The sequence below is a fragment of the Juglans microcarpa x Juglans regia genome, chromosome 7S (assembly GCF_004785595.1).
Source record: "Juglans microcarpa x Juglans regia isolate MS1-56 chromosome 7S, Jm3101_v1.0, whole genome shotgun sequence".
In the NCBI taxonomy this organism is placed as follows: Eukaryota; Viridiplantae; Streptophyta; class Magnoliopsida; order Fagales; family Juglandaceae; genus Juglans; species Juglans microcarpa x Juglans regia.
In genome coordinates this window covers 16,164,956-16,237,044 of record NC_054607.1, presented here as the reverse complement: position 1 = coordinate 16,237,044, position 72,089 = coordinate 16,164,956, and the positions used below count along the sequence as shown (strand labels likewise).

The 72,089-nt window shown below is 35.0% G+C and overlaps 2 protein-coding genes across 3 annotated transcripts in view; one reads left to right on the top strand and one right to left on the bottom strand.

Moving 5' to 3' along the window:
• LOC121241049 (OVARIAN TUMOR DOMAIN-containing deubiquitinating enzyme 6) overlaps positions 1-6,090 on the top strand; it is a 6,319-nt gene extending 229 nt beyond the window's left edge. Inside the window, exons 2-10 of one of the 2 annotated variants that reach the window (XM_041138648.1) lie at positions 364-401; positions 480-1,345; positions 1,879-2,040; positions 3,742-3,819; positions 4,323-4,401; positions 4,505-4,650; positions 5,023-5,088; positions 5,185-5,359; positions 5,577-6,090. In XM_041138648.1, coding sequence (XP_040994582.1) covers positions 659-1,345; positions 1,879-2,040; positions 3,742-3,819; positions 4,323-4,401; positions 4,505-4,650; positions 5,023-5,088; positions 5,185-5,359; positions 5,577-5,797 — 1,614 coding nt within the window. In that variant the 5' untranslated portion in view covers positions 364-401; positions 480-658 and the 3' untranslated portion in view covers positions 5,798-6,090. Of the gene's footprint in view, positions 1-363; positions 402-469; positions 1,346-1,878; positions 2,041-3,741; positions 3,820-4,322; positions 4,402-4,504; positions 4,651-5,022; positions 5,089-5,184; positions 5,360-5,576 lie in introns of both variants that reach the window. The other variant, XM_041138649.1, reaches the window with a different exon arrangement.
• Positions 6,091-21,174: 15,084 nt separating this feature from the next.
• On the bottom strand, positions 21,175-49,952 carry LOC121241177 (nicalin-1). Its single transcript, XM_041138833.1, is given in 16 exon segments — positions 21,175-21,480; positions 21,519-21,601; positions 21,753-21,842; positions 22,249-22,350; positions 23,545-23,712; positions 24,815-24,875; positions 24,962-25,074; positions 25,661-25,738; positions 25,826-25,966; positions 26,096-26,260; positions 26,345-26,437; positions 29,413-29,479; positions 40,861-40,964; positions 45,690-45,835; positions 45,838-45,858; positions 49,493-49,952. Coding segments are annotated over 15 exon segments (1,692 nt in total). The 5' UTR covers positions 49,773-49,952; the 3' UTR covers positions 21,175-21,480; positions 21,519-21,538.
• Between the last annotated feature and the right edge of the window lie 22,137 nt (positions 49,953-72,089).

The following is a 72,089-nucleotide window of genomic DNA, read 5'->3' as shown; positions in this document are numbered from 1 at the left end:
AGTCAACCCTAGGTTTTCGGCGATCGTGTTCACATTTTGTTCGACTTTCGGTGCCTTTCTTTGGTTTATTTTTATCTTTGATCATCTTCTTTGTTTGATGGTTACGGTAGCTTTTGGAATTTGATTTGCCTTAGTTGTGCTGTGATTGCCTTAGATGCTGATGTTTGAGTTTTGTGTCTCTGTTGTTTATTTTTGTAATATAATCGAAAACTCACCTTACGAAAGTCTTGTAGTGGAATTAGGTACACTAGTTTGCTAGTCTAATCTACTGAATCGTTTTTAATTGAAACGTAGGGATTTGATTGGTAAAAGTTCCTTAATTTAGTACTTGATTTTCTTGGGAATGTATCGGGTTGATTGCAGCTTCAGCTTTGCGAAGGTTGGCTTTTCGGATTTTCCGGGTAAACTCGACTACTTAGAGGGTTTTGTTGTTTAAAGTTCGAGGTCTGGGTCTCATGAGAATTGTCAGGGGAATGCAGAGATCGTTTCGCGAGGAGCACAAGGCACTGGGCTGGAAGAAAGCATTCAGCCAGGGAATTGGCGTGACTGTACCCAAGGCAAGGACGCGTGACAAACCGATTAATATGGTTTTGGGTCTCTAAGTTCGGGGCTTGGAAGGGAGACTGGGGCTAGGTTTTGAGTTCAGGAAGATATAAAAATGACTCGAATTTTGGTTCAGCGAGGATCTGCAGGTGGTTCTTCTTCCAACCCAAGCCGTAATTCTTCCTTGCCTGGGTCTTCTTCGGCTCGGGTGGAGCCGCAAGTTACTACTCCTCAGGTTCTTTCAGCTTTGAGAGATGAGGAACTTGAGGAGGTGCAGGAACAAGTGGTTGTGGATGAGCTTTTGGAGTTGTGTGGGAGTAGCGACAGCAAGGCAGCAAAAGGTGATGATCTTTTGATGGAAAGCTTTCATGACGTGAAGAATGAGAGTTCGAGTGATGAAATTAAGGATGGTGAGAAAGTTGGTAATGATGAAATTGTGGATCAGGGAGAGTTGTTGAAAGGAATGGCTGGGTTGAGAATTTCTGAGAGGCTCACGGTTGATACTGAGGGTTCAAGTGTGAATTCTGCAGGGGCAGGTAGTGGGAGTTCGCAGCCTCCTCCTCCCCCTGTCCCACCTCCAAAACTTTCAGCTGGAAACTCAAATTCTAGAAGATGTGTCTCAGGAAATCCAAGTTCTGTCCGGATTGGATCATCCAGAAGAGCAGTTGCCTGGCCTGTTGTTTCAACAAGGACTTCACCGACTGGTTCACGGCCTTCTTCGCCCAGGTCTCATGGTGAAAGCGAGGGATATAATAGCGCTGATGAACAAAACCCTTGCTTTGTTTCATCCTATGATGACCTAGTAAGTTGCTGGTTTTGTTAGTCCTACAAAATCACCAAGTGTTGTATGTCTTTCTCTTGTTTTCCTTAATCGTTGTTTTCCTCAGTCGAATTGAATCTACAGAGGATTCTTTTGTTGGTCCTACTATTCATGGTCATTATAAACTATGTAACTTAGTTTTTCTTTTCCTTGTGTGTGTGTGTGTATAGGCCATGAATGCAGAAATTTTTTTCTGCACTTTTGTGGTTCAGTCAACATCAGTTTGATGGTCAGGATGTGTTACTATTTATCATTAAAAAATCTGAATTGTGCGAATATTTTGTACTAATGAACTTTTAGGTGTCTTGAGAATAGCGTTTTATTTTAAATTTTAGGTGTTTGGGTTCCTGAATTTTCTTAAACCAAGACTTCTTGTGTGTTTCATTTTATCAATTGGTATCAATCTATTTTGCTTAGAGACCTTTCTAGTGTCCCCCCTCCAAGTTTTAGATTTGAAGCTCAGCAGGGTTCAGCATCAGATTCAGATTTTGAATTGCCATTTGCATCTGTGTCAGGAAAGAGAACGTCAGTTTGAAATTGACATTAGAAGGGCAAAAGGCTTTGAAGTCAAAAGAATGCTGGAGGATGGGAATTGTCTGTTTCGTGCTGTAGCAGATCAAGTTTATGGGGACTCCGAAACATATGATTTGACCAGACAAATGTGCATAGATTATATGGTAAGATGATGCAAACTCTTATGGGGATGCTTATCTTGTTTATATGTTGTTATTGCTGATCTGTATGCACCACTGAAGATCTAATATTACTCGCTAGTTGCATAAAAGCTACGTAGTCATTATATGAGATACCAATCTGAGTCTCATCGCTAGTTATTTAGTATCACCATACAAATAGTGAAAGAATTTTGGAATATGTTGGAAGAATAAGGAAAGAAAGCAATATGATTTGTATCTATCTGGGAGAATACTGAATACTGGATCATAGCCTTTGTAAGACAACATTAAATAGAGTTGTATTGCTCCTTTTGTTGGCCATGCATCATTAAGTTAGAGCTACATATTTTTTGGGTGTTACATATGTAGTCCTTGAAGTTGTCCAATAGGTGATGGACCTTTTATTGTGCTGGAAAGGCTGGTTTGACAATCAACACTGTGAAGCACTATGAAGAATGATCCTGATCTATCTTTTATTGTGAATATGGAGAGAGAGGAATGATTAAAGTTTCTAGGATTGTGAGAAGGCTGCAGAGGAGCTAAAAAGTTTCCTGTTTAGAACCCTTTTTCTTTGAATGTTAACAGATATGTACCCCCAACTTTAGCTTTCAGGACTTTGCTTTTTGCTTTTTCTAACTAGGTCTTTTTATCATATACGTTCTTGTTTACTCAGGTTGTTCCTTTTTGGTCATTAATCTAATGATCTTCTTATTAAAATAGAATTAAAAAGATTACAGAGTTAAAGAGAACTAAAGAGAATTGAGAAAGAGACGGATAAACTATGCTTGGTGCACAAAAAATAAAAAATAAAAATAAAGATGTCAGGTCAGATAAAATACTACAAACTGTGGCATTAGTGTTATCATACCATAATTTAACATATAATGTTCCGAAGGATGTAAATATTAAATTTCATGGGAAATCAGAAAAGAAAAAGGCGTGACTATATGAGGAGCTCATGGTGACATGTATTACATGAACTGCACGTTACTCTTCTTCTTTAGTAAGGATGCTACAGAGCTGCCATTTTAAATGATGGACATTGGCCCCCATTGGACTAGTTGGGGACCTGTTCGCTTTTGGAAATAAAGGAGCCAAGGTGCTTTTATTTTTCATGCGAGTAAATGGAGGGAGAGTAAGGACAAAGCAGTTCTCTTTGCTGCGGTACATCTACTGAGGAACATTACTGTCAAAATTCCGTCATCTATAACTCAAATTTCGGCTTCTCAGGAAGAAATGGACGATTCATAGGTCGGTTAAAATAAATATGCACTATATACCTATTTCAGGAGCTTCCATTTATGCTTTTTTTTTTTTTTTTGTGGGGTTGGGGGGAGAGGGATTGGGGATTCGGGCTATTGGTAATTGTAGGTGCAATATAAACATTTTTTCTGTGCACATTTGCAAAATAGGTAGTTTACTACATGTAACACGTTTTCTCTTTCTAATTTAGTTGTTTTTCATATTGTACTGGGATTGGTAATCTTTGGTTTAAAAATTACATGTCTTTCTACTATTAATTATATATATAAAGCTTTTCTCCTTTTATTTCTGTATTTCTATGCATGCTTGCCAAAATTTTGTAATTTTACTTTCAGCTTGTGGTACTTTTAGGTTTATACTTGTGGATTTGGAGTTTGTGGGTTATCAGAGAGATTGAATCTGAAGCATATATGATAAACTACCTGATTTTACTTGATTCAGGAGCGGGAAAGAGATCATTTCTCTCAGTTTATAACAGAAGGCTTTACATCTTATTGTAAGAGGAAGAGAAGAGATAAGGTATCTAATCTTTCTATTTAAGTTACTGTTTACTCTTCCAATCTGTATGTATAAACCAAAAAATTCATTATCTTTTGGAAAGGACTTCTTGCTACCTTTTTTTGTGTTCTCTTGTGCACCTTAAATCAGAACGATTTCTTTCTTTCATTTTTTTTTTTTTTTTGGTTTGCGGTAGTAATATTCAATTTCCCAGTTTTTTTCACAGCAGAATAAAGCTTTCAATTTAAATGTTGGCTCATTCTGTTCCGGAGAGTAATACATATATATTGTTTTTATGAGCAATTAATATAAGTGCATAGTTGCATTGGGATGGGATGACTGGAATATTTACTGAATGATTCACAGTATGGTGACTGGAATATCCCATGTCAATTGCTCTTTCTTAACACAGCTACATCATAATCTAAGTTTGACTTGGACATTCATGACTTCCACATTATGGGTCCTCTTTTCTTTTCCATTGTGAATATGACAATTTATACTCTTTTTATCCTGAGTGGCAGGTCTACGGAAACAATGCAGAGATTCAAGCCTTATCAGAAATGTATAATCGGCCCATCCATATCTATTCCTACAGCACAGGTGTTGCTTTGCTCAGTGTGAATAATGATATTGACATTCTTTCGGTAGACTTCCACCGTTTGCATTGGTCTATCTGTATGCTAAGTTAAATTTACCTATGCAGAGCCTATAAACATATTTCATGGAAGCTACGACACTGACACACCACCCATTCGACTGAGTTATCATCATGGGAATCATTACAACTCACTTGTTGACCCTCGCCGTTTGACCATTGGCGCAGGACTTGGATTCAGCTGTCTTCATGGGGTGTGTAAAGCAGTATTTGTCTTAAGTGAATTCAAAGTTTCTTTTCCTATTGTATGTTGAAGACACGCAAGATTTTATGTGCTAACCTGGAACTAAGAAGGAAGTGCACCACACGTTCACAAACCAGATTAAATACATGTTTTGTTCAAATTAAATGTGTTCATGAGTTTTCTGGAAGGGGCTAGATATGTTTGCATATAACCTTGTTCTTTCGTCACGTAATTTCAACATGTAGGTTACTTTCCTTTTTTTTTTTTTGTGTATTTGGGCTTTCTTGGTGGGGATGAGAGGTTGGAACAGCAGGTACTGTGCAGCTTCATTGAATGTGTAGTTGGCTTACAAATAGCAATATGTTTGTGGTTTTCTCTGCAGAGAAATGTTGACAAGGATCAAGTCAAGGCTGCCATCAGAGCTCAGCAAGATCAACAGATTGATAATGTTAGTACCTTGATTGTTATGCGGTGTGATCTACAGGAATGTTTGATAATATGCTAACGACAAAATTTAATTGCTTCCCAACTTCTCTGCTGACAGGCACTTCTAGCCGAGGGTCGATTTTACTCTGATCTTGAGCTCACTGAGAAAGAAATTGAGCGCATGGTGATGGAAGCTTCTCGAGCTGAGTATCTTGCAGATGATTCATACAAACAGCAACTTAGCCGAAGAGAATCATCTACTTCTAGTGCTGAACCATCATCTTCTGGAGCTAGTAAGTCCATCAGTCACTCTTTAAGAAGAAAAAAGTTCTGACACATTAGTTTGGCATTGTTACTGAAAATTTGTAGTTGCAAATAATCACTTTTGCTGCCTTTTTTATGGATCACAATTTGCCTGCTAAACTAATAACTTGGAGTAGATTACATATTAAAAAAAAAAAAAAAAGCTGGAGTACATTGTGTTGCTAACTGTAGTGTCAATGTAAATAGCTGGTTCATCAGGCAGTGAGACCAAGGGAGGTGGAAGAGAGCGTGGTTTGCAGGATTCTGTGCTTAGCAGCAGCAGCATGCAGATGGTTCTGTCAATGGGGTTTAGCTATTTGCAGGTGATTGAAGCCTATAGCATATTTGGGGATGATGTTGATTCTATGGTCTGTTACATGTTGGAAACCAGCAGCAGCAGCAGACGCAAGGGCAAAGCAACAGAATGAGTTTCAAACCAAAAAGACACACTAGCTCCTGCATTTGTAGTTGCATCCTCCCTTTGCTGAGGTTTTGGCTCTAGTTTAAGAAAGGAACCATTTCTATAAGCAGTGGCCTATGAGCCTTATTTATAACAGTATATAATATATATGATGCTTTGACAATAAAAAAGTATCTACTAGTTTACTTTATCAAGTAGTATAAAACTCAAATGTGAAAAAATAACTTCTGGGTTAATTCGGTCCTCTAAATTTATTAGGTGCGGTATAAACTGCCTTAGTATAATCTGTGCGACGAAGAATATTCTCTTATATAGTTTTATGTAATTAGCATTTCACGAGGTCTTCTACAAATAGAACAATTAAAAGGGTAGCATTTTGATTTTAAAAAATTATGGTTGAGTCATTCACTTCCCATGAGTCGGTGACTAGGGCCAGGGGTGCACAAATAAGCCGTTCACCCGACCTGACCGACTTACGCACCCGAACCGACCTGACCGACTTACACACCCGAACCATTTTAGTATACTTTAGAAACGGAAATGACCGTACCCGTCTTCTCCTTTAATCGGAATTACCCGATACCTGAATTTTGACAAAAAAATGCCATAGTTTCACCCACGTATATATTGACAGACTAAAGGGGATTGTCTCCTTTCAATCTTTCTAGAAGTCAGAACACTATTTTTCTTGTAAATCTCTCTCCTTGTCGTAGCTCACATTGTTGGAGTTGGAAATATTCTGTTTTTTTTTTCTCTCGCTCTCTCGCTCTTGCTCGCTCTGCTACTCTGCAAGGTTCGGTTGGACATTTCTTGATGTTTTCTGGGTGTGGTTCGGTTGCTGTGAATAAGTTAATTTGGGCGTTGATTGTCATGGTGGCTAACGAAAACGGATGGAAAGCATTAGTGATCTAATTCTGGTAGAACTTGAGCACATTTGAGATTTGAACAAAAAAAAAGCGAAAAAAAAAAATAGAAAAATTATCTGGTTCTTAAAATGGAACAAAAATAAGCTATGGAACTTGGAAGTAGTTGCCAAAATGGTAAAAATGGAAAGAGAGGAGGGAGGAGCTCCTTCCCTTTTCCCCAGAGCTGCTGTTGACATTCCTTGGAGAGAGATTAATAGATGGGTGTCACTGTCGACCTGTGCATGACCTAGAGAAATACAGGGGAGGAAGAGGGCGTTGCATGTCTCCAAGTCCACAGCCTTCTCTATTCTTGCAATTAAATGCAACACCAGAATGCTCCTTGTAAAGAAAACTATACCACATGTTTTGACCAAAGATTCCATTATGCCACCCAATTCTCCTCTAGTTCCAAACTAATTATGTGAAGATTTTGTCACTATGCTTTGAATCAAACGGTATTGTCTCCCTGCAGAAGAGAGCAACGGTAGTGTCTCCCAATTAGGAAAGATTAGTTAATCTCCATGGAAGCTGGCAAGAGGTAGAATTGCACTTGACGGGATTGGCCTTTATCTTTGTATCTGTCTTCTTGGGCCCTTCATAACGCATCTTTCTGTTTGACACATTCACTTGACCCAAGTCAGTACCATTCCATCTCTTTGAATGCTACTATACATAAGAAAATAATAATAATTTGTCAAACCAGCTAAAAATAATTTGATGCAGCATACCCAAAACCCAAAAAGTAAAAATAGAAAAAAAAAAAAGAGTAAAAAAAAAAAAGTAAAAAAGTCGGAAAACCCAAAAAATTCGGGTTGGGTAATTGGTTAACAGAAGCGGTTCGAAATTGTTAGTTTCGACAATGAAAGCAGTCAGGTCGGGTCAAAAATATTGATAATGGTCGGGTTGGGTGAACAGTCCTAACTAGGGGTGTTCACCAGTCCGGTTTTGGATATATTTTAAAACCGAATCAGTATATACCAATTTTGAGATTTGAAGAATCGATGCCACACCGATTACACCCCTAAATCAGTACTTCTGGTTTCACCGGTTCTAGTCCGGTTTTTTTGGGTATATTATATAGTATATTATATTAATATATATATATATAGTGATAATATATAGTGATAATATATAGTTATTTATATAGGATTTTAAAATTTAATATTATACTAATAAGTAATTTATCATATAATACAAAATTATTTTATATATAATTATATAAAAAAAATTATATATAGTATAAAAAACCACATAAAAAATGTTTATACAATATAAAAATTTAAAATATATATATATATAAACCGGTATGGTTCCAAGTATAGGTGTTAGAAAAAGGAAAATCGAATCGGACCAATTTCGACCGATTTTGAGAAAAACAGAACCAGTACTAGGTCTACTAGGTCGTCGGTTTATTTTCACCCCTATCGGTGACCACACAAGCTCTCTTCTACCATAAAATTCAGTCAGCAAAAAACCCCTTGGAGAACTAATGATGTGATGCCTCTCTTTATGAGGACTATGAAAAAACAATACGCTAATATGGTCTACTGTTGTCTCAGACTAACAGGTACGTTTGGGTACTAAAATGAGTTTCAATAATCTATGAATAATAGTGAAAAAGTAATGAGAAAATATTGAATAGCAGTGGAGTGATCCACTACCCAAACACAACCAAATCTATAGATTAGTCTCAATAACTAGCTAACATGGTAAGTTATGCACCTGTATCAGAAGTCCAAGCCAACTGCACTTTGCTACCCTTTAATAACCAGATGTAGGAAATGCTTAGTTCAACAAGGATCCCAATAAGTGAAACTAAAGAGAAGTAGCAAAAAGATTGAAAGATTGCAAAAGAAAATTAAGAAGGTTGAGAGAATGCAATATAGACTTAGCTCTTCAAGAGTTCAATATCATTCACTTCAATTTTTCTCATGTGTTCTTGTGAGTTTCTTTGTAGTACCTTTTATAGGAAATTCCATGGTGGTTTGTTGTGCCAACCAAATCACATGCACAACAAACCCATGGTGAGTCGTGCTGACCAAATCACATGTATAACAAAAACAACAAGGTGGAGGTGGATGACCATTTAGTTTTCCATCTTTGTTGTGATTGTTGTACATGTGACTTGATTGCCAACAACGCCTTGAATTTGTTATACATGTGACTTTGTTGCCAACAACCGCATGGATCCCTTGAGTTTTCTCTATAAAATCACCCCAAGGACACTCGCAAGAACACACAAGAAATTTGAAGTGAATGATACTGAGCTCTCGAAGAGCTAAGTCTATATTGCAATATTTCAATCCTTTTGCTACTTCTCTTTTTCTATATTGTAATCCAATCTTCTTATTACTTCTCTTTAGTTTTACAATACATTTTGCTACTTCTCTTTTCTATATTGCAATCTTTCAATCTTCTTACTACTTTTCTTTAGTTTTATAACACGTTTTGCCACATCTCTTTTCTATATTGCAATTTTTCAATCTTCTTATTACTTCTCTATTCTATATTATTTTATATTGTAAAATATTTTTGCTACTTCTCTTTAGTTTTACACTATGATAATGTGTTGTAAAACTAAACAGAAGTATCAAGAAGATTGTAAAAAAGAAGTAAGAAGATTGAGAGTTTGTAATATAGACTTAGCTCTTCAAGAGCTCAATATCATTCCCTTCAATTTTTCTTGTGTGTTCTTGTGAGTGTCCTTGTGATGCCTTTAATAGGAAACTCCATGATGGTTTGTTGTGTCAACCAAATCACAAACCCATGGTGAGTTGTATCAACCGAGTCACATGCACAACAAACCCTTGGATAGTTGTGCCAACCAAGTCACATGCACAACAAAAAAACAAGGTAGAGTCTACATGGTCATCCACCAAATTCATGTAATCCACCAAATGCATGCATGAATTTGGTAGATAACCATTTAGTGTCCAACTTTGTTGTGCTTGTTGTACATGCGACTTAATTACCAACAACCCCATCGATTTGTTGTGCTTGTTGTACATGTAATTTGGCTGGCAAAATTCACCATGGGTTTGTTGTGCATGTGATTTGATTGGCAAAACTCACCATGAGTTTGTTGTGTAAGGGACTTGGTTGGCACAACTCACCATGGGTTTGTTATGTTTGTTGTACATGTGATTTGGTTGGCACACATGGAGTTTCCTGTAAAAGGTACTATAAGGACACTCACAAGAACACATAAGAAAATTTGAAGTGAATGATATTAAACTCTTGAAAAGCTAAGTCTATATTGCAATCTCTCAACCTTCTTACTTCTTTTTTGCAATCTTTCAATCTTCTTGCTACTTTTCTTTAGTTTTATAACATGTTATCATGTTGTAAAACTAAATAAGAAGATTAAAATATTGCAATATAGAAAAGAGAAGTAGCAAACAGATTATAAGGTTTCAATATAGACTTAGCTCTTCAAAAGCTCAATATCATTTACTTTCAAATTTCTAGTGTGTTCTTGTGGTGTCCTTGGGGTGCCTCAAGGGATCCATAGGGTTGTTAGCAACAAAGTCACATGTACAATAAATTCATGGAGTTGTTGGCAACCAAGTCACATGTACAACAATTACAACAAAGGTGGAAACTAAATGGTCATCCACCTCTACCTTGTTGTGTTTGTTATACATGTTATTTAGTTGGCAAAACTCACCATGAGTTTGTTGTCCATGTGATTTGGTTGGCACAACTCACCATGGGTTTGTTGTGTTTGTTGTGCATGCGATTTGGTTGGCACAACAAACCACCATGGAGTTTCCTATAAAAGGCACCACAAGGACAATCACAAGAACATACATGAAAAATTGAAGTGAAATGATATTGAGCTCTTAAAGAGCTAAGTCTATATTGCAATCTCTCAATTTTTTTTTCTTCTATTTTGCAATCTTTTAATCTTCTTGTTATTTCTCTTTCAGTTTTACAACACGTTGTCAGCACGAGACCCTAATCAATTGATGTGTCCGTTTGATTTTTGATGTTGAAAGCTATCTATGGGATTTTCTCTAATCAATGTAAGTCTCAATAAATTTATAACGTCAATTTTTAATCATCATATCAGCATGTGTTTATAGACATTAGGGGTGTAACCAGTCCGGTTCATTCCGGTTTTGGACAAATTTTGGAATCAAATTGGTATAAACCGATTTTGAGTTTTGAAAAATCGATACCGCACTAGTTACACCCCTAAACCAGTACTTATGGTTTTACCGGTTGGGTCTGGTTTTTCGATTTTAATCATCTACTGTAAAATAAAATATGCCATTAAAAAAACTACTACCATGTAAAAAATTTGTTGTCATAAAAAATCCGCTATAGAAAAATCTGCAATAAAAATATAAAATCTGCTATAACAAAAAATCTACTATAAAAATATAAAATCTTCTATAAAAAAAATCTACTACAAGTCCATATTACATGTCCATATTATAAGCTGCCATAAAATGATATGTAATATAGCATATATATAGTATATATAGTATATTATATATATATATATACTAATATTATATATTATACTATTATAGTGATACTAATACTATATACTATATTAATACTAATATTATATATAGTTATAGTGATTTACAGTGGATTACTAATAGTGATATACTAATACTAATAGCTATTTAACTACTAATAAGTTAGTGTCTAACTTATTTATATATTTGATTATATATGTTAGTAATAATAATTAATATGCTAGTGGCTACATATATGCTAGTGATAATATGTTATATGATGATTACATACACTTTTATATAAGTGTATATGATCAAATGTATAGAAATGTATTTATGAAAAAGAATATATATTATAATTTACTATACCATAAAATATATTTATCCTTGATATATATATATATATATAGTTTATATTAATAACATATGATCAAACAAATGTTCATGTTTAATATTAGAATTTTATGTTATATTAATTTTATTTAATAAAATTAAAAATTTTAATGTTATATCTAATGTTATATTAAGGTTTATAACATTTAAAAAGGGAAAATGAAAATAGGTCAAAATGAATTTTGCCTACAACAAGGATCCAAAAGATCATCTAAATTATAATTCAAATAGGATGGACCTTCCGCATTTTGATGTCTCTGATTTCTTTATGGAACTCAATGGAGACAATGATCTTTTGATCAGTGATGCATATGGACATAACAATTGATTTTCTCTCTTTATTATATTATGTTTGAATTTTAATCTTTTAATACATCTTGTTAAAATTCGCTTTGCATTAATAAAACCTTGTACATATTTTTGTTTATAAGGAGATATGGATTCTATTGGTGCATTAATCAATTCCAAGATGATTGATGAAGATCTATGTCTAGTAAAAAATTTAACCACATATATAATTTTTAAAGATCAGAAATATTTTCAATATTTAACATTGAATATAATTAATGCAAATACTATATATGGTTATATATGGTTATTCAAACCTATTGTGGGCTCCGGAAGAGCAAATATAATGTTATCAGAATGAACAATTTTTTTTAATGACCATACTTTGTATTCCTCAAAATCTAGAAAGAATTTACTAAGTTTGCAGCCACCTAACACCCATTTGTATTGCCTAATGCACAAAATCAATAGTTACCATAAACTGGGATTCCTGGGCAGAATTTGTCAAAAGTGGAGCACTGACAGAAGGAACGAGTAAAGACATATTGTGAAATACAACACTTGTATCAACCTATGAATAATCTCCACTACCACTGTCAAATTCACGATATTCACCATAAGCTGAATTTTGTAAAATTCTTAAATGAATGCCTATGAGATTAAGCACAAAATAGTTGTTTTCACCTCAAACTTAAATGGAGGGTTTACAGACTTACAGTGCAAACACATACAATAATCTCCACCAACCTAAAGTGCATATTTGTAGTAATATGCAGTACCCACAATCTATGGGTGCAAATTGTTTGAATATTCGCTTCCCTTGTTTCTTCCAATGGGCCATAAAATCTAAAATTCATATGTATGGCATATATTCCCATTTAATAAATAAAATCTCACATATGCATTTTATCGAATAAGTTAGGCACAAAACTCAAACATTCATTCTTACCATAAAATCCCGATCATACAAGTCCATTAGCTCATTCAAATAAAAAATGAAAAGTTATAGAATCAATATTGTGACAGAACTAACCATCCCCAACATTATTACTAGGAAGTAAATAACGGATTGTGCATTTTTAAGATGACCTTGGCAAAGAACTTGCCCTCTTTCATGCTCTCATACACCTAATTTGTCTTGTACTCCTCCCACATAACCTCGATGAGTGTCCATGAAACCTTAGTAATTGGTTTTGTAAGATCAAGAGCTCTAAAGCATCCACTTATAGCTTATGTTTCTTGAAAGCATCAGGTATCCAACAATTATGGCGTAATCGTCATTGCATCCGATATTAAAACAAAAACGCACAACCAGGTCTACGAAGCTTGGACTTGTGCACCAAAGATGGAAACGCCATAGACTACTTAGGAAAACACAGGTTGGAAGCTTAAGCTGGAGGCTCGTATGATTTTGGATAGTCAACACCAAATTGATCTTCAATGGCTGCTTCCCCTACATCTCCACCACATTGATGTTCGATTGGTCTCGCTCTTCAATGTTTACATGTATAATATCTTCTTCAATTAGAGATTGATAGTTCAAATCTTCCTTTGTTGACTCATCAGTAAGAATGTCTATCATTTTCTCTCCAAGAGATTATAGTTGCTGCCCGTGTAATTCACAAGTTTCTTTCAACAATCTATGAGTTCCATGATGGTAACACTTAGGGTATGTATTAGCTTTATAAGAAAAGAGACAGGTACATGTGCTCAATTTTAGTTACATGTATTAATTTTCTGTTATGTGCTATTACTTTACTAGCATATAAATACTATATGTGATTAGACACAGAAATCAATTACAAGAAATCATTTTTGTTTCTCTAATTTTAATTCTCATTTTTCATTTTCCTGTTTTCTGCTATCGAGCTTGAGACAAACTCTATCCTCCTCTTACTCCTCCTTGCACCATGGTAGTGTAAATCTTGTCATGGTATCAAAGTGATACCTTCCGCCTCTAATGCAAAAGTTGAAGTTCCTATTCTCAGAATTTCTTCTTAATCTCTGAGATCGATAGCACCTTATTCCCAAACGTAGAAATTGAGATTTCTATCAAAGAAACCCTAACTAGAAAATTTCTTCCCTTTTCTGAAAATCTTTGATTTCTTTTTCTCTCAATGAATCCATGCAACAACCCCTCAAGCCCCTACTTTCTTCACCATGGTGAGAATCCAGGCACCATCTTAGTTACATAGGTGCTCAATGGAAACAATTCTCATACCTGGAGACACTCGATGTCCATGGCCATCAGTGCAAAGAACAAAATTGCTTTCTTGAATGGAACTCTGCATCGGCCTGCTCAGAGTAATCCTCTAGTTTCTTCATTGCTCTGATGCAATGACATAGTAATCTCTTGGCTTGTAAATTCAATTTCCAAAAATATAGCATCCACTGTTTTGTTTATGGATTCAGTAGCAAAAATTTGGAGAGATTTACATAATTGGTTTGCATAAGGAAACAGACCTAGAAGATTTCAACTTAGGAAAGAAATTTCGATTTTAACACAAGACAATAACTCTGTTAGTGTGTTTTATTCAAAACTGAAGGGTCTTTGGGAGGAGTTGTTGACTCTAAAACCTATACCGACATGTGGTTGTAAACTGATATCTGCGTGTAGCTCTACCAAGATGTTGATAGAAAATCAAGAGGAGCAGGTCTCACAATTTTTTATGGGTCTTAATGACTCTTACTCTCATTTTAGGGGGCAGATTATGCCAATAGAACATTTTCCTTCCATTAACAAAATCCTTTTTGGCCTTGCAAGAAGAGAGAGAAGGGAATTTTGAGCAGTGTTGAACACCATGTTGATACCTCTACTGCCTTAATAAATAAATAAAAACTAGTCGTGCTTCATCAATAGGAAATTGGAAAGGGTAGCGGTAAACCACAACAATGTTTTTTCTAAAAATGAGAAAGTAGTGTATAGCCATTATGGTTATAATAGACATACCATTGATAAATGCTACAAGATACACGAATATCCTCCTGGTTGGAAATCCACAAAAGGGAAAGGTGTTTCATCTAGTGCTATGAATCAAGTCAATAATGTTGATGATTCAGTTTAGTTTGCAACCATTCAAGATCAATACATGCAGCTCATTGCCTTGCTTCAGTCTACCACAGAGACAAAATCTGCAATAAATCCACCTGAGTTGTTACCATCAATAGCAAATCAGGCCGGACTATTGCCAATTCCCACTTCAGATAATAATATGAGTTTGTCAGGTAAATTTAATAATTTTTCTACCTTACTTCATTCATTTAGCAACCTTATTCCCATCATAAAAAGAAATGGATCATAGATAGTGAAGCAATTGATTACATGGTTAGTTCACTTTCGTATCTCAACTCCATTACATCAGTTGTCAATCATACAGTAAAACTTCCCAATGGCACATTTGCACACGTATCTCATATAGGTACTTGAATCTTTCACAATTCTTGACCCTAAATGATGTTCTTTGTGTTCCTAGCTTTTCATTTAACCTCATTTCAGCAAGTAAACTTGCTCTAGATATGCATTGTTGTCTAATTTTCCTAGTCAATTATTGCCTTATCCAGGACCTACACTCTTGGAGGATGATTGGGATTGGTGAGCAGGAGGCTGGATTATATTACCTATTGCAGGATTCGGGTTCCACAGCTTTATCTCATATCATCAATAATGTTTCTAGCCAAAGTCCTTTTGACTTATGGCATTATAGGTTAGGTCACATATCTCATTCTAGATTATAAATTCTCAATAAACATGCATCAGACATAAAGCTTTCCACTGCATCTCGTTGTACTATTTGTCCTTTGGCTAAACCACATAGACTTTCTTTTCCTTTGAGCCAAAGTGTATGTTTGTTTCCTTTCGAAATAATAAATTCTGACATTTGGGGGCCTTTTTCAGTGCATTCTCTTGATGGATCCAAATTTTTTTCGTACAATAATGGATGATTTTTCTAAATGTATTTGGCTTTATCTAATGAGTGATAAAAGCAAAACTCGACGTTTGATTTAGTCATTTTTCTCTCTAATTGAAACTTAATTTCACAAAAAGATAAAAAACCATCAAATCAGGCAATAATATTGAATTCCATATGCCCGACTTCTATGCTTCTAAGGGTATCATTCACCAAAAATCTTGTGTTGAAACATCACAACAAAATGGTGTAGTTGAAAGAAAACCCCAACACCTCTTGAATGTTGCCCATGCCTTAAGATTCCAAACTAATATTCTTTTAAAATTTTGGGGAGAATGTATTCTAACAGCAGCCTATTTAATCAATCACACACCTACTCCACTTTTATCCAATAAATCCCCATATGAGACTCTTTTTTCCAAAGTCCCCATACTCACCTCAAAATTTTTGGATGTTTGTGTTTTGCATCCATTCTTTCTAGAAATAGACACAAATTTGATCATCGAGCAAGAAAGTGTCTTTTTCTTGGATATCCTTTTGGCATTAAAGGTTATAAGGTATTTGATCTTGAGAACCAACATCTCTTTATCTCACAGGATGTAGTTTTCTTTGAAATTATTTTTCCTTTCAGTTCATCCTCAAATTTTGTTGTTTCCGATCATTCCTCAATTTTTTTACCTCATCCAATCTCTTATATTTCTCCTCTCAAATGTGCCTCTTGTTTCAAATTTTCCCCCTTCAAATATCCACAATCCTTCTTCTTCTACCCTTTCCCCTTCTACACAGGTTCTTCCTATAGTTGTTAGGCAATCATCTAGAGCTCCTAGAGCACCCAATTACTTGCAAGATTATCACTGTAAACTAGCTACTGCTCATGCTGTCTCAAATCCTTCTGATCAAGGTTTTGGTAAGTCTCCTACTTCCCATTCTCTTTATAATTTCCTTTCTTACAAAAAGTTGTCTCCTTCTTATAAATCTTTAGCTCTATCTGTTTCCACATATTTTGAGCCCAAAACCTTCAAACAAGCCGTCCGATACCCTCATTGGCATGATGTCATGGTAGCTGAAATAAAACTTTAGAACTTAACCACACTTGGACTCTTGCCCATTTACCTAATGGCAAACAACCTATAAGTTGTAAATGTGTGTATAAAATAAAATATCAAAGTTTGATGGTAGTATTGAAAGATACAAAGCGAAGATAGTTGCAAAAGGATATACACAGATTGAGGGCCTTGATTTCCAAGAAACTTTTTCTCTTGTGACCAAACTTGTGACTTTTAGATGTCTTTTAGCTATCGTTGCTTCTCAAAACTGGTTTTTATAGCAGTTAGATGTAAATAATGCATTTATTCATGGTGATTTGGAGGAAAAAGTGTATATGGAGGTATCACCTGGCTTGACCCGAGAGGGAGAGCATAAAGTGTGCAAATTGAACAAGTCCTTATATAGACTCAAGCAAGCCTCTCGACAATGGTTCTTCAAATTGTCTCAACTCTCATTTCCTATGGTTTTATTCAATCTCATGCTGATTATTCATTGTTCACATTGCATGATTCAGGGCATTTCACTATTCTTTTTATATATGTTGATGATATTATTGTGGCTGGTAATCATCTCCCTTCTATTATGATTTAAAGTCCTTCCTTGATCAAAGATTTAAGATCAAAGATCTTGGAGACTTCAAATTCTTTCTTGGATTGAAAGTAGCTCGTTCTTCCAAGGGTATAGCCCTCAAACAACGTAAGTATTCCCTTGATATCCTTAAGGATTCTGGTTTTCTTGACTCCAAGCATCTTAAATTTCCCATGTAGCAAAATTTGAGACTTAGTAAGGGAGATGGTCCCCTCTTGCAAGACGCTTCTTCATATCGAAGACTTATTGGTCGTTTGATTTACTTGACCATTACTAGGCTTGACTTGGCTTATTCAGTTCAAGTTCTTAGCCAATTCATGGATAAGCCTCGGCAACCTCATTTAGATGTTGTCTATCGCATCTTGAGGTACCTCAAGTCTACTCCTAGCCAAAGTTTGCTATTTCCAGCAAATAATACACTTCATCTCAAGGCATTCACTAACTCCGATTGGACTAGATGTCCTGGTTCCAGAAAATCAGTGATCCGGTATCTAATTTTTCTTGGTGATTCACTCATTTATTGGAAGTCTAAGAAACAACAGACTGTCACTTGATCTTCAGTCGAAGCGGAGTATAGGGCTATGGCATCAGCCACTTGTGAGATCACTTGGTTACTTTCTATTCTTCATGATTTACATATTTCTCATCAAAAACCTGCTCTTTTATTTTGTGACAACCAGAAAACACTTTACATTGCTACCAATCCAGTGTTTCACGAGAGAATGAAGCACATTGAGATTGATTGTCACCTTGTTTGTGAAAAGTTGCAAGTTGGAATCATAAAACCACTTCATGTCTCTAGTTCTCATCAATTTAGTGATATTTTGACCAAACCTCTTGGTGCTGTACAATTTCATTTTCTCTTAGCCAAGATAGGTGTTGTTAATCTCTACACTCCATCTTAAGGGGGAGTATTAGCTTTATAAGAAAAGAGACATGTACACGTGCTCAATTTTAGTTACATGTATTAATTTTCTATTATGTGCTATTAATTTACTAGCATATAAATACTAAATGTAATGAGACACAGAAATCAATTACAAGAAATCATTTTTACTTCTCTCATTTTAATTCCCATTTTTCCTTTTCCTGTTTTCCTGCTATTGAGCCCAGGACAAACTCTATCCTCCTCCTCATCCTTACACCATGGCAGTGTAAATCTTGTTAGTATGCATTTCTTGTATGCTATGTTGAATCATTCCTCCTTGAGGGCATCGTGGATTTCAAAGGCAAGTCACTACATACAGATATTTGAGTTTGACTTTAGGTTCCCTATTATTCACCCAATTCATTAACTTCTAAAGTTTCTTCAATTTGGCCTCAGACCAACACATGGAGGATCTTGGTTTCTTATTGTGCGGTATGGTGTAAGGTGTTGGACTGAGTTAGACTGAAGTTTCCATTCTTACATCGACTTGACTGCTCAAGTGATCTTGTACCATTATAGCTTAGAGACCGGAGGAGAAGGTGTTTACAATTACTATTCTTGTCCTCGCCTCAAGATTGTGGGGCTCGAAAAATGATATTCCCACATCAAGAACCGGGAAACAAAAACTTTTTGTATCCAAGTTCAATTGGGAGTTTCTCGCACATGAGGTGAGGGAAGGGGATCTTCCCTTGAGGAGCTTGTGAGAATTGCTTCTTGGGCAAGCATTTGTGGTGCCCAACTTGTCAAAGGAGGAGAGGTACCACATATGGTCGGTTAAGCAATGGCTATGCGACAACCCAGATGGTAATTGTTTGGATGTGTTGTAGACCAACGATGGCATGTCTAGTTTTTCTATTGCCTCCCTCTCAATTTGCACCTCCTTAGTTCAAGTTAGTGTTTTGAGATGAAGCCGGGTACTCGAGGCACACATCATCGAGCTTGAGATAAAGTTGAACCAAAGGAGAAAAAGACCTTGGGATGATGAAACCCAAACCAGGTTCCCAACAAGAAAGGCAACCTCGAACTGAGGGAGTTGAACCATCGTCTTGGAGGGAAAGGAGACCTTGGTTAGACAAAGCTCACCCTTGAGTGCTATTTCCCAACCCTTGTCTTCGAACTGAAATCCCCACATTCTTTGTCAGTGACATCATTCGCTTCTAACAAGGGAGGCAAGTTCCCTCACATGTGCATCGCAGAGCTTATTTGCTACAAACGATCATGCCGAGCATTATTCCATTGATGTTTGGTATCAAAGTTGAGCTCGACGATATAGAAAAAGGTAGATGAGGTTAAAACCATTGATGTTTGTATCAAGGAAAATGGAGGGTGCGGTGACTAGGGAGAAACTGTAGCACAAGAAGTTGCTCCCAAGGGAGAAACAGAGGATGTTTGCTTGGGATAGTGTCTTACCCTCGAGAACTGAAAATGGTGGTAGTGGGAGGTCATCTTCGGCTGATGTTGAGGCTTAACTAGCCTAGGCGGAACTTTCTGTTGGGTATACTCATATAAACTCAACTTGATCCCACTTCATTCAGTAAATGAGATGTTTACGATTGCTAATTTTGGATCAAATACTAAAGAGCAAAACTCAAATAAGCTTGGCCCAACTCATCTTTAAGAGCATTGTAACGTGCACATGGTTAAATCTTAAAACAGTCCATGTGGTTTACTTTTCAACAAATTAGTTCCCATGCTCTAATTTAAGCTTTTTATTCACTATGCTTTCTAGTTTCTACAATGGTGATATTAGTTCTTCTGTTAATACAACATATAATTAGTTAAAGGGTATTGCTAGGGCCACCGATATTGGGTCCCAACAATTCTTATCAAGAAGTGCAAAATGAACTTTTTTATTTTGTGTTTTTTTCAACCATTTTCAAATCACTTTAAATATTTAAAAAAAATTACAAATTCATTAAAAAATACTTCCTACAAAAAAAGAAAAAGAAGGAATCAGTGACTTTTATCGGGATGGAGGATGCATCATTTTCCTTGGTTAAAATATCAAGTCAGCACCAATAATTGATGTAACTGAAAAAACTACAATTTAAATAATCATTCAAAATTCAACCAAAAAAAAAAAAGACCCTGGATGTGTGATCAAGGCATTTGTCTGGAAGGACCAAGGACTTGTCTGTCGCTACGCTCAGGTACAAGGTGGTGGTCTGGATCCAACAGGTCATGCCGGCAACACAACTGAGGTGCTACTGCATGGGCAGTGCCTTGGTTCTCAACAAGGAAAATTCTATACACCATACTACTACTTCACTTTCATTACACTATGTAAGATGAGACACATTTATCACCATTGAATGATAAAGATTCATCCCAAGTAATGGCTAAGAAGAATTTCTCCTCGAAAGCCCGCAGGGCCCTTTTGCAGCACTCAACACTCTTTACTCATCTTCAATATTAGCAAAGTATAAAAAGAAAATAGTGGTCAAGGACTGAATGGTCGAAAGGACGATATGCTTGCTGGATATCCTATCATAAGATATCGTGTCATTAAATATTAATGTTTATGTAAACAATTTAAATGAAATGAGATTTTATAATAGGACAGAGTATCCTGTCATACATGAAAAATAACTAATAAAATTCCATTTCTTCAGGGTGTTGAGACAAAGGTGAGGCAACTTCAACTTGAGATATTAAAGATCAAGACCAATATTAGGATACATCCAATGGCTAATGGGCTTGAAGAGACGCAAAAGATGCAATGGAGTGAGTGCATGGGTAGAACGAAACAGATAAATGCGCAATACATACCAAAATCTAATAAATGTAGTAGTCATTTTCCTAACATTGCTCTTAATATATGACTAGTGCACCTTTTGCATCAAGCATTAGTCCTAAACTGCATAAAAAATCATAGGATTATCCATTTCTTTTAAACCACAGATTAGAATAAGTTGCTACAATGTTTCTGACTCCATCACCATGTGAAGAGGCACCGGGTGGATCCATATTATCCTTGAGAAATATGCCGGCAATAACATGTGGATTAAACAAAATTAATGATCTCCAAAACTTTTTCTCGCACAACAATGATTCTCATTTTTTTATCATTCATATGATAAATTACGAGCTTAGCTTCCTTGTGACACTCGATTAATTAACAGAAGATCACCAACCCTCGGTTGTAATTTCCAATCTAAAGCTACATGGAAAAATAATACTGCCAAAGCAAAATGGACGGTACTAAATCCTGCTGTTCGTCATCTAAGCAGTTTTGACTTTGCGAGAAGGAGGTCGTCGAAATAGACTGAATAGTTCATCAAGACCCTGTTTGATGGCATGAGAAGCAATTTTAGTGTGTAGATATCTGGTTTTCTCGGTCAACTCATGAGGAAAGTAAATTATATAAAAAAATAAATATGATCATAATGAGGCATCAAATTTCATGCTTGATATATGAGAGAAAAGGAGGAAATACCCTGGTAGTGATGACAAGAAAACTGAACAGTACTATCAGATATGAACCCAACACTAGAAGCAACAGCAAGTCGAACGTTACGCTAGCTACCTGTAATGACACTTGTAACTGATTATTTCCGAGCCAATGAACAATTAATTCAGGATAAATTTGTCTGAATAAATAAATATAATCAATAGATTAAAAATGAACAATTATCAGATAATCTGTTCTCTTCATATAATATTTGATGTAGGAGAAATTTTTCATGCTCGAGCACAACGGAGTCAATGAAAAAAATTAATGTCAAGGAAATAGCAGTATAAAAAACGGAATATCATGCTGACAAATCATTTAGATTGTACGTGCAAAAATGTAAAGAGCTCAAGATATCCTGGGACACGACGCATCAAAATCCTTTCCAGGAAAAAAAACAAAAATTTACCACATTACTTCAACGCTATGAAATTGTGCAGAGTAAAAATTCTGTGGAAAGGACATAATGGCAACCGAATACCTGATATATGTTAAGTCTAGCTTTGGTCAAATCATAGAAAGTGAACATTCCATCTAGTAATTCATGTTGCACATTCACCTCATTCGTATGATCTTCTAATTCCTGCCAAAAAATACAAGGAAATTACGGATAAAGTTTTTTTTTTATTTTTTGGATAAAGATTCTTGGTAAGAGATTTTATTACCAAGAATTGTGGATAAAGATAAATCACTGATGAGAATGGAAAGAGATATTTGGTCACTCAAAAGCAGTAGATTCTCGTATTTTATTTTGCTTGTCTTTTTCCCTGTGGCCCTATCTTAGGTTGACTTATACAATGGCAATCCACAACATGCCCCAACTATAGCGCAGATAGCCTAAAGCAAACTACATCAAGCCTTTCCCCAACTCTCACCTCAAAATATCTATCTGCAGTTTCACACTACTAGCCACTGAAAACAGAGGCATCAACATTATATGGGTACTTATATGGGTACTTCTAATAAAAATAAATGAAAAATAAGAACACAATCAGCATTGCCACACTCAGTCCAAACTCCCGTAACAAGATTAACAAATTTTGATTCATAAATCCATAACGTCCATTAAAATTACATTAATTCTATATCAAACGTAAAGCATCATTCAATAAGTTAACAATCCTGTTAATCCAAAGAGAACTTTGTACTATCCTTAAACGTGTCATGGGCATTTCCCTGAAATTTAAGGAAGGAAAATCTCCACCTTTTTCCTTCCACTCTTTGCTAGGTTAAGAGAGGACATCATCAATGGTAAATATCATTTGATGTTTTCAAGCACAATACCAAACTTGAAGGCATAGAAGTTGCCTAGGAACTACAAATGAAAACACTAAGACTTAGGTAGCTTCTAGTTGTAATTGGGAAAAAAATATAAGATATACATGAAACAACACAGTTGATGAATTTCAGGGTAACCTTTAACTGAAAACCATCTATAACCTGTATAATTTTCGAAGTCAGTTAAGCCACATCATCCAATCTTGTATCATATTACCATGAATTAGACCATTTCCGTTTAAAAGAATTTGTAAGGTCAAGCCAATAAATATTAGATAATTTGAAATTTTAAGAGTTTGAAAAACTTCATATTCTTTTCTACGCTTCATCTTCTTTCCTCTGTACTTAATCTTTTAATGCCACATTTAGAAAATTCACAATCAAGTTATATACATAATTAATTATTAATAATATCCGGGGCATTGCTTGGGCAAACAGCTAATTCAAGGGAAAACCACAACTTGCAATAGAAACAAGAATGTATGAAATAAGTGAAAACCTTTTTTAATGCCATGACAAGTGGGTCATTCTTTGAGAGGAATGGTGCTACTCTAGGTGTCCTTGACAAAAGATCCAGCCACAATTGTATATAGGAAGGATTCACAGCCAAACTACTTTTGTCAGAGAAGATTTGGATATTCTTTCCCTGATGGCCATAGACGTGCCTCTGCATACAATGGGGGGAAATAAGGCATTAGAGATTAGACCAACTATAAGTTGTAGAGTCAAATGGACATGAATAAGCTTGTGGATTTAAAGTATCTAGACAAACATTCAACTAAATCATCGACATATTCATCTGTCAATCATCAACATATTCATCTGTCAATCATCGCATATTCATCTGTCATGCAAAAGTTCAACCTAATATCTAAGATAACATTATTTTCAATGAGTTTAAGGTTCTAGTTATAATTGACTATTTTTACCGAACCTTAAAGCACCATTAGAATCTGCATGACAAGAGGTCACCGATTGTAATCTATTTTGCGCAGAATATATGGATAGTCATTTCAAGGACTATCTTACTGCAAGTTGGATTTTAAATTTTTTCATGTCAAACACCTGTTATCAAGATGCTAATGCTATGTCAATAATCCTGCAAGATGGGTTCACTAAAATGAGAGAGAGAGAGAGAGAGAGAGAGAGAGAGATTTCTACGCAGCCACAAAGTATGCTACACAGTCATGTACTACGGAATATTAGATATTTGTCCCAAAACCAAGTTACTACAAGTAGGCATGCATGTCACATAACAAAATAGATCAAGGATCCATTTAAATCCTACATTTGAAGAAATGACACATTCCTACATGTTCAATTTTGCCATGAATTCAGATAATAGATTTAAGTTTCAATTTGGATATAATTATATTCTGCGCTAGGACCATATCAACATCATCATTACAACAAGCATGAATGTGCTCTCTTCCTTTCTTGAACATGGGAGTTGGCATACACATCGTTCTCCCAGTAAACTAGGCAGATGTACCCAATGCATATGAACAGAAACACCTAAAAAGATATATTTAGTGCAATCCTTACAAGTGTCCATGTGACAAAAGCTATGATTTGTTAATGTTGCAAAGAGAACAAGAATCCAGATCTCTTTCTTTATGTTTCAATTTCTCAAAGAGATTGGAAAATTATTAATCTCCTTAAATTATTAACCATAAACAACACTACAAGATAAAAGTCGAAAAGAACGCCCAGGGACAGTTATATTTGTTTGATTCAACAAAAACATCAGAAAAAATTATCTCACTTACCGCAAGACTCTCTGCAACTAACTTGATGCTTCTGATAATTGCAGTTTCATTTACAAAATGTCTGCAGAATACCAAGCTCTCAGCAAATGACATTATAAACATAAGAGATATGCTAGCAATAAGACGGTTCAGTGTTAAACGCATAACCTGCTATCAACAAAGCCTCCAGTCCTTTCCATCAGTTCAGGAGCAGTAAAGAGTTCCGATAAGGTGGCAGCAGTAACTCTCAGCCTTGAAAACTGCTCATGCTCCCAAGCTACCTATAGCAGGTAAATAGCTTTATCACTTTTTTTTTATAATATTACTGTAAATAGCTTTATCACTTTTGTTATAATACTACTGTAAATAGCTTTACCATGTGGCCCCACTGTAGAATCTGGGCACAAATTGAGAGCACGGCATGCTTCAAGCCATTCAAGTTTTGATTTGTTTTAATTAAAATTCAGAGTGCACCAGATTGATTAGGAGCACACAGTCAATCCAAAGTTACAAGCCAATAGTTTCAGCATTACAAGTCTCTCAACCAACCTTGCAACCAGAACTGCCAAAATAATTATTAAAAAAACAAAAACAGCATTATTCCCCACATCTGGATTTCATCAACAGCCTAATGCCCACTTTCTATTATCCCTGTAATTTTGCTCTCACAATGAACAATAATTTTAATTTTAATTAAAACTTCTAAAGAAACAAAAATGCCACCAACAGCAACAATACATGGAAAAAAAGAAAAGAAAAATTATACCAGTATTATGTCCGATTTTCTCAAGCCAATATCACAAGAAGATTCTGTATCTATGAGATAAATACGATAATTAGTTCAAAATTTCATGTGTATCTACTCACTCGAGGATTTGAAATATTTATCTTCTTGTGCTTCAGACCCACTTTGAATCCCAACTCTTCTGCTACATTAGAGAAACCCTACACCAAAATCAAACAATAAAATTGGCACAAAAAGTAATATGATACTACTGCAAAAACACATTTTGTGAAACCAAAACAACTTACTTCAAATATTTGCTTTATGTAGGCATTTTCTGGAGGCTTAGATACATGAATCCATAATTCATTATCCCATGAACCGATGCTATTTAAGCAAATTGCATAGTCAATACTCTCACGTAAACGTTGATCGAGGCTTCGAAGCCACTAAAAAGGGTAGAAACTTAAAATCAATAACCACTAAAAGAAAATGATCATAGCAAGAGTAATTAAAGAGAAAAATATAACAAGGTAGGGGATATAAAAAATCATAATCAACAAAGAGAAGATGGGCACCTTTTGAGTTCCATTGTAGTTGTAAGGTCCTCCAGATGTTAACCCAAAAAGTAAATTATACCTTCCTCTTGTCTTAGGATTTGAATAAAGAAGAGAGAATAACCTAGCTATTTCAAGAAGTGCGACAATGCCACTTCCATTGCTATCACTTCCCACTGACAATGCCTACAAATATACATTTACTCACACCTTTTATACAGCTCACAAAAGTTATATTTAATCAATTAAATTTAATAAAAAATAACATACAGGAGCAGCCCCAAATGTATCGTATGATGCTACAATAGCAATGGTTGGGAGTTGACTTGCATCTCCATCTGTTTTCAGTCCTGGCAACCAACCCTGTCACCAATCAAAGAAAATATTCAAAAGTCAACTTTTCATGTTAAAAAAGAATGATGGGCTGATAAAGCATATAAACTTGGCCAAGACAAAGAAGGCGTGTCATGTATGTGGATGGGGACAAAAAGTGACAAGGGGTGAAAATTGTCAGGATGTCAACAGAACTGCAAGTTCAGAAGTCAAGCATGATTTCTATTTTTTTTAATGGTAAAATATGCATAAATCCAATGGGTCCTGAATAAACATTAGTTTCCATCATTTTCTGCTGGTGAATAATGTGGCAATAAACCGGAACACTTTGGCAGAAGTGAAGTTGGAATTTACAAAGCAAAAGTTACAAAATGATCAATAGCATGCGTATGCCATAAGATTATAGTGTAGTGTTGAGGTGAATATGACACCAATAAGATTATTTCTACCGGCACCACCTTTCCCATAATCAGGCTTCAATACTTAGAATGAAGAACGAAAGAATACTGCAAACATGTTCTCAGAAGTATTCCTAATTGTTACAAGATGATTTAAGTTCACAAATATCAGCTATCAGAAGAGATGAAATATATTCATATCAAATTACTTTTATTCCTGACAACTGTACAATGCGAGCCCAGCTCATGCCAGAGATTTAAAGCTTCTTCAAGAGGAAAGAATACTGTAGACCACTATTGTTAGCACAGATAAAATAGTTTGTTATACTCAGCGCCGACCAATATAGTAATCTTTGATATAATTCCCCAGTACACTATCTCTTTCTTGTACATTGAGTCAGATGGAGTTGGTAACACTGGCGAATTAGTATCTTTCCACAAAGCCACCAAATTACCCTCTGATCCTTGATTAAAATGAACCACCCATGTTGGGCCAACATGGAGCACAGAACCTTAGGATATGTTTGGTTAAGTGAGGTTTTGAGAATGACAATTATTTTTAGATGTATTGTTTATTGGGTTTTGTAATAGTAGGTACGAATAATTGAATAATTTTTTAAAATATGTTTTGTATTGGGGTTGTGAAAGTTTTTTGATAATTAATAAGAAATTTTGTAACCAAGAATAGGCACAGTCCAAGTACACAAATGTATACAAAGAAAATACTACTACACTCTAGAAAGCAGGAAAAAAGACTAATACAGATTCAGTACATTATCATCATTCCTTACAAAAATCCTAGCCCACAAACACAGTAGAAAAGAAAAAATTCCGAAGTTCTCCGAAAGAACGCTCTGTCTTCAAAACATCTCTCATTCCTTTCCAGCCAAAGACACCACATTAAACACAAAGGAATCATTTTCATCTGGAAGCTACACATTTCCTTCCCTCAAAACCATGCCAACATGCAAGAAGATCCACAAAGGCATCACCCAACACATACCTGTCCGACCAAAAACCTCATTCCACAAAGACTTTGCCACCTCACAATGAAGAAAGAGATGATTTACAGATTCCCCATCCTTCTTGCACATGACACACAGATCAGCTATACACAAACCACGTTTTCTAAGGTTATCAGTGGTCTATACTTTCCCTAGAGCAACCACCCTACTGAAGAACGCCACCTTAGTAGGTACCTTCACTCTCCAAATGCTTTTCCAAGGGAATGCACAGCCAGAATGACATGTAAGCACCTTATAAAAAGAACTAACAGAAAATCTGGAATTTTCAGCATGGTCCCACAATAGGCTGTCCTCTCTTCCCTGCATTACTTTTGAATTATAAATTCTTCCCAAAAAATAGAAACAACATTCACTTCCCAGTCATTTACATCTCTAATAAAATCAACATTCCACAGAATATTATTATCCGTATGTTGGAGATAATATGCCACAGCAGCATTTTGATCCCTTGCAACCCTATAACGAGAGGGAAAATCAGATTTGAGAGCTGATTCCCCACACCAAATGCCATGCCAAAAAAAAATCCTCCTCCCTTCCCCCACCTTAAATTTAATATGTTTAGAAAACTCCCCCAGCCTTTCCTAATGAACTTCCAAAAACTCACCCCATACGCTCCTCTAACTTCATTAGAACACCAATCCCCCCCCCCCCCCCCCCCCCCCCACTCCCATATTTAACAGCAACAGCAACAACATTCTTCCATAAAGCATCTCTCTCTACATGATATCTCCAAAGCCATTTTCCAAGAAGTGCTTTGTTAAACATCCTCAAATTTCTCACCCCCAATCCTCCACAAGAAATCTGTTGACAAACCTTATTCCAACTAACCAAATGAAACTTTTTTTCCTCTCCTATACCTCCCCATAAGAAATTTTGATAAATTTTCTCAATTCTTCTTGCTACCCCTGCCGGCAAAGGGAAGAAAAGTGAAAGAAAATATGTAGGAAATGTTGTTAGAATAGAATATTTTGTAGGGTTGTTTTTGTTTTGATCTTCGTAAAAGTTGTTTTGATTTTTGTGTTTTTTATATTTCACTGAAATCTAGGCAAATGATTGGATAAAAAATTGAAATGGAATTTCTTTTTTAAGATTAAAAGATGTTTGGATTGAAGTGGAAAATTTTTTTGACAATTAATTTGATTTTTTTTTTTTAAAGCAATAAGCATTGTAAACAAAGCATTACCCTGGTCTTTTTTTATTGGGATTGCAGCTTGCAGGTAAGAAGCAAAACAGATGTCAGACGGGTCCAATATGAGTCTGGTGTCAACATGATAAGATGCTCTGGTGTCGGAAAGAAACAATATCAGACTAGGCAATGTGTATTGGCAATATCTACTTCCAAACAAGAACATGCCTCAAGTAACACATTTACGGTCCAATCAAGATAATCTAATGTGACTTTGATAAATATATCCTGAAGAGATGTGGCAGAATTTAGTGAAGGGCCCACGTATTTATGAAGCTTGAACAAGTATACAAAGGACATTAACCACAAATTCGTTTCTCTGTCTTCTTCCATAAGGATTATAGTCATTCCCAATTGGATGGGAAGAAACACAAGAAAAAATGATGAATGGGGAACCTGAATGTTTGTGATGGTGGGCGAAGCCAGTTTCTTAGGTTCTGGTGCTGAGACAACAAGCTTGAATCTGCAATGTTACACAAGCAAAGATGAGATTGGACATGTGAAATGGCACAGATGAGATTGGACACGTTAAAAAATAAATAAACTAGGAAAGCCATGAATATGGTAACAAGAATATCATGTCTACATTAACTGAACATGTCAATCTTTATGAGCTATGCAATACACAAACATAATTAATTACAAAAGAGAGTTTTCTGTTTGGACACTTTTGGGGGCTGTGATAAGAATTTAAGGCCAAAGGTTTGACCCCAATAAGTCACCCTTGCAGTGACTCAAACCCTCCCAGTGTTAAGACAGCCTTTTGGAGTTGTAAAAGGTAAAACTCCGCAATCACAAGGCTGGTAAAACAGTCATGCACACATACATATTACTATTTTTCAAATGCTTACTGTTAGAGCCAAAGTTCAGACCAAACATGAGGCCATAAAGTGGCAACAACTCTAGAAAGTACACACAAGTCACGGATTACAGGACCCTAAAAGTCACCAAGAATCCCATGGTATGTTTGCTGGATATTTTAGTACAGGGCCCTTCACTTCATCATTCAGCCATGAAACTGATTGGCTAGGTTTAACACATCAGGATGCATGAAAACTAGACAAATGCTTACTACCCAAGAAGATAGTTAACCTACTAGGTATGATGTGATCATCAATGAACAAATTACAAGTGCCAAATAAGGAACACCAGATCTGTTTCTACTTACAAAAACATGAATTAACGACTCAAGGACATTAGCATGAGCAAAAAGAATTGTAGAAATGATTATGGGTGTTTTCCTACATTTTGAGGAAGGATTCATGCCATCCACGCTAAGAAAGAAACTATGTAGTATGGTCATGCCTTTAACGAGTATTGTAAAATGTTCTACTTTTTAAAATGATACTTTGGGATTTGCCGAGGGCCTGTGCACCTCCGGGATTAGTTGGGACTTTGTTCCAAATACCCAGTGCCAATAAATAAATAAAAAGTGATGCTTTAGTTATATGCTACAATATATTTTTTTTTTTTATAAGTAGCTATATTTGACATTTATGTAAGCCCCTTTTTACGCACCTTCTATATGATATTTCATGAAAATCAAGTTTGCAAATATTTTATATAATGCATGGGATATTTGATGGTAATGAAAATATTTATGTTATGAAAGCAAGGCCAATGTTCTTCATATGAAATATATGCAAGTCATGATAATTCTAATGTTACGAAAGTTATGATGATTCCCATCTATAAATTTAATGAAAAATCTTATGTTATGAAGATTATCAGAAAAGGAGTGATGAATGAATGCGTGCTATGAAGTTTTATATGTTGGTCATGTGATGATGCTTAGTAACAATGCAAAACTATGGTGGATGTGTAAACCACACTGAAGGACATTATAAAAGTCTGGTCCACAACCTTTACATCCAATAGGATAGCGGTAGCCCGTGGTTGACCAGTGCACAACCTTTGCACATAAGGGATAATGTGTGCCAGGATTAAGCAAGCAAATATTAGTATGATAAGTCTTGGTTTGATATGCATGTTACTTAATCTTGAGTTAAAATAATCTTTTCCCATATGATGTGCTATTTACTAAGTATTCAAATCATTTTTGTTTTTATGTTTTAAATACACAAATGATAAGGATAAGCATGCAGGCCACATATGTTTTTATGTATACATCTTGTGTACTTAGGCTACGCCTATTTTCTATCATATTTATAAAGTTTACTTTACCTATAAAAAAAAAAACTTGCTACATCCTAATACACTTAAACCTCGTTTGGTTTCACAAACCTTTCAAACTATCTCATCTCATCTCAACATCCAAACATCATTCAAACACAAACATTTTTCAATTTCAAATTTTCAAATTAACTTTTTCATCTAATCATTACCTAATTATTATAACTTTCTCAAACTTCCAAACAAAACACAAAAAACAATTCAAATTTTTCAAATTTCAAAACAAAAATGATATTAAAAAATTATATTCTAACCCTCTTTTAACTTTAAAATTTTTTTATTCAACTTTTTCTCTATTCTTTCTCAAAACCCCATATAACATCTTAACTCAAACAATTTAACTATTGTTCACAAATTATCTTGATAATATCCACAGATTTCTCATCTCATCTCATCTCATCTATATAACCAAATGAGGCTTAATTCATAGCAAATGAAGTATAGTTGAAGATATTTACATTTATGGATTTGTTATTATCTGGTGTTATGTGAACTCTATATCAAAGAGTGTTACAAGTTTGGTATCAGATCCCGGGTTTAAGAGATTCCAAAGACTCCTAAGTTATGGAAGAAGAACAGAACAAAGTTCCCTTAGGTGCATACTAACTAGTATTTATATATATATATATATATATATATATATATATATATATAAGTAAGAAATTTATTAAAGGCCACGTAATTAGGCATAGCCCAAGTATATAGGAAGTATGCAAGAGAAAACACCTAATTACAAACTAAAGCTGAAAAACAGCACGAAAGTCATGGAACTAAATCCATCCATTACAATAACTAAAGCCCAAAGCAACAAAGTATGAAAAAAGAAAGCCCTAATCCCATCCACCGAACGTTCTCTATTATCAAAACAACGACCATTCCTCTCATTCCAAATACACCACATAAGACAGACGAATCATATTCCAAACAGTTGTTATTTGATGATTTCCTTGAATCCCTCTCCAATAGGCCAAAAGGTTTCCCACACTTTTAGTCATCACCCAAGAACTGCCAGACTTGACAAAGACCTCATCCCACACAAAGCCCTTGACAGATTTGCATACTAACTAGTATTAAAGTTTATTAAGAACTGTTTGTTTTATCGTTGATTATTTCATTTACCCTTTTGCTAATGTCTTGTTGACAAAATATGCTTCAAAGATGCACTGACCAACAAAAGTCATGTCAATGCACTAACCAACAAGAGTCTTCTCTCTCGCACGTTGCTAATACTTAGGCTTGCTCATCCACTGGCATGGACAAAGATGTCTTGTTAAAAACCCTAGCTACCAAAGTGCGAGAGAAAACCCTATAGAGAGAGAAGAACAACCACCATCGTGCAACCACCTTAGACTGGCGAGTGACCCCTCACCACCGATACATACAAGGTCGACGAACTCCGACGACCTTGTTGAGGGTCACCCGGCATAGGTCTTGGCGACGGCGACCTGGTTTTTTTTGCAAGTTTTCTCTCTATCATTCTCAGAGACGACGTCGACCACTGGCCTAGACAAGGTCGATGGGCCCCGGCGACAGTGTTGAGGGTCGTCCAGCGTAGGTCTCGGCGACCTGGATTTTTCGCAAGACTTCTCTCTATATCTTTCTTGAAGCCCTATGACATCGCGCCCTCGACCACCAACGAGTGACTTCTCGCCACCGACCCAGACAAGGTCGACGGACTTCGACGACTCTTTTGAGGGCCCTCTGACGTAGGTCCCCCTCCGGCGACCGGGATTTTTGAGTTGCATTTAGTCGGCACAAACCTGGTTCTTTCGAGATCAACCTGAGCCTTTGCCTGCGACCTACAACCTGAGTTTTCTTCTTTTTTTTCCGTTAACACAGTAGGGGCTCTGCGATCTAAGCCTTTGCCTCCGCCACCTCGACAGAATTGAGTCTGTGTCTATGCTTACAGTGGGCACAAATCTACTTTTTACCTTAAGAGGATGAAACAAAAGCAATAGGGAGCAATGGGCACATATTTGTAGTGGGATTTGACGATGAAGACGCGTGATGTGGATTTGTCTTAGTTGGAAGGCAAGAGGTGGTTGAAAGTGGAATAAAAAACTTTGTTTTTTACGAAAGAGGGAGGAAATAGTTTTGGTATTTCAGAACGTAGCAAAAGGATAGTTAAGTTCATGTGTCTAGGGGGGATGACAGCTTCGTGGGTGGCTAAGGGGATTGAGGATTGTTTAGAACTTAACTGTCATGAAGGTTTCTTCAGAGAGCTAAGGATGGGTAATGGAGTTTTTATCATTCAACATCACGTTAATGCAAGAGGCAGCTTTCTGCAACTCTCAGAATTCCGGAATGGAAGGAGGAAAGGTTTGTTGGTGATTCCGGAGGGCGCAAATGTTTTGGATGGAAAAGCTTTCTGTAGTCCATTCGAAGTGTTACTGAGTCCAAAGCCACTACTCGAAGTGGGGAGTTTGTTGATGGAAAAATAGTGGGAAGGCCTTCCTCAGTCAAAGGTGCTTTGTACGCTGCGGTGTTGAGGTCACTGGTGGGTAGTTCGGCCGAGATCAGCTCAGCGGCAGAAGGAAAGGGTAAGGCACTTGTAGGAGACCAAAGCTGTCAGGTGACATTGGGAGAGGTGGAGGGGGTCTTGTGGGATGTCAAAGCTCAATTGAAGAGAGTTATGAAGTATGTGAGAGATCTGATGATTAAAGTGGATAAGGGGCTAGACCTAGTCGTGGGTTTTGGTGGTGGGTCGAGAATGGATGAGGGAGAGTGGGGGGTAGATCCTTCAGGTTTGAAGGCCACAAGTGTGTCGGCAAAGGGCATTTCAATGCCGTCACAGATAGGGTCATTGGACGCTGGCATCTTTGTCCATGCCAGTGTCATTATGCCTCCTGAGGGAGCTGTAGGGCCTCAATCTCCAGTTACAGATGGGGTTGGGACCTCTGTCCAGGGTTCATTTTTAGTTGAAGATGGGGGGGGGGGGGGGGGGGGTCCCTCCAGGATCTCGAGTACTTTGGAAGAAATAGTTGAGCCTCTTTTAGAAGATGCAAAAGGGGTAACAGAAAGTAGGCTTCCCCTACCTGTTCATTTCCTGAAGGAGCAGTAGGGTAGGGTCAGACAAAGTGGCACGACAAGGATCATCGGGGAGTGGAGCAAATACAAGCAATGTTGATGGAGGGGAGGAACCTATAATGGTGACAAAAACAATGGACAACAACCATATAGCTGTCGAGCAACCACATGGCAGGAAGGAAATTATCGGTTTGTCGTTGGTGCCTCATGTGGGGGCAGGTAGTACTTTGGAAGAAACAGTCGAGCCTCTTTTAGAAGATGCAAACAGGGTAACAGAAGGTAGTACTTCCCCTATCTGTTCTTTCCCTGAGGGAGCAGTAGGGTCAGACAAAGTGGCACGACAAGGATCGTAGGGGGGTAGAGCAAATACAAGCAATGTTGATGGAGGGGAAGAACCTATAATGGTGACAGAAACAATGGACAACAACCATATAACTGTCGAGCAACCATATGGCGGGAAGGAAATTATCGGTTTGTCATTGGTGCCTCGTGTGGGGGAAGGTTTAGAGTCAAGAGTGCAGTTGGGTACTGTGGCTAGGGATAATGTCATTCCCCTGGTTTCTCTTCCTCCAATAAATGATATAGCGGGTTCACCATCGGATTGGGTTCTCAATAAAGTTAATGGGTTTCAGCAAATCTTGAAGCTTTCATATGGAGAACATGGAGAATATAAAAACCAATTTAAAGCACTACTCATTGCGATTGAGGCAAGCCATGAACTTAAAACCAAATCAAATTTTAAGAAAAGCAGTAAGTTAAAGCATCTTTCATGGGCAATCAACTACGATACTATGGGAGGTAGCTCAAGTCGAGGGAAGACTAAAGGGAGGACATTGTGAAGATGTTCTCGTAGTGGGATTTTCGGGTAGAGGATTAGTTTTACGAAAACAAGGGATTGGGGTTGGGGAGGTGTGTTACATTCCAATTCGAGCTTGGTGTATTTTGGGTAGGTTTCATAGGCTTTTTGAGTCATTAGGGGCTCTCTTGTATCGGCTAGGTGTTTTCTTGTATATGTCTAGTGTACTTGGTTACTCCTATTGATATATATATATATATATAATATTATTACTTATAAAAAAAAAGTATAATCCTTGCCAAGCCCATAGATAGCCCATGAAAGTGAGCATTATACCAGAGACCTACTTGCACTACACTTTTGGTTGCAAACACAAGTCTGATTCTACTCCAACTACAAGTCACCTATTCCTACTCCAACAACAGCTCCCAAGGCAAACACGACTCCTAAGGCAACAACAACTCCTAAGGAAACTATGACTCCAAATTAAATTCAAACACTCCACTAAACCAACGACACTAGGACTACCACACCCCTTGGACCCCACACCCTCCAAACTCTATTTATAGACACCCCCCCGGCCCCCAAAAAAAAAAACAAATATGAGCCTACCTACCATTACATTAGCCCCAAGCATAACCCCCTCCAAGGCCACGAAACTCTTATACTTTTGTGCTAAAAGCAAAAATCCTAAGCCCCATAACCCTTGCTACAACACTCACACCCTAAGAAAGAAGATCAAGATCCAAACCACTTAGCCAAGCTATATTGTAACATCCCAATAGAAGGCCCAAACCACATAGCCTATACTCCAAAAGGACTAGTCAATGATACAATTGAAACATCATTGGAACCTTATAAAGAGCAAGAACTTCTCATTCACAAGTAATATGAGATCCCATACACCACCTACCATTATTCTTATCATATGAGGTATCACACGTATACTCCAAGCCAACCTTTGGATCAAATTCTTCCTTTAGGTAACTCTCTCTCTCTCTCTCTCTCTCTCTCCTTTTCTCTTTTAGGATAGGTATGTGAAATTCGGATTTCATAAAGGGCTAGGAAATACACATGCTAGAATTAGGTTTTATGGAATTAGAATGCAAGTTTATACACGGGATTGGATAAGCATACATATAGGAAGATTATTTGAATGAAACCATGCATTTTTTAGGACTTAGAGCCACGATTTTGATGGTTTAAACATTGAGACTGATTTTACAAAGAGAGCTCATGAGCAATTTGGGTGACATATAGTATAGGCTTGAACATTGATGGATGCATTAAGGTTAGGGTCATATGAACCCAAATGACAAAGAGTTAATATCATGCATGGTAATAGGTTTGCTTAGACAATATTAGGTTTGAAGATCTTAGAGAGCATAGGTATTAATTGTGATGAAGGATGATGGACTAAAATGATTGAAGTGACCTAGCAAAAAAGGTAAGGGCCAATTGAATGTCTAGGACCTCAATAGGCATTCGGGTAGTCCAACTAAGAGAAGTATTAATCTTTAAAGTGACGATATATGGGATTATAAATTGACGTAATTACATATTTATTGAATAGGTAATTGTCGATGCACTAATTAATGTCCAAAGCTTCATTGTCACACATATTTTCTAAATTACGTAAGTAGCATAATCATACCTTTATGCATGGTAAACAATGTTATGTTTTTAAAGTATTATGTATGTATGTATGACCCTTTATTGAAAGCCCCTTTTTACATACCAAGTTATGATGAAAGTGATTTCTGAATGTCATGCCATTATGTTTTTCTTTACATACATCATCATATGTTTCCATTTATGATTACGATGAGTATGTCATTACGCACTCTACATGCATCATGATAAGAAAGATAAAAGATAAGTTATGAAAGAAGCATGAAGAATGGCCATAAGAGATGTATGGTACCAATGCAATTATGGGTGGATGTACAAGCCACAGACTTAGCGTGGTCCACTATAGTATGTTATGATATTTTAAGCGGTTCCCCTTGTGACCACAGGTAGTGGAACCAGTGGACAATCCAGCACACGGGGGTTAAGATGTGCTGGCCATTGAAGAAAGGGAAGGATAAGTTTAATCAGTTATGTATAGTACATGTTACATGTTTATGTTAGTAAAAGTATAAGTATTAAGCATGCATACTTTCAAGAAAACCCTATATTTATATTATTTTTACTGCATGATGTATTGTTTATTGAGTATTCAGCTCATTTTTGTATATTTTAAATATTTTAACAACCCCAATTTATGGTCAATGTGAGAAAGATGTTGCAAGATGGGACTTGATTCGAGGAGGCGAAACAATGGCCTAGGCAATTTATAAGATATTTAGTTTTATGTTTTCAGTCATTAAATTTATTTTGTTAAGCACATGAGACTTGAATGAGTTTTAATAAGTGACTTTGCCGACTCTTTTAATTTTATAAAGTATGTTTTATTTTATGAAAGTGAATCTTTTATACCGGGCTTCAACGTAATTGATTTTAAAGGTTAGTAGCATTCCGGGTCCCCTAGATTTCTAAAAATGACGTTATTCCTAACTACAAGGGGGATGCGGTATTACAGTAGAAGACAAGAATAAGTGTTCCTTTAGATGGAGGGTATCATCCTTAAAGCTTGTGGACAGAATTCATGAACAAGTATGTTGTGTTGTACTGCAACAGTTGTACTTTGAGGAATAGGCATTGAGTAAATATTCTTGAGAAAATAAACCATAGGCCGTAAATTAGACTTTCATGTGAGTAATAGTCTTTGGTGCTTGTGTCCCTAGTTAGAAAAAGGCATGGCACCAATTGAAACCACATAGCGTCGCAAAGAAGTAAAGGCATGAGTTCAAATAGACTTGATTGAGAAGATGTTAGGTTTTGCCATACTTGAGGTTTAAGGAGATTAAGGATATATGATAATGATTGCAAGGATATGCTATGATTCTTATTATTTATGAAACTAGATGTGGCGTAAATCCGAGGTCTCAAGAAAAAGGGACTCAAGCTAGGCTTTAAATGTAGTGAGGTGGGGATTTAAATGGTCATAAAGAGGTTAGGTGTATCTTTTGGTCGTAGTAAATGAATCTTCGGAGGTATTTACATTTATAAATAATCTCTTATTACCTGGTACTATGTGAATATGTAGCATTCCTAGCCCTTTTTTCTTTTGCAAGTAAAAATATTGTATATATCAAAAGGAGAAACAAAGTACACTGAATATATACAAGAAAACATCATGCCCAAAATGACCCAAAAAGCCCATAAAAAAAAAAATCCCAAAATACACCAGACCCGACCCCAACCCCTTATTTCCCATAGAACTAAAACTCTACCCAAACATCAACCCCAACACCTTGATTCCCGTCTTCACAATGCCCTTCATTTAGCCTTCCTTCTAGTTGAGCTACCACTCTTAGTGTCATAATTGATTGTCAAAAAAAAGACGTTGTAACTCCCTACTTTTCTTGAAACTTGATTTGGTTTCAAGCACGTGGCTCGCTTCGATCGCAGTTTTTAGTTCTTTAAATTGGTATTCAAATCCTCCATGTGAAATTCTCACGAACTGCTGAATCTCGTTAACTTTAGGTAGAATCCAATCTGCTATTGGAGGAAGAGAGACCAGAGGAGCCACAATATCCCCAGACATAGTATCCAACTGCATTCCTGACTCTAGACATTCCTCTACACATGGCACCAGTGCCAAACCCATTGGTTCTCCAATAACTCCATTAGTTCTCTCCAATGGTATTGAGGTCCCTATTGGAGATTCTGGGGTGACAGCATTCCTAGCCCTATGGGAAAGGGGCGTAATAGTCTCTTCCATTTCCTTGTTCATGGGAGGTAATAGGTTAGAAAATAGAGCATATTCCTTGTACGAAGGCCTCGTTTGGTTACAAAAATGAGATGAGAAATTTGTGACTAGTGATGAGATAATTTGTGAATAGTAGAAGAATAGTTTGAGTTTAGATTTTTATGGGGTTTTGGGAAAGGAGAGAAAAATTTAAATAAAAAAATTATAAAGTAAAAAGAGGGTTAGAATATAATTTTTTAATATTATTTTTGTTTTTAGATTTGAAAAGTTGAATTATTTTTTGTGTTTTGTTTGGAAGTTTGGAAAAGTTGTAATGTTTAGGTAACGATTAGATGAAAAATTTGAAAATTTGAAATTAAAGAGTTGGAATATTTTTTTTTTTTTATATGTAATAAGATTTATTCATTAAATGCAATAGGCGAAGCCCATGTACACAAGAAGTATACAAAAGATACACCTAATTACATTCTAAGATTAGGAAATGAAAACAAAAACTCATGAACAGTCCCTCCATTAAGTAAAATAGCTGAAACCCATTGACGCAAGGTAAACATAAAAAATTTCTAGATTTCCTCTGCGGTACGCTCCCTGTTATTAAAACACTGCTAATTCCTTTCCATCCAAATACACCACAAAATGCACAAAAAGATCATCTTCCACGCAGCTGCCCCTTGAGAACAACTATGAAGCCTATTCCAACACGCAAGTAGATCCACCACAGTTTTAGGCATTGCCCAAACCAGCTCTGCTATATTGAACACACCATCCCATAACACCTTAGCCACCTCACAATGTAAGAGTAAATGGTCCACCGATTCACCATATTTCTTACACATGAAGCACCACTTCATAATAATCATGCCACACTTTCTCAAATTATCAATTGTCTGAAGCTTCCCAAGAGATGTTGTCCGAATAAAAAATGCTACCTTTGATGGCACATGAGCCCTCCAAATATTTTTCCACGGAAAAGAGAAATGATGTTGAACAGTCAAAAACTTATAGTATAATCTACAAAAAACTTTTTACATGCTGTAAGTGTGACACCCCATATGATAAGAATAAGGGTAAGTGGTATATGGGATCTCGCATTGCTTGGGAATGAGAAGTTATTGCTCTTTATAAGGTTCCAATTGGGCTCCAATTGTACTATTGACTAGTCTTTTTGGAGTACAGGCCATGTGGTTTGGGCCTTCTATTGGAGCATTACAGTAAGCTTCCATGAAATTCGATCCCTCTCATTTCCTCCAATATCCAGAGAATACAACAAGCTGAAAAAATCTGCAACCTCTTCAAGTTCCCAATCCTGGACAGCTCTAAAAAAACTAACATCCCAATGCACAACTCCATTAGATAGGATCAACAAATCAGAAACAAAAGCCTGCTGATTAACAGCCACTCTAAAAATTGCCGGAAAAACTCTAAAAAGAGCATGCTCACCACACCAATCATCGAACCAGAAGCGAATTCTTGAACCATCTCCAACCTCGAACTTAACTTGTTTCACAAAATTATCCCACCCCTTTCTAATAAATTTCCAAAGACTCGCACCATTAGTCCCCCTACTCTCCTTAGAACACCAGCCCCCCCACTCACTCCCATACTTCCGATCAATAACCTCCCTCCACATCGATTCCTCTCCTTAGAACCATCTACAACCATTCAAATGTTTGTATTTGAATAGTGTTTGGATGTCAAAATGAGATGAGATGGAATTGGATGGTTTCAAAGGTTTGTGAAATCAAACCAGACCTAAATTGTTTTTTGATAAGTAACAAACCAGGCCTAAATCATGTTACCCTTTTTCTGCAACAAACTGATGATAGGTTGTTTACAAAGAAGCAAAACAGAATCTATCCTTCATTTCCTTTAGTTTACCAAAGGGGAGATTAGACAAAACTAGTGGCAGCTGTTTCTGACTCAAATAGATCAACAAAATACATTCAAGAAATGGGAATCTTAACAGAACTCAAAAAGTTGTGAAATGTTCAAGGATAGATGACAATTATACCCGCCAGTAGTTGCTGTAGCAGGCTGACCAATGGCATCATTCTTGTTGATATCAGCCAAAACAGCATCAATATCACTATCCTCAAAAGCAAAATACACAGGATACTGAAAAAAAAAAAAAAAACATTGCAACAAATAAGTAGGCAAGTCCACAAATTACCTTAAAAGAGAAAAAAGGAAGTTAGGGGGGAGGGATTTGTTGACAAGATAAGGTGTCTATACCACTACCCTGAACAATATATATAAATAATATGACGGTGGTAAAATAAATATGATACTTCATAGTCTTCATTTATGAAAGAGGATGTAACTTGATATCACAAAGAGCTCTGGAACCACACAAAATAATTTCATTTTAAAAAACAATAAACTCACTCCAGGTTCATAATCAATAATGAATTCTGAAAGTAAAGTTTTATATTATACATTTTATCAATCAGGATCCACTTGGTAAGAAGGGAATCAGAGGGAAGAAATGGGAGAATGCGTCACCGGTTTCTTCTAGATAGAGGGAAAACAACAATGGAGGAAGAAGCATCATCCTCCCAGCTCACAACATCTAGTTCACCAAAAGATTGGAATTAACATACAAACTAAAACATGATTGAGTCGGAGGGTCTTTGTGATTTCACCATAGTATTTCTGTAATTTTTTTATGAGTAAACATTTCTGTAATATTTTATTGATAAGTAATTTTTTTATGATATAGAACTTCACGAAGGGAGCCCTTTGACCCACCCACCCCTTGGAAGTACACCCTGGATACACAACCCAATCTGTCAGATCCATATACCAGGTAAGCCAAGAGAAGTCCTGATGCAGAACCAAATCCAAGGTATCTGCGTCTGCAGCTCATCCCAAGCTCTCCCTACCTACCAGAGCCTCAAGGCTAAAAGATCTGGGGATCAAACTTTGTATCACCACGTACTCATAAGTCGTATCATAGAGAAACACGGAACAATGATAAAAATGTAGTATATTACTTAGCTATAAATGCAATATGATGGCTTTAGGCTTGTTACAAATCATATAGCTTGCTTGTTTATGGAATCTACAATGTCATAAGAAACATTTTTCTTAGTGGGTATAATGCCATTCTATTAGTCGTACTTACAGTAATGCAACCTTCTTGAACCTGCTCCCCCTCCCTTTCCCCCAAATATAAGGAAAAACAACAAAACCATTTAAGAAAGAGAGAAGATATTTCCAATCGTGAATTGTGCAACGGCTGCGTAATCGCTTTGAAAAAAGTAAATAAAACATGGGACCTACATCAAAAAAATTAATTTTTTAATAGTGGACCCCACTCTTTTTCAAAGCAATTACGCGGCATTTAAACACTTCACAGTTGTATGTAAAATTACTCTTTAAGAAAAGTTTCATCGCCTAAATAGATACAATTATGAAACGTAAGTGTAAATATTGGATGGGTGGGCACCTAGCTCAAGCTCAGGTCATTTGAGTCAAGCTCAACTTGATAACCCAAAAGATCGACTCAACTCAGATCAATTACAGCCCTAGAAGTTTCAATCATTCCTTTTCATCCATATACACCTTAGTAGACAAATGGAACCATTTTCCACATGGCTACAATTTATGTGTTGTCATTTAATCTTCTCCAGGCAGCAAAGAGATCTACTACATTTCTTGGCATAGCCCATGGTAAACCAACTCTGCTAAAGACATCATACCACAAGGCGCTAGCAACCTCAAAATGAAGTGGTATATGGTCTACACTTTCCCCTCCCTTTCTACACAAAGGGCACACCAATACATTTTTTTTTTTTTTTTTTATAAGTGGGCACACCAATACATAATAACAATATAGTGTTTCCTCGAGTAATTTGTAGTGAGAATCTTCCCCACAGAAGTTGTCAAAACAAAGAAATCTTCCCTTCGTCTTCCATATATTCTTCCAAGGAATTCGATCCTAGGTAATAAAATAAAGACCAAGTAGAAAGAGCAAGCAGTTAACTTCCCTTACTTTGAAGGACTCCATAAAAGTTTGTCTACACTTCCAACTCTTGTTCTCATAGAGTACATTAGACCAAAAAATCTGTCAAAGTGTTGATTGCACAATCTTGAGCTGCTCTTAAGGAAATTGGCATTCCATTGAGGGGATTCATTGCAAAGTGCCAATAGATCAGACTGAAGCCTCCTAAATTTTCAGAATCCTAAAGACCGCTAGAAAACTTTCCTTAAGGGCTCTCTCACCACACCATATGTCATTCCAAAATTTTATTTTAGTGCCATCTCTCATCTCAAATCTAGTGTATCTAGGTCGTCTATCCTCTTCAGATATTTTTTCAGAACCCTAATCCATGTGGACTGTTGACCTCATTAGAGCACCACCATACCTGGAATCCACTACAGCTTTCCATAGAACTTCCCTCTCAAGTTGATATTGCCACAACCATTTCTCAAGTAAAGCCTGATGGAACACAAGCAAGTTTCGGATACCCAATCCTCCCCCTAAAATTGGTCAGCATACCTTAGTCCAATTTACTAGGTCAAATTTGAATTCTTCACATATACCACTCCACAATAAATCTTGTTGTAGCTTTTCCATGTGTTTGGCACAATAGTAGGAAGGGGGAAAAGGGAGAAGAAGTATGTAGGAAAACTGGAGATTGTACTCTTAATCAAGGTGATCCTACCATATTTGGATAAGTACATCCTCTTCCAACTTGCCGTTCTATATTCAATTTCTCAATCACACCATTCCAGATAGGCTTTTGCCTTGAATGAAGCTCCTAGAGGTAGACCAAGATACTTTATAGGCAGATGTGATACCTAGCAACCCAATAAATAAGCCAAGCTTGCCATGTTAGGGATGTCTTCCATCGGAATCAATTTGAACTTTGCTAAATTTACCTTCAAGCTAGAAAACTCTTCAAAGCATAAGAACATTTCCTATAGAGACCGAATATCATCTAGATTTGCCCTGGGTGTCTCATTATGCTAAGAACTTCCATAACTACAACAAATAGAAGCAAGTACAATGGGTACTGCTACACTTTTTGGAGAATTTGCATTACTTACAAAAACTCATTTTTTAATCAGTACTTACTAAAAAACGTGTCACTCCCTCTTTTCACTCTCGCCATTCCCACTTTGTTTCCTTCAAAATTGCGATATGTTCTCCTGGTAAGCTGAGTCAAAGTGTCTTCTTAGATGAGGGTGATTTAGGAATCTGAGACCTACTATTCTTTAATCGTGCACTCTAGGGACTTGGCACTATCAAAATGAGAGAGGCTTTGTGGAGAGAAACTGCAGACACAAAATATAATTGTTTGTGGGATGAGTGGTGTTCTAATGACATCCAATTATGAAAGGACACAAGAAAAGGGTGTGGGAAGTTTTTTAGCCATATCAGCTTTGAAGTGGGAGGGGCTAAAGATTAGATTTTGGCTGAGTGGAATGGCTCTCAAGAAAACTGTACAAGCTAATGCTAAGGGTACTTATATGGCAGACCTTTTGGCAATATATAGCAATCTCCCTCAGCAGAATAAAAGATTTATCAGGATTGGGAGGTTGATGCCTTTACTGTATTCTTTAATATGTTGTATCGTACTAGCTTAAGAAGAGAAGGTGAAGATGAGCTTCTTCAAGCCAAATCCAAGAAAGGTAAGTTCAACATTCGGTCTTTTCAATAAGGTCCTTATTCCTCATGATATAACCCATTTCCTTAGAAGAAAATACGACGGACTAAGGTCCATGAGAGCTGCATTCTTTACTTGGATGGCTTCAATAGGAAAGAATTTCATCATGGATAATCTGAGGAAAGGCATAGTATTGTGAGTGAGTGGTGTGGTATATGAGAGGAGTGAGAAGTCCATGGATAAGCTTTGACTCCATAGTGAGATAGCCACTGCCTTGTGAAGTGTCGTCTTCAATCGCATTGGCTTGGCCTGGGTCATCTCTAAAAGAATAGTAAATTTTTTTATAGCATTGATACAGAGCCAATTCCAATAGACAACAGTGTGAAAATTAAATTGTTCCTACTTGTCTCATTTGGTGTATTTGGAGGGAAAGAATTAATAGAATTTTGAGAAACGTGAACAACTAATGAGAGAACTCAATAAAACAAGGATTAAGGTTTCTACCAAAAAAAACCAAGATAAATAAAATGATAAACATAAAAAAATCATAAGTAATAGAGGAACTCAATAAAATAACAATTTGAGAAGGTCAAATTTAAAATATTTATACCATGGGTGCTTTGGGCCAGCGTCAATTTTGGACTTCTTCAGTGAGTAAAGGACAATTCAAGCAAGCATGTTTTGTGGGTGAACAAGTTTTAATGGACAAGTTGGATTAAGGTTTCGACCACCAAGAAAATGAAAGAAATATCTAAACAACAAATTGTTGTGCAGTAAAAACCTCAATAAAGTTAGTGTAAAAATTCTCCCCCAAGTATTGAAAGAAACACCAAGTCAGAGTATTGAGTGGATGAAGGAGTTCAACGGCCATGATAGACTAAGGGCTCAAACACCAAAATGAACAAAAAGGAAGGGTTAAACACAATAAATTCATAAGCAATAAAGATAAAGAACCAAATAATACAACACTGACCAGGGAAAAGTTTAAATATATAGAAATCACGAACCATTAAATGAGAGATGCAGCAAATAAACAGCAGAAAAAGTGATCTCATGTTTAAAAAAGGACTATTAGTTCCACTTACAGGATTGTTGGCATGTATAAGTAACTGCTCGAGGGCAAAATTTAAAATATATAGAAGTCATGAACCATTAAATGAGAGATGCAAGAAATAAATAGCAGCAACAGTGATCTCATGTTTAAATAAGGACTATTGGTTCCACTTACAGGAATGTTGGCATGTATGAGTAACTGCTCAAGTTCTACCATAACATTGTGCAACAGCTCTTTTCCATGATTCTGATGATAAATCCCCATGCCATCTCTATTATCAAAATTAAACATCTGGGGAAGCAAAAACAATAAGCCCCCAGAGGCTGCCTTTGAACTATATATTCTGTGATATGGTCATAAAAAATAACAATCTTGATCAGGAAAGACAAACGGAAATAAATATTGAAATTTAGCAGCAAGCCAAATTGACATAACTAATCAATTTTAACATGAAACATCAGAAAACACATAAGAACACAGCTTGAAGTAAGAGAAAAGCTAATCAATGGTTTAAAAAAGTTAAAAGCTTCAGCTTCATATTTGATCTGCAGTATATTTGAACAGTACATTTGAAGGTGTGGCTATTGTATTACTTATTGGTCTTATAAATTAGGGCACATGCATGCTCAACAAGATTATACTAACTCGGCATGTTGTGGCAAACCAATGCCTGTTGGTGTCTTCGTATTGACATTTCTTTTTTAATCTTGACGACGTTTTTTTTTCCAATTGAGCAGCAGGTTTATTCATGACCTTACACCAGAAGGTCAAGATCTAAAATCCTGTAATTGCACCAATGTAGCATGGTAAGGTCAGGATTTAAAATCCAGCTATCATATCAATGAGGCATGGCAGCGTTAGTGGTAGGTTAGCGCTCATGCAATCTATTGAGTTTTTGCATGTGATGAAGTAACAAAATAAACATGAGAAAACAAAACGCAATTTGGGGGGGCAGGGGGGCAACACTGAGTTCTACCTCGTTGTGCTAAAAATCCAAATATTATAAACATCTGATGGCAGTGTTAGGGCACATGTCATGTCTTCCCCAGTTATTTTACTTAACATCACATCATAATGTCATGATAAACTTACCATAATCTCTTACAGCAGAAGCATTAAGTAGTTTACAAGGCTAGCAAACACCCCCCCCCCCTTAAAAAGCAAATATTTATTTTTACAGAGGGAAACTCTCTTGGAAGAACAAAATAGTTTGTCCATTTCTAGCATTTCAATTTTCCGAATAAAACCATAATGGAAAATTAGACGAGTTGACTTGAACTCGTAGTATTTTCCAGAAAGAATCTCCCTCGTGGTTCTAAATTTTCGCCAGATAGAGAAATATGATACGCCAAACAGCTGAGGTTCACCCAAGCATTCAGAAAATATAAAGCATTTCTAAAAAGTTTGATTCCTGTTTTATTTGTTGAGTAGATGTGGTTTTGGGGAAAGATGGAGGGGGTGGATGATGCATTGTGTGTCAACGGCGCGTTTCTCGGTTTTGGTAAATGGAGATCCTGTGGGTTTTTTAATAGTTCGCGGGGTTATGACAAGGCGATCCACTATCTCCACTTTTATTTGTCCTTGTGATGGAAGCTCTTAGTAGAATGGTGTCGCCTACCGTGGAGGGGGGATTTTTTCCAAGTTTTATAGCGGAGGCTTCTAATCATGGTTCCATCACTATTTCTCACCGCCTGTTTGCAGGCGATACATTGTTGTTTTGTGATGCTAATGCAGGACACATTAAAGCTTTGAAGGCTATCTTACTTTGTTTTGAAGCGGTATCCGGATTAAAGATAAAACTTGCTAAAACGGAGATGGTTATGGTGGGTGAGGTGCGAAATATTACAAGGCTGGCCAGCTTTTTGGGGTGTGGGGTTTCCTCGCTGCCGTTGAAGTATCTTGGTCTCCCATTGGGTGCAACCTTCAAAGCTAAGACAATTAAGGAGGAGGTGTTAGAGAAATTAAAGCGTAGGCTGGCCGGGTGGAAAAGGCTATACTTATCGAAGGTTGGCCTAGTGTCCTTGTGAGCCCTCTCTAGCTAGCTAGCAATTCCACCACCATTCCCGACATTACCCATGCTAATCCCATTCTGCTGAAAAAATAATTCCATGTCCCTTGCAAAATCATAGTGTAAGGGTAGATGATATACCGTTTCCCCACTATTTCTGCACATACAGCACCAATTTATAATTATGAGTCCACGCCTTCATAGGTTATCCGTGGTTAGTATATTCCCCAAAACTGTTGTCCAAACAAAGAAAGCAGCCTTAGGAGGTGCTTTACTCCTCCATATATTCTTCCACGGGAAATTGGGCCTATCTTGAGCTGTAAGTACATCATAGAAATAGCGTACCAAGAATTTCCTTCCCTTAGAAGGTCGCCATTCCATCCTATCTTCAGCTGGGAACACAATAGAGATGTTATACAGCAAACTGAAAAAGTCCACCAACTCACTCACTTCCCAATCTTGTACCTCCTTAGTGAGGTTGATGTTCCACTCCTGTGAGCCATGTCTAACTGCCCTCACATCAGCCACCATAATTCTTTTTCTCGTGCAAGTCTGAAAATAGTAGGATAAGCATCCTTGAGAGCCATATCTCCTACCTACACATCATTCCAAAAGCAAATTCTGCTACCCACCCCCAAACTCAACCTAGTATTACTCGAGAAGACCCCCCACCCTTGTCTAATATACTTCCACAACCTAACCCCATAAGCCCCCCTCCCCTCATTAGAACCCAGCCCCCCCTTGCACTCCCATACTTTGCATCAGTTACCCATTTCCATAAAGCTTTCTTCTCATTATTATAACGCCACAACCATTTCCCTAATAGAGCCTTATTAAATACCCTAACATTACGTACCCCCAACCCACCAACTCTAAATGAAGTACATACTTTATCTCATCCAACTAGATGAAACTTAAACTCCTCACCTAGTCCACTCTACAAAAAATCACATTGGATTTTCTCAATTCTAGACGCAATGCTTGCCAGGAGGGGAAATAAAGACAAGAAATAAGTGAGAAGATTAAAAAGAGTGCTCTTGATAAGTGTGATCTTCCCTCCCTTCAATAAGTATAGACTTTTCCACCAGGCCAGCCTACACTCTAATTTCTCTAGCACCTCGTCTCAAATTGTCTTAGCTTTGAAGGTTGCACCCAACGGGAGACCAAGATACTTCAACGGCAGCAAGGAAACCCCACAACCCAAAAAGCTGGCCAGCCCTATAATATTTCACACCTCACCCACCGCACCCATCTCTGTTTTAGCAAAATTTACCTTTAATCCGGATACCGCTTCAAAACAAAGTAAGATAGCCTTCAAAGCTTTAATGTGTCTTGCTTTAGTATCACAAAACATCAACGTATCGTCTGCAAAAAGGAGGTGAGAAATAGTGATGGAGCCATGATTAGAAGTCACCGCTGTAAAACCTGAAAAAAATCCCCCCTCCACGGCAGCCAACACCATTCTACTAAGAGCCTCTATCACAAGGACAAATAAGAGTGAAGATAGTGGATCGTCTTGTCTTAACCCCCGCGAACTATTAAAGAAACTCACAGGATCTCCATTTACCAAAACCGAGAAACGCGCCGTTGACACACAATGCATCATCCACCCCCTCTATCTTTCCCCAAAACCACATCTATTCAACAAATAAAACAGGAAATTCCAATTGACATGGTCATAGGCCTACTCCATTTTAGAGTTAAATGGTCTCAGCTTCCATATTTTCTTGTAACAGTTTATAGTTCTTAACTTGGTGTACTCTTATATATCTCCGGTGTATTTGGGTTATGCCTATCTTTATCAACACAACTACTTCTTACTTATCAAAAAAAATAAAAGTTTGATTCCATATGCTAGCAAATTAGCAATTAGTCCTCTTATCATACACCGAAGATGCCAAGTCAGGATATATACATATACATATATATCACTCCTGATATCAAATAAAAATTAAAAACGACCGCGTACCTTTGACGAAGGACATGTTGAGCTCGCGGACGGGGATGATGACGACTGTGCGGGAGAGATCGGCGCCGGGAGCGAAGTGAAGAGAGCCGGCGTGGTGGTTAAGGGCGGCGAGGCGAGATCCGAATGGGACGCCGGAGATATCGTACTGGATGAGACGGTAGACATCGACGACGGTGGCGGCGTCGCAGAGCTCGACGCAGGCCACGAGAATGAAGACGAGGGCGATTACGGAGTAGAAGGACTCCAGCATGTCGCGCTCTCCAGCTTTCCGTGGAGCCATTCTTTCGGGAAGGGAACTGGATAGGGATCTAGGGTCTGGGGGATTATGGTAGATCAGCACGAATATATTAGCATCTGAGGATGTAGAGAACAGGCAGAAGTGGCCGTCGGAGGCTACGGAGAGTGAGAGAGTTTGTTTACAGTGTGATTCGCTCTCACTAGAAAGTTTGGTACGTCGTTAATTTGCTTTTCAACGTTCTGATCCTGTATTTAAATTAAGAGAAATAATAATTATAATTGTAAGTGTGTAAGTATCGTATAATCAATTTGAAAAAAAATAAATAAATATGAGATTCACATAAAATAAAATTAATTTTTAATAATAAATTTTATTCTTTTTTAAAATGACTACACGACGCTTACGCACTTCACAATTCTATATAACATTACTTTTAAAATAAACTCATAAATTGTTTGATAGAATTTAATTTTTTTATAATTTAATATATCATGTTAAGTAACGTTAATTTATAAAATTACTGGTATGAGATTTATTTAATGGATGAAAATTTTCTTTTTTAATAAAAAAAGGTTATAGTAATAGTATAGTGAGTAGACTTCATTAGTGGAGTGCGCAGTGCGTATACAAGAAAGATGGGTGACGAATGAGAGATTATGACTTACGTTTGGGTAGGATTAAAAAGAGTTGAGAAAAGTTGTGAATAGCAATAATAAAGTAATGAAAAAGTAATAATAGAATATTAAATAGTAGTGAAAAATAATAAATAGTAGTAAAAAATATATGAAAAATACTAATAAAATAATAAATAGTAGTAGAATATAAATGAAACAAAAAAACAAACAAAAATGAAAGGGAAAAAAAATAAAGAAGATAGTATGTAATTGTTATAAAAATCATAAATGAAAATGCTTGAACATGGAAAAGAGGTAGACAAAAATGAGAAATCATTTATCCCTCTCCTTCCCAAATGATTGCTTCATTGTGAGAAGAGAATGTCAAAATAGATAAGTATGCAAGTTAATAACTATCACAATTAATAAATTACATTATGGTACCCAAAAGATTGTTTGATATTTATTTTATATCTAAAATAATAGTAACAAATTTCAAATGCATAAATGGTACAACAAAGTATGATTTCCAAAAGGTTAAGTGACGTCCCTATTTCACTTGTGATTTGACAGAGATTGAAATGTCGAGACATGTAACACAAGATTACAACTCTTCGTTCATGATAATTAGCATGCAATGCACTTAGTATATTTTTAACAGTATGCAATAATCGTAGAGAAAAAATCAAAATTATAAAGATTAAGCAATTCAATATGGTACTAAATGAAATACTATTAATCCCCAAAAGTGATTGGTTCAAAAATCTCCTAATACAAAAAGTAAGAATATAAACCATGATCCTTTTTCCAAAACCATCCAAATGTATCACAACATTGTTCATTCTATTTTTCAAGTACATTTGTCCTTCTGATTTCAGATTCTAAAGGTCACAACTTCTATCATTCTAATAGGAATGGAAGTAGAAACAACCACAATGAAATTTTAAAAAATCTCAACAAATTATATCAAAATCAAACATAGAGATAATATAACCATGTATAAGGTAAATTATAAGTATGAATACATGAGCATGAACATATATTTTGACAAAATCACATTTTCATCCATCTAGATTTCTTTTTCAAAAAAATTGATCTTGCAACCATGTAATAAAGTAATGATGTAACAAAATATCAAAATTTCATCTCTTATTAGTCACTTGTAATCTTATTCCAAATAACAATGTGTGTGGATATCTCACCGCTACCCCTAGGAACTATAGGCTCCCTGCTAGTTATCACATCAAATTGTCGACCATTTGATTTGATGTGAGTACGTCTAATTTCATATGATATGGCAGTTCACGATTTACATTCACCATATTTTCAATGTGTTGCACCCACTAGTGTTAGGTGCAGCTACTTTACTCCGAAATCCTTTAAAATAAACCCACTCGAAATTCGTTGGTTGTACTTTGTCAACTCAAGGACTATTACTTCAATTTAAACACTCCAGAGTAAATAAGGGAGTTCTGTTAGGATATTCCTCCATCTTAGCATTTGGAGTCGTGACAAAACCTTTTTCTTTTGATGCACAACCCAAAAACATGTGATATGTACTTGTGATAAAAATATGCAACTTTTCATATAACTATGTCATGTACTCATACTAAATATGTCTAGAATGCATTACGTGAATGGCTTGAAATAATTAGAACATGCAAATACATATATATATATATATAAATATAACAGATGAAGACTCCAACATGGCATTTCATTTTCCAAAACTCCAAACATATCATTTAAACTAGAATTTCCATCAAGTATCATTTAAGCATATCATGAATATACAAAGATGTAAGTCAATTATAACATACAACATTTGAGCATAATCTTTCATTATTCAATATAAACAACAAAATGCAAAGTTTAGATAGATGTATAAATATATTATCCAATGATAAGTGAAAAGCTAATCCTAAGGCCAAATGCAAAGTTCCCAAAACTCCCTTGATGTGGCCGAAATCCTAAGGTCCCATTTGGTTACACATATGAGATGAGATAAAAGTTAAAAATTGAATAAAATATTATTAGACTATTACTTTTTTAATATTATTTTTATTTTAAAGTTTGAAAAAATTAAGTTATTTATTATATTTTGTATGAGAGTTTTGGAAAGTTAATGATTATATGATGAGTCTCATCTCATCTTGGTAACCAAACAAGCCTAATTCTTCCTCATAGTCAGATTCTTCCAGAAACCCTAATGATCACACACATGCTCTCCTAGTGATGTGGCCAAAATCTTCTCATCCTTCTTCCATCATTATTGATCTAAATGCAATTAATTTATATAATTAAAATGCATGTCTATCAAGTGGCATTGTGGGTGATGGGGTTGGTGTATGCCCTAGCAAAAACCAAAATCCTATGGCCTTTTTTTCATAATTGCTTTTCTTGAAAACTCAAAAGTCATAATGCATGTGTGCCAACTGATACTTCTTTCCTCAGGGCCGAAAATAACTTTTCTTCTTAGAAGTTTTAAAGGATTATTGTACAAAAATTGAAACTCTCATTTCCTAGATGCCTCATGATTATGCTTTAGAAACTCAAAAGTTTTCTTTCTTACTATGTTCCAAGTGGTGCATTCTTCTTCTCCTCAAAACCCTAATAAATAGGCTATTCTCAAGCCCTAATTTCTATAGTGGCTGAAAATTACAAGGCCTAAGGCCTTCTCATGGGCTTAGGCGCCTAATCCATTAGTCAAAGTTTAAAATCTACTTCGTTTCTCATGGTTCTAATTTAATGATCTCTAAGGCTTAAGCCCACTTATGTCTAAACAGAAATTAAATCTCAATCTCAAGAACTTGGCTTGGGCTGGGATATCACAGGTTTTCTAATATAGTTTGATACTCAAAACAATACAAAAAAGACAAAAAGTAAAATGATTTTAGTTGAAATAATTCTCCAACCAAATCTTTTGAAGATGATAATTTTTTGCAATAAATCTCTTTATAACTATCTCGTTGTTCACCACAAATATTGTAAAGTATTTGCAAGCATAAATTCATCAAAAGAAAATCTTGGGACCAGTCTTGGTGTTAAAGGCCAAATAACACCCTTCAATAATATATTGCCAAGTCGACATCCCAGAGTCTAACAATGGAACCACACAACACAGTCCCTTTCTCCCATGTCCAAAGCATCTCGGCATCTCATGACCTCCTTTCCCCCATCACCCAAAAGCATGAAGCCGTGACTCCCATCACCCTCTCTCTGTTCACATTGCGTAGTGTGACCTCCCCGTTCATCCATTTGTTGTGGCCCTCTTTTCCTATTGCCATTTGTCGTGACCCTCTCTCCACTCTCTCCATTCATCAATTTTTTGTAACCCTTTATTTGAAGATCCAGTCTTCCATAGATCAGAGTTGCCATAACTATCGAAACCATGAACCTTGAAGACGACGATATCGTCGTTGTTGTTTATGTGAATCTCAAAACAGGTTATTTACTGTGACAATATCCATATATAAATTACATTATAACATATAGCAACTCTGAAATTTATCTTTTATAAAAAAAACTTCATGTGCTCAATCTGGATAGTTTTTCGTGCTCGAACCGTTCCTTTACATACTTGTGTTTAAGAGTATTACAAAGTTTCATTTGTTGATTGTGAAAAATAATATATGGCTGTTTGTAAGCATTGCTATGCTGCATAGGTTGGAAATGAGGTTGGAGACCTCAATTTTCATACAACTTGATGTTTTGTGTTATGCAAATGAACAATATATTATGCGATCTGTGTTGTAGAAAATCGTTATGTTATGTGGAAAAACTTGAAACCTCATTTTTGTATAATCTGTATTGTGCTATAATAGGTTGGAAAATTGCTATGTAGTGTAGAAAGTTTCACAACCATAATGGAGTGTGTTAAGTTACTATGCAGCTAATAACCAACGGAATAATAAAAACTTAAAACCTCAAGTATGAAGTATTTAATAGGCTGGAAAATTAAATAAAAAAAAAAACTAGCTCACAATATACTGTATTGAAGGGAAAGAAATTAAACCTAACTGATCTCAGAGTAATTCATATATACTTTAATGATCCTCAACAACACACTCCATTTATAATTGGCAATTAACACTATTGTACCTTATGTTTCTCAACCTTTGTGGACTCTACACATTTTGAGCCACTTTTAACTATTTTTTCTTTATTTTTGTTCCTCTCGTGTAACCAAAACAATAAGTAACATTGGCTCATAGAACCGTATGTATCTGTCAAGCAGGATAAACTCTAACAAAAACAGTTATGCATGTTAAGCTTTTAAACCCAACCATTTCATCTGGTTAATTAGTTGTCACCAGGTTAAAACTAATATTGGGAAATCAGTTGTTGTTATTAGACTAATACTTGCTTCGAAAAAAATAACCAAGATATGAACATAAGACTATTATAAATTATATAGAAAGGAAATGAATTTCCAAGTTAGATTTTTGTTTGACATGCAACCAGCTAGTCACATACTTGATTATCCGAAATTAATAAACCCACCTTCGTAATCTAACTCTTCTAAATAAAAGACTTTTTAGAAAAGCACATATGAGCTTGCTTTTCTAGCCTTGTATGCAGGAAATTGCATAGATATTAATTAAACATACATATAATGCTAGTTATTAATTGTCGCACGCTTTTACAATTTAGGCTTTACCATATATATTGAAAATTCAAATCAATACATATTCTAGTATGATATTTTGCTCATGATTAGAGAACTAGAGGACTCAGACCTGTACTTGAAATTCCACACATGCAAACCATCCAAGTCGTCCATGCTAATAAAAATTCCTTCCTTGGACTCTAGGACGGGGAGGTGAGCCTCTGCTGCTTTTTGAAATTAAGTTGTGTCATGATATATGTATATATAATATGTATCATTCTTTCATTTTTTAGAGCAAGATGATAGCATCTGATATAAGATTAATGGTACTTACAGATTGCATTAAGTGAACCTTGGTTGTTTGTTGCCAAATTTACCAATTCAAAGTCTACTTAGACATTAAGCATTACTAACTAAGTGCTAATCAATTCCAATCGTAGACTAATTAAGAAGCAAAAAACAGGAACCTTTGGGAGTATCATTCTCTCTTCAGGGAGCCTACATCACTGTTCTTAAAATCCTTTTCAAATAAGAATCTCAACCTCCTATGATCAATTTCCTAAAGAATAATACCATTTCTTTTAGTAAATTAGATGAAATAAGAAACAAAATTATTTATCCATGCTCGAATGTTGTAAGACCAACAAGCAATATCATACATAATAAAACTGAAGTGGGTGTTTAACTAGGTTAATATCTAATATTGTATTAATACCAATATTGGACTGAATGTGAGTGAACTGGTTATCTTCGGTATCTATTTTCTAGCAATATAAGTTCAGATTCACACTCTGATTCAAGTTCTAGGACTTTAAGAGGGAAAGAAAAAATTAGTTTGGAGATACCATTTTGCTATTGTGGCATTCCATTGAAGTTACGGATTTTTGGCAAGACTAATAGTTTTGGAAGACAATTTTACAATTGTCCAAACTATAAGATCAACAATGTGGATTTATTTAATTGATTGATCTTGAAATGAAACAAAACACTTATTGCAAGATGATGTTAGAGTTAGCCCAATGAAGGACCGACAGGATATATGTTGAACGTATAATGATTAAACAAGCTAAATTTAAAGCCATTGAGAAAAAAGTATAAGGAAACCATGAAAGCATTATTATTGTCATAGTTCTGTTTTATTGTGATTTGTGCTAGAATTATTATGTATTCGAGAATAATAACGTATGTCGGCTAGTGCTAATATAGTTATTAGATTATTTATATTTATTTTTTGCATATCAAACAATGACTCATGTAATGTTGTAACGTTTAGGCCATATTTTGGACAACTGCCTATTAATGTAATGAACATGTTTTGGAACATGTTTTAGACAATTACTTATGTTTTCTTGATGCATGTTTTCTTCCCACAAATAGACCGAAAGACACTCTGTTTGATGGAAAGAAAAAAAATACACATCCTTACTTGAATAATTAAAGTTCAAATATACAATCTGTTATAAGTACATAATTCAGAATAACAAGCCAAATATAAAAGCTCATTGAAAGACATCCAAAATTTAGAATTATATAAAGCCACAAAATCTAGAATTACCCAATCAGTTACATCCTTTACATCATTTCTTGCATTAGTTACATCCAGAATTCAGAATTACATAAAGCTAGAGTCCAAAATACATCCTGAATTCATAATTGCATAAACTCACTCATGCACCATCAGTTACATCCATGCTTGCAATCCATAAGTAGACTTCACAAAACTTCATAAGATTATGTCTGCTATTTACGAAGACCATTTACTGTGTCATTTACTATAACATAAAAATAAAATCAATTAAATTCATGAGAAATCAAATATTTTAAAAAATCTGGATTAAAATTAACATGTACAACGTGAAAATTTTTTAAATACCAACATTATATTTGCACTAAGGTTCCAAGATTTGAGATATATTATCAATTATATTTTTGAGATCCCTACATAAAACAGAAAACCACAAAAGATTAAGTTCTTACATTAAAACCAATAAAACACAAATAATGTATAAGTTACTATACCTCATTGGATGACAATTATTTTTAGCATGTCCCTCATTCCTGCAAATGCTACAACGTCTTTTTTTTTTTTTTTGCTGCTTGAGTCTCCTTCAGAGTTTTTGCTCTCAAAGATTTTTGTCGTCTTTTTGTTAGCCTCATGTAGGATCATGTTTCGTTTATGAAAAATTTGATACAACTTTACTTTTCAATATATGAGAATCATTGGTTGACATATCTCCACTTTTCATTTTTTTTTCCTGAATATCTTTCATTGAAAGTAACTCTTTGTGGATCTTGTCTAAGGTAAGAGAGAGTGGTTGAGTTTTTGTATTGATTGTGACCCAAGTTATGCAATGTCATGAAATTGCATTATCATTTGCTTTTTCTCATCATAAGATCATCTTATGTCATTACATTCCCTTCAAAATTTGGTATGTCGAGAATAGTTTAACTCTTAATATTGACTATCCATCTTTCTAGATTATAATGTTGTGGCAAAATATCTAATTTGAATTTCTTATTAAGGACACAGGATATGCCTACAAAGAATTCTCATAAACTCAAACACATGTCATATACATGTTGTTTTCTCTTCTTTACTCTCCAAGGTCACATAATAAATATGAGTTTATTTGTCTTGAGGTGCCACTCCATATATATTGCTTTCACCATCTTTTTATATTTGGCTTATTTGTAGTGTTAGCTATTGAAAAGTTCATTTTGTAAAATCATTAAAGATTTTCTTGTATCGATTGAGGCTCCACTTCTTCAATTTTGTGACATATTTTCAATATTGTCCATGTAGATTTTGTTCGCATATCATTTCTTTTTCTTTAAAATAACATGCATATAATATTTTCGCATATTGATGTGAAAGTCACTAATCATAGTGCTTGACATACTTGAACAAAATATGATTCACAAATAAGCCAAATCTCACTTATCTCATCGGATATAAAGATTTATCTACTAGCCCGTGCCTCACCAATATTGAACTACATTCCTACTCGAGCTCATCAGTCATTATTGTTTCGTAAATACAATGATGAAAATCTTTTTGAATGTATAGAAATTTGTTATATACATGAGCCAAATGTTCTGAATTTTTTTGTAAAATATACTACAAGCACAACTTATGAGTAATATTTGAGAGTACCTCTACAATACTTTGTTCATCGCATTGTCATCATCGGTAATTATAGTTGAAAGGGCAATCCTAAACATTGCCTATTGTCATATTCTCAATAACCATTTATACGATTCGGTTGTTTCATTAACTAATAAGATACAACCAAATATTATAATTTAGTCCAAATATTATAATTTAATGATGATGGTTAACTCCATGAAACAGCAAAAAGAACATCTTATTAATATTTTTCAGATACATGGCATCATTCCAAAAATATTGGTATGCAGCTCTTGCTCTTGCATTTGCCCAAAAACAACTTCACATACACTCATTCTCCTCAACTTACATGGAGTACAGAAACACAATTTCTTTCATTGTCGATCAAGAAAGTAGGCATACAACCTTTGTGGATTTCCCTTTTCAAATAATTTTCTTTTTTTATTTCTCAAGTAATTTTCCATGTCTTTGCAATATAACCAACATTAAAGTCACATTCTAATTCTTTACTCAACGTCGAAATTATCTTCATTGTCGGTAGACCGAACTCATTCAAAGTGAAAATAAGTTTTTTTAGACACGTGTCACTCCTATTTGTTCACGGAGCAAACTAGTACTTTTTTGTTAGTAGCTTATGGTTATGTTCAGGCACAAACTTGTATATTGTCCACTTTTTACCATTTTTTTTTATTGTCATCATTGTTTTACGTCAAATCTTTGTCATAACAGGTTCAAAAATTGTTCTTTCTTTTTGTTTACGACTTTTACACCAAAATCCATCCCTAGAGCAAACATATCATACTCCAATTAATGTTTTCTCCTCTTTTGACATTGAGTATGGTTGCTCCAAATTGTAAAAATTTTTCATCTTGCATACGCCTTATAAAATATCTAGGCATATTCTACATCATCAAATTTCATAGCAACAAATGGCTCCAAATGACCACTAGAAGAGGAAATCACATTTGCTCTATCTTCCATATTCACATCATATTGTAAGCCTCAAGACTCGCATATTCAACTTTTGGATAGTTTCTATGCATCATTATTTCAATTCTATTACTATTCGAACTTGAAATACGATCCTTTAATACAGAATAATTAACAATATTATCAATTAGCAAAATATCATGCGGTACAAATATTTGTCTGAGATCAATTTGTACAAAAAATCGTATTCCAATATTATATCAAATTACTACTGAAACATCGAAACTTGTTTTATTATTACCATCTGCTACTTTATAATTTTGAAGAATAGAGGAAAGAAGCCATTGTATTATACTAAATTCGACAAGTGGAAAAAACAAACTATTTCTAGAAAAGTAGTGTGTGCATTTCAGAACTAATAAATATTTTGATAATATTCCATCATATGTAGTATAGCATCGACTTCCCAAACCAAACAACCTAGATAGCTATCAACAAGAATTTGTCTTCAAATTTTTCACAAATCAACGGTCAAACATATTATAATTTTACATAATATAGGAAGGCAATAATTATATTATACTAAATCTAACAAGTAGTAAGAAAGAAAGAAAAAAAACCATTTTTAAACAGAGACTTGGTCAACGACGGCGATACATAAGGGAGGACAACAACGAGTGGGTAATGATACAAAGGGACTTGGTCTGGTAGTGGCGGACTGGTTGCGATTGTCTGGCAATGGTTGGCAGCGAGAAGATTTCATTGGCTACCAGATGAGAGAAGTGGAAGACAATTCATTCTTCTGATTTTTTGTTTCTCGGTAGGAATTCCATGTGATGATCCTTATATATTTAAGTCATATACTGCTAATGTTCTCTGTTTATTGGGGGTGTTAAACCCCATTTCACACCGCATTCATTCCAAAGCAGAACTGATTCATCAAATCATTTTATCTTTATAATTTTTGTATACAAATCATTAAAATAAGCACCAACTTTTACTTTTCAAGTATTATTGCAAACCGTGCAATTTTTTCTCCCAACATATCTTAACTAATTGTTTAACTAATAAGTGATCAATTTCTCTTTTTGTTAAATCGTTTAGATGAAATTATAATTAATTTTCCTTTAATTCGTTGTCATAACTAATATCAATATTCATTCCAGTTATATCAACTAGAAATAAATCAACATATAATTTTATAAAATTCTGTCTTGCAATATTTTTGTCAACAACTAATGTCATCTCATCAAATATCTAAATCTTTATATTGCATGTAATTTGGTAATGTTTGTCAAGACAAAAAGAAATGCACAATTATTTATTGTGCCCAAAAATTAACTGTAAAGTATTTTAATGGAAAGTAAGATAATATATATATTGAATATTGGTATTTTTCATATCATTATTTCCTTCTCATATACTTACTTTGTGCTTGTAATATTTTCAAATTATCATTCCATCCAAACCCACTTTGTTGTTAAGATTTTTTTTTTTTTTTTATATATTATTATAAGTTAACTTTATTGTTTGATGATTTTCCAAACCATGAAGTTCTAAATAAGGATTGCATGAGAAAGGATAGCAATTTGAGGATTTCAATTTGGGTATTTTTATTTGAGGAGGAAGAGATTTGATAAGAATTCAATTAATGGCCGAGTAGTCATAGAAGCTCAAGAAAGACATGTGTATGTGCCACATGATGTACAATTGGTTACATTCATGCGACATGTCTTGTTTCTGCCAAACTACATATGCAGTTGTAAAAAAAATATTCAATAAAAAATTATTTCCAACACAGGGTTTCAAATAAAATAGGGCATAGGATAAGGTGTGTATGATCAAAATTTTTTATGTATTATATGCAACATAGAAATGTGATAGTTTTATATTCTAATTATCTTAAATTCTTTCCATTCACTTTTAACTTCCACAGTACCTATCTAACAACAATTTTTCTATCTTATAATGAGACAAAACTTTGCCCATTCTAAATATTTGTATTTTTCTTGACTTTAAATCAAGATTTGGTGTAAAAGAGACTTTTACACTCTGGAACCAAAAATTGTCACATTAACATTTTTATTGTGAATAAAATACTCTCAGCAAAAGACAATCAAAATTCTAAATTTAGTTATGTTTTAAAAAATTATTATGATTGCTGGTTGTTGAAACTCAATAGTTGAAGGACATCAAATTTTGGCCCCTTTCGGTTGTCGCTCGCCTTAATTTGGTGAATTTTTGAAAATTGTGATTATTTCAGCACCTTTCTATAAGACAGGCAAAATAGAGTATGAAATTACCATTTGTTCTAAAAGTTTAAACTGATAGGAAGATGTATATTTTTTTATTTAATGTATATCTTAATACTCCACTTCACGTGTTAGCCAAATTTCCTCCCAATTAGTCGGCCCAACACGTAGAATATTTAACTAAATAGGGTAAAGTGTAGAGTCAATATTCAAATTCAAGATCTTTGCTCTGAGACCATGGTCCTGTTTCAAGTTTGTATCTTTTCTCATGCCCTCTCTCTCTCTCTCTCTCTCTCAAGTATAAATCTCTCTCATTAGATTCTTCCAAGAGAACAAGAAAATAAAAAAGTGAAAGAGCAATGAACAAGAAGATTAGAGAGAGGTAATTGAGAAATCTACTACAAAGACATGAAAAATATGGATTCAAAACAAAATGAGTCAAAAATATTATTTAAATGTCAAAGCCCATCAAGAGAAAAGATAAAAATATGAAGCATATGAGTCAAAGGGAGGAAGCAAATGGAAGATAGGAGAGAGACTTTAACAAGGGGAAGGAAAGAGATGTTAAGATTTAGAGAGTAGTTGGGGGGATAGTGCTAGAGGAGAGACTGTGATTGAGTTTTTGTTTTGTCAAGAGGGATGAGAAATACTTAATAAAAAGTTACACAAATAATATTATTTAATATAAATCTTAACACAGTGACTGAAAGTGATTTAAAAACTAATTAAGTAGTTGTTGGACGTGAAACATCTTATTTAGAGTTTTTGTAATAATCCTATATAATCTACCTTATTTACAAAAAACGTATAATCATTACATGAAAAGTTGTTGTCAAAATGTGTAAAATCAACAAATGCTTCTATTGGAGGGAGATCAATAAATAGAGCATGCACGCACAGAGAAAATAGAGCTTGCACGTATAAGTATAGTTCTAGATTGTTTTATTGTTTGCCACTTTTAAATATATTAGATTTGTTTGAAAATAAATTTAAAAAATACTGTTTTGTGGGAGAAATGACATAAAAAGGCATATCTTTGATAGAAATCAAATATTATATTAACGAAAATAATCTAATAGGATTTTCAGTAATTATAATGAAAAAAAATCTCTTCAACGATACAAAAATGAAAGAGCAATACAATTACGTTCAATATTCATAACATTCCAGCCTATTGTGAATGGAAGATTATAACTCACTTTGCACAAATAGCAATATCGCCAAATGCATACACACTCCACACAATTTGCAATACCACCGAATGGAAGATAAGGGTTTGTTTTTTTGGCACACTCCACACAATTTGCAATACAACTGAATACTAATACCATTGAATGAAATATTATAACTTTTGCACAAATAACAATACCACCGAACTCAATCATGGGTGTTGTATAAATAGAGTATGAGGAGAGGTAGAGTTTCAGTAGGATGGAAAAGGGTGATAATCAATCAAATAATTTTGGACATCCATTATACTTGATAAGGAAACCAAGCAACAAAAAGATAATTATACAGACGAATTTGTCGAAGTAGCTTTTAGATTTTAGAAGAGAAAAAAATCCAAAAATACCGTTATAAAATCAAAATGCTCAACAGAAAATGGGTATTAACAGAAATTTGTCTATACCTTTCTTCAGCTAACTTTTTCGACAATGATAGAATTCAATCTCTGAGTAGGTAGTTAACCCATAAGTGTTTATAAATCTGGAGACTTCTGAAGGGAGGAACTAACTCATAAGTAGCTAACCCATTAGTAACTAACTCATAGATCTAGAGACTTGAAGGGAGGAGGAGATCACATTGTTGAAGACTTCTGAAGGGAGGAGGAGTGCTCAACAAAAATCTGAAGGGAAGAGGATACGAGAAGTCAGAAATTTCTGGGATGGGCAAAGCCTATCATTATGTTAAAATTATAAGGGTAGTTTTGCCCATCACATATTTATTTAAAATAGGGACCACGTTCTCTCAACTGCGTATGACAAAAAACATCATTTTGATACTTTTGTTGAAACATATTTTTTTTACTTTTCTTGGATTTAAAAGTACTTCACTGTAAAACTACCAAACAGGCAAATTTTATCACTTTAGTACTTTATACTTTGCTATCACACTTTTTAGGCCTCCCACCACAATTCCAAAAAGAGTCTATATAGGGATGGATGTCTTGGATGATTATTAGGTTAGAAAGAAACATAAACATATATCTATTTATTTATTTAAGCAATATAAAACAAAAATGAAATATAAGAAAGATGATAGTTTCATGTTGGGGCAAGTCCATATAAAAACATTATAAGAAATAGAAAAATGCAATATAAGAAATATATATTTGTTTCTCTGTTGGGGCTATCAGTGGATGACTTTATGGCATTGAAGATATTAATATGTTAAGGAAAAGCATTAAGTTAGACCATTGATTACAATGTTGAAAACAGTAAGCGAAAGTTTGATAAACAAAGGTGTAAAAGTAGCAAGTGTTTCTGTTGGAGGGAGATCAAAGAAAAGGATACAGACACAGAGAAAAAGAGAACGTGCACACACATGTATAGTTCTAATTTGTTTAGTTGTTTACCTATGATATTGGAAGAGGAATGACAAGTCCTAGATAAGGGCTGCATAAGGATGGATAGGGATTTGGAGAGTATGATTTGGGAAGTTTATTTAAAGAGAGAGACTTGACGAGAATTCAATTAATGGCTGAGTAGTCATAGAAGAGCAAGAAAGGCATACGTATATTGATTTGTGTATTCGCTACATGATGTACAACTTGGTACATTTATACAACACGTCATATTTTTGTTAAATAACGGATGGAAGTTGTAATAGAAATGTCTCATAAAAAAAATGTCCAATACAAAGTGTTAAATCAAAATAGGGCGTAGCATAAGGGTCATATGGTCAAAATTTCTAATGTATTATATACAATACGAAAATTTAATATTTATCTATTCCAAATTATCTTACATTATTTCTATTCACCTATAGCTTTCATAATAACCTCCTGATGTGGTGTAAAATGAGTTTTTATACTCTCAAGCAGAAATATATATAAATATATATATATATATATCATATCAATCTTGTAACACCCCTCTTAAAAACACTTTAGGCCTTGATCTTAGTAGCCATGACCCTAACTAAGTAGAAGTTGAGATACTTAAGAAAAAAAATTAGGGCTTGATTAGCTTAGTAATATTATTTTAGAGAAATTTTAGTGTTTTATTAACTTTGAGAAAAGGTGGCAAGAGGCCAATAATAGAATGACAAGTGACATACGGGAGATTTTCCACCTTAATGGACTAAGTGATTTAGTTAAGGATTAGATGGATTTGAAGAGGGCCCAAAGAATGGTTTAAATAAGGGCCCTAGTTTACTATGATGAGATGGGGTAAGGAAAGACACTAAGACTTTAAACCTAACTTGATGAACATAAGACTATTGGGCCCAACTTAATAAGATTAAAGGCAATTGGCCCAATTTAAAAAAGACCCAAAGTTAGGACCCAACTTAATGGACTATTGAGACCAAGAAAAAGCCCAATAAATCTGGACATAAAGCTCAGGATTAAGACCAATTCTAGGCCCACAACAAAGGCTTGTTCATATCGCCCAATTAGAACCCAACACCTGAAGCACAATCCTTGTTGTGTATCACTCTTCCAAATGAGGCCCGCATACACCATACAATTGGTTTCCATTCTATCTAAGCTTAAACCACATGCCCCTATGATTATCTTTCAACCATGTTAAAGCTTCTAATTTGAGTTAAGGATTACTATTTATCACACCCATGAATAGTAACTCAAACATCATGACTTGCATAGTTTTCTTGAAACTCTTTTATTCATAATTTTGGATCTCAACTTTTTGTCTTTTACACTTGTTTTGCATCACTCTTAAACAACCATTGAAGGTTAGAATTAATCCAACCCATATCACTTGAGACAAAGGCATGTCAATGCCACCATAACCCACCAATCGGCACCTTTGGTGCAAAAGCATTCAAACCTCATTATGTAACCTAAAACCAAAACTAAGAGTTGGCCAAAAAAGTTATATAAGCCAAGCCAAAATACCACTATTCACCTAGGAAATGAGGCTTTGTCCAAAACCGATTATCCTTGTGTCTTCAAGGATTTTCTGCACTTAAATTACCCACCTCCACACGCCACCACCTCTGCCCATTTCACCCAAAGAAAGTGCTTCAAAGAACCCCACTACAAGCTTGGTCAATCCCCTTTTTATGAACCTCAAAACCGATTGGAAAATGGCAAGGTGAAGTGAAGCATGTTCACTGAAACCTATGTGCATCCAAAACTTTTCCTTCACTTGGCAACTAACCCCACATTTCTACCCACCTAAGAAAGCCACTCAATGGTGGTAGTTATGCCCTCAAATCAAACTAAGAAGATGGGACAAAAGAATGATCAAAACTGGACAGCTTTGAAGGAACCAAAACCGTTGGCCATGGCTTGCTTCCTTGTGAGTTTGTTTCAAAAATTCTGAACCAATGCAGCCCCAACACCTATAGACATCTTCTAACACTTGACCATGGTGTAATTATGAAGATTAGGCCACTATTTAACTAACATAGCTAAGGCACAACTGGAAAATGCACTCAAGACCCTCACTGCCCACATCCACCACTCATAACCCTCAACCTTCAGCCATGCCATATAATCCTCACCCCTTCACAGAGTCCTATAAATAACTCTCATCACCCCTCATTTCTTCACACAATTTTCTCTAGTATTCTTGGGAGCAAAACACTCATAGTGAGAGAGAAAGGTTGGAGTCGAGTAGCTTGAGTGAGGTTCTTGAAGTGAGTTGAGTTTTGAAAGCTCAAGTGTCATGATTTCTGGCAGTAATCTTATCTTTTATCTTTTTGGGTGTCATATTGACATGTTAAGCTTTGAATTATGGTATGAGAATGGGGATTTTGATTGAGTTGCATAAGGTTTTACTTGAAGAGATGCATTTTGGTTCAGATTTTAAGTTGCGCTAGAATAAATTATTTTGGGATGAAATTTTAGCCATGACATGTCTTGATGTGATCTTGCATGTTTTGTTAATATCTTGAATGATTGATTGGAGCTTTAAATTTGAGGAAAATAGCACGACATGATAGGTTTATATGTGTTGATCATCAAACATGTTTCGATTTCCACTTGGTTGAGGTTTATTTTGTGAAATCTTTGGCTAAGTTTCCAAAACATGAGTGTCAAACATCTAAAAATGCTTCATTATCAAGATTAGAGTAAGAATGCAGGATTCATTTAGGTTTTAAACGTTACATTGACAAAGAGAAATTAGAATCATCATGCATGCACACGGCTTGAAGGTTTTATGATGGTTTGGTGTTATTCAATACATAAGTGTTGGGATAAACTCGTGTGACATGAATCCAAGTTACAAAAATTTTTCCTAGGTCCTATTTATGGTTTGCTACTTGATGAAATTTGATCACTCATGCATCCTAAAAAGTTGTAGGCTTGAAATCACAAAAATGCCCACATATTGCATGCCACGGGTTGGATGAATTTGGGATAGTAATTGATTGGTTCTTGTAATTATAAGCTCATATATGGATTTAGAATATGGAAAACATGGGGTTTGTGAAGTTTGGTGAAATTTGGGGTCAAAATATAAATAGTGAAAGTTTAGGGCCTTAGTAGCAATTTTGAAAATTATAGAGATAATTTTGTAAATATCATTGTTTGAACTCTTTTGATTATAAACCCTAACTTAGAATAACTTTTATTACAGTTGCATCATCTTCCTAAGTATTCGAAAAATTTGTAAGTTAGCTTCTAACTTATTCTTAGATAATTTATTTATAATTTTTGTATAAGCCTACATTAATTTTATAAATATCATTTGGAGCATGAAATATCATATGATACACCATTGAGTATTTGATTACTTACTTACATGTCATGTGAAATTCTCACCATTTTAGCGTACTACATCTATAAATGTAATTTTTCATGAAACTTACTATATATGCACATGTCATGAAATGTATTTTTCAAGTATAATATGAAAATAAATTTTGTCATGACCTCAAAGGCTGGGATGAGAAATTATCCTAATAGAACTCCTATGTCTACTTTAGAGTGAGTTAAAATGGAGTGGTAACATATGGGTTGACAAAGAACTATCAACGGGCTTCGAATAGATTATTTTTAAAGAATGTCGGAACGAAGTCACCTAATGCTGGTGGGTGCATACGTTATGATAATATGTGATGACGATATTATGTTATGATGAAATATTAATGATACTAATGCATTGAGTTATGCGTCTGCAGACAACGTACTTTTAACATGAGTTGTACTACGGTCACCTATAAGTTTTCACAGTGCAAAATGGAGAGTTGTGATGATACCATAGGTTATGTTCTATTAATAAATGCTCTAATTAATAAAGAAATTAAATGTTTTGAAAAGATAAAGTATGAAATATTCTCCATAAGAAAATGTGCATTAAATGTTTTTTGGAAAATGTTGAGGAATTTCAGTGGGAGACAAATATGGATTTTTCTGCATATCTAGCATGCATCTCATATTTATCATTCATCATGCATATCTTATCTCTGTGCAAGTTGGTTGTTTAACTTACTTAGATTTCAAGGAGTCTCACTGTGGTAGTCCCATAACCATTCCCAAGAAATTGTAGAAGTCAGGACTAGTATACGACGAGCAGGATAAACCATTAGCTTCAGATAGTTGAGAATGAGCCCGATCTGGAGAAGAGACTGGATTTGATCTTAGTGTTTATAGTGATGACTCTATACACTATAAAACGGACGTGAGATTTGATCTGACTGTAGTATCTATATTAAAGAGATTCTATCTCCCACTTTATGTCTGAGCTTAAGTGGACCTCTTAAGTGAGGTAATATCTATTTATGGTTAATTAATCATTTGGGATGTTTAGTTCCGTTGCGATTATTACATATTGTTTGTTGCATACTAGGATTTATTAAATATTAATTGTAATGAATGAGAGTATATAACCATGTGTTGCTGACGTTTCAAGACTCTGTTACATTCCAAGCGGTGACTTGGGGGCATCACAAATCTTTTCATTATAAATAAAATACTGTTAGCAACATACAATCAAAATTTTAATTCAACTATATTTTTAAAAATCATGATTATGGCTGCTAGTTGTCAAAATCTGGCAATTGAAGGATATCGGATTTTCGCCACTTTGGTTCTTGCTTGCCTTCGTTTGGTGGCTTTTCGAATATTATGATTGTAAGTGTAGAACACCTTCTACATTTACAATTATCTTTTGAGTGGTAATTCAATTGTTCTTATGTATAAGACTTCTACTACTCTTATAAAGGTTATAAACACATTTTTACAGTTACAGACAAGCTGATACAGTTATAGACAAGCTGATATGGGTAGGTTGTCAGATAAACTCATCAATGAGTGAAATGCAACAATAATACAATACAAAATATATCTATTTGAAAATGAACAAGTAATAATGATCATACTAGAAAAAAGAGAGTTTTAAGAGCTTTTGATGAATAAGCGTTGTAAATCTTATAATTGTTGTACACTTAAGATCTTAAATGAGTTATTTATAGATATGTGATATCGCTTTTTGCATTTTTGTAATAACCTTTTCAATTTAAAAACTTCTTTCTTTTTTAGCAAATATCAAAATGAACTTTATTCATTTCTCAAGTTTTAAATAAAACTTGCTCATTTTTGTAAATTTCAAATATAACATAATTTATTTTTCAGATTTTCAAACAAGAATTTTTCCTTTTTCCATATGTGAAAAAGATCATTATTCATTTTTCAAACTTTCAAATAAAGCTTCTCCTTTTGCTAAATGTCTAAGACAACCTCATTCATTTTTCAAATTTTCAAACAATTTTTCTTAAAAATGTCAAAAAGTGCATAATTCATTTTTCAAAATTTCAAACAAAAGGTTCTCGTTTGTACATATTGGTAAATGTCTAAAATAGCGTCATTTATGTTTCAAATTTTCAAACAAAAACTTTTCTTTTTTGAAAATTCAAAAAGAGCTTCACTCACTTTTCAAAATTTTAAACAAAAGCTTCTTCTTTTTACATATGTAAAAAATAACAATATTTATTTTTTAAATCTTGAAATATATCATATACATGTGAAAGATGTAATTCGATTTTTCATGAGTTTTTCAAAAATAAAAATTGAGCCTTAAACCTTTTTCAAATTAGTAAGGTATAGGAAATATTGTTAAAGCTTCATTAGTTAACTTGTTCATTTCTTACTATGCTTAATTTGTTAAAGTCTTTAATTTTTAACAATTTATCATTTGAACAAATTGTGACTCATTTTTACTTAACTCATTTGTTATCATCTAAATGCATAAGCAGGTATGAAATTAATATGATACTTGAAATCTTGGAGCCAACAATATTCAAATGTAAGAATATCACAAACCTATTAATTTTTCAGGGAACAAAAAAAGTGGAAATTCCTCATGACATTTTTTTTTTTTCATTTTCACTTTAAAATGAAACATAATATGGGAAAAGATACCACTGCTAGGGGTGTAATTGGTCCAATTCGATCTGATTTTGAAGAAGTTTTAGAACTGAACTGGTATATACCGGTTTTGAAAATTTTAAGAACTGATGCAGACCGATTCATCACCGAAATTGAAACTTTCAGTTCAGTCCGGTATTCTGGTTTATAATTTACATGTATGATACTATATAAGTTTAATATTATAATTTTTTAATACTAAACTTAATTGTGAAAATTTGGTATTTATTATTAACAATTACTAATTCATTAATATCTAATTATACTAGTATAGTATAAGTAATGTCTAACTAATAGTGAGATTAATAAACTTGAATAATAAGATTAAAATAGTATAATTAATGTCTAATTATACTAGTATATTAATTTTATGTTATAAGATTAATAGAATAGAATAATAAGATTAGAATTTCAGATTATATTAATTAGAAATTTAGTATATAATATATATAATAATATAAAAATTATATATAATATAATATATAATATAAAAATTAAAAAAATATATATACCGGTCCGGTTTGGTTTAAACCGGTTTTCAAAATATGAAAAATTAGTACCGCACCAATTTAGAACTAGTTTTGGTTTTTAAAAATTAGTACCGCACCAAACCAGTTACAAAATGGACCAAACCCACCGGTGCGGTCCGGTCCGGTTTAATTGATTTTTCGATTTTTTCTTATACTTTTAATCACTTCTCTACAAAGGAAAAGAAAAATACATCTCATCGAAATAAAATTGAAAAAAAAAAAAAAATCAAAGCAAGACTTCAAAGAATATTGGTTTGAAGGACTAAGAAGCATTGTATGTATGTTTTTAACCTAAAACAATAAAAAGCGTGAGAAAGTGATAAGAGAACAAGCTAGATTTTATAGAAAAATTATAAATAATTATTTTATAAATGGACGTCACTTAATCTAAAATGTTAGGTTGTAAATATTTTCTTCCGTAAACTTAAACCTATTATATTAAGTTATAAGTTCTTTATATATATATATATATATATATATATATATATGCTTATTTAGGAAAAAAAGATTTACTTCACAGAAGTTCATCTATGTAATCCATTTAATTATATAAAAGCTAAGTTTTATCTTACTAACTTGGCATTTAGTCCACAAAAATCGGCTTAACGATCCATAAATTATTAGCACACCTTACAAACCAGCAAATTGTTTATTTGTAAAGGTTCAAGCGGTGCAATGAACTAGCAAAGTTGCAAACCGTTTATTTGCAAAGAGTCAAGAGTTGCAATGATTCAGCATATTTACAAAGGGTCAAATGGTGCAATTGTCAACGTGCTTTATAGTTTATTTGCAAAGAGTCAAGAGTTGCAATGATTCAGCATATTTACAAAGGGTCAAGTGGTGCAATTGTCAACGTGCTTTATAGTTTATTTGCAAAGTTTGTCGAGATAGTTAAAAACAAATGGCCAAGCACTCTGATTTGCACCATTGAAACAAAATAACTTTTCCCCCACTGTGAGCCACAACCAAACCACCACACTTTGAAGAACCAAACGTCAATCTGTGGAAAAGATTTAAAGCACCGCTTAGACATCAATCAGTGTAAAAAAAATAAGAGCACTGCTTAGATGAATCTGATTTTGAGGACTACAGTTCAGCACAATTCTGTTTATTTGCGAAGAGCCGAGAGGTGCAATGATTCAACATATTTACAAAGGATCAAGCGGTGCAATTGTCAACGTGCTCTATAGTTTATTTGCAAAGTTTGTCGAGATAGTTAAAAACAAATAGCCAAGCACTCCCATGCAAAGAAACAAGAATCAAATAAACCCCTCCCAAGCACACTTCCAGACCTAAACCCATGCCATAGAAAGGAGAGTTCCTTACCGAGAGATCGTTACGTGCGGCGACAACCTAGGTGACTATCGACGGCGGCACAACTGGGAGTGGTGGCAGCGCACGGGGAGAAAATGAGGGAGAGCGAATTGTCATTCACAGTAGAGAGAGTGAGAACATAGAGAGAGAGAGAGAGAGAGAGAGAGAGAGAGAGAGAGAGAGAGAGAGAGAAAGAGAGATAGAGAGAGAGAGAGAAGTGACGGCTTGGGGGTGGCGTGGGGTGTCTATGCAAGTGGCGACGTCGATGTGGGGCTAGCGACGTGGCTCACGGTGGGGAGAAAATTCCTCTATTTTTGGTGGTGTAAAACAGAGCACCCCTTCTAAAGTTTTGTGGTGGCTGGCACAATGGCGTGGGTAGCTTTGTGGAGTATGTTGTCGTTGCACGGTGGCTGATCAGGCTTGGCG